Below are 60,948 nucleotides of genomic sequence, written 5' to 3'. Positions count from 1 at the left end.
TGCACCTCAGCCACGCTCAAGGTACTAAACGATATCATAACCGCCATCGATAAAAGACAAGTACTGTGCAGCCGTCTTCATCGACCTGGCCAAGGCTTTCGTCACTGTCAATCACCATATTCTTATCGGCAGACTCAGTAGCCTCGGTTTTTCTAATGACTGCCTTGCCTGGTTCACCAACTACTTTGCAGACAGAGTTCAGTGTGTCAAATCAAAGGGCATGTTGTCCGGTCCTCTGGCAGTCTCTATGGGGGTGCCACAGGGTTCAATTCTCGGGCCGACTCTTTTCTCTGTATATATCAATGATGTTGCTCTTGCTGTGGGCGATTCCCTGATCCACCTCTACGCAGACGACACCATTCTGTATGCTTCTGGCCCTTCCTTGGACACTGTGCTATCTAACCTCCAAACGAGCTTCAATGCCACACAACACTCCTTCCGTGGCCTCCAACTGCTCTTAAACGCTAGTAAAACCAAATGCATGCTTTTCAACCGTTCGCTGCCTGCACCCGCACGCCCGACTAGCATCACCACCCTGGATGGTTCCGACCTAGAATATGTGGACATCTATAAGTACCTAGGTGTCTGGCTAGACTGTAAACTCTCCTTCCAGACTCATATCAAACATCTCCAATCTAAAATCAAATCTAGAGTCGGCTTTCTATTCCCCAACAAAGCCTCCTTCACTCACGCCGCAAACTTTCCCTAGTAAAACTGACTATCCTACCGATCCTCGACTTCGGCGATGTCATCAACAAAATAGCTTCCAATACTCTACTCAGCAAACTGGATGCAGTTTATCACAGTGCCATCCGTTTTGTTACTAAAACACCTTATACCACCCACCACTGCGACCTGTATGCTCTAGTTGGCTGGTCCTCGCTACATATTCGTCGCCAGACCCACTGGCTCCAGGTCATCTACAAGTCCATGCTAGGTAAAGCTCCGCCTTATCTCAGTTCACTGGTCACGATGGCAACACCCACCTGTAGCACGCGCTCCAGCAGGTGTATCTCACTGACCATCCCTAAAGCCAACACCTCATTTGGCCGTATTTCCTTCCAGTTCTCTGCTGCCTGTGACTGGAACAAATTGCAAAAATCGCTGAAGTTGGAGACTTTTATCTCCCTCACCAACTTTAAACATCTGCTATCTGAGCAGCTAACCGATCGCTGCAGCTGTACATAGTCCATCGGTAAATAGCCCACCCAATTGACCTACCTTATCCCCATACTGTTTTTATTGATTTACTTTTCTGCTCTTTTGCACACCAGTATCTCTGCCTGCACATGACCATTTGATCATTTATCACTCCAGTGTTAATCTGCTAAATTGTAATTATTCGCCTACCTCCTCATGCCTTTTGCACACAATGTATATAGACTTGTTTATTGTTTACTCCATGTGTAACTTTGTGTTGTCTGTTCACACTGCTATGCTTTATCTTGGCCAGGTCGCAGTTGTGAATGAGAACTTGTTCTCAACTAGCCTAACTGGTTAAATAAAGGTGAAATATATATATTTTTTTATCCTACAATGTGATTTTCTGGATTTTTTTTCTAATTTTGTCTGTCATAGTTGAAGTGTACCTATGATGAAAATTACAGGCCTCTCTCATCGTTTCAAGTGGGAGAACTTACACAATTGGTGGCTGACAAATTATTTTTTACCCCACTGTACATACCCCACCAGACACCCCACCCCGGGTTTCTTAACCGTACCCAAACCAAAAACAGATTCAATGCGTTTCTCAGTTATGTATAGAGCCATGTCATTGTAGAATGCTTTGCCTCTAAGGGTTCTATTTTCGGCTGGCGTTAAGGCAGCGTCAGTGTCAACCCCACGTTAGTTTGCCATTTCGTCTTGCCAAAACTGGCGCACTAGTATTTCCAGACCTAACACCAGGTTCGGCAATTTACCTGTCTTATATCAGCTTGATTGCGGTCAGAAGGGCGGGTTGGAAATATTGTAGGTGTGCCATTAAAAACATGATCTAAAGTGCTAATTTCAGGCAGCGCTGATAGGGATATTTAAGACCAACTAAAAGCTAGTTTTAGCAGTGTCACAGTTGATTATGGCATGAATTTTGACAGCTGAAACGCAGCCGATCCAGCTGTGACGCAGACCGCCCATATGCGCGTGGAACAAGGGTGGCCTAATGTGCCTATACATTTCGTATTTAGAAACATAAAAAAATGTTTTTCCCCCATTAAATTTTATTCGATTAAAAAACAAGCGTAGCGCCCCCTCCTCTCAAAAAAAATGCAATTGTGAAGTAGTCAATACAGCCGATAAAGGGTTTGGCTCCTGAGACTGCTTGGAAATGAATCTTAATCACTAAAGCTATATTAAAATATTACGTTTGAGAGGAGTAAAACAGTGAGCCGACATTCCCTTTTAATCTTTGCATTGTAGGCAGGCCCACATTATTTTTACCATGCAAATTCCGATTTGGACCTGCGTAAAACCCCCTCCCCCTCCTCAAACCCCCTCCATGATGTTGGCTACGTTGGCGAATACCTGTGAATCTCGTATTTAGAAGTGATCTGTAACCTGTAAAAATGTATTGTTTTCCGTTGAATTGTATTACAACCAAGCGTATTAGAATTATTCCTTCTCATTTTAGGCCTTATCAATAATTAATTGAATCTTGCTTATTGACAATGTTTTGCATGTACATGCTCAGCCATAATGCAATTTACAGTAGGCCTAGCCCCTATATCAGTGTGAATGCTATTGAAGTCATTCAACTATTTAGAACAATGTGGACAGCAAATTGGTTCACGTTAACGTGTTTAGCAAAGATAGGTCTACATTTTGGTATTTCATTTCTGTAAGCCATTTAACAAACTAAAACGGACTAACATTGGCATTGGAATTGATTCCAAGGTAATACATAAAAGACCGTAAATACACAACTTGAAGCAACCACATATTTCACCATGGAGCACGTTCTGATTGGCCAATGTGGGGCCAAGCCTCCACACACCCACAACTTATTAATTCATCAAAACCTAGCCTTTTCGTGCCAACACCAGCAAGTGCGCCAATAATTGTGATAGTGAAAATAGAAAATATATTTCTGACACACTGCTGAACCTATAGCTCTACCGACTGCGCTTAGTTTGCTAAAATAGAGCCCTAGAGGTTTTAAAGAAAGTTAATATTTTAAACACAGATACAAAAATATATTGTATCACAGTGCCTTTCCTTTTTCTAAAGATCTAATTCAACTGTACTGTATATACAAATATGAATGAATGAGCACACAGCCATGCAATCTCCATAGACAAACATTGGGAGTAGAAGGGCCTTGCTGAAGAGCTCAGTGACTTTCAACGTGGCACCGTCATAGGATGCCACCTTTCCAACAAGTCACTTAGTCAGATTTGTGCCCTGCTAGAGCTGCCCCGTCAACTGTAAGTGGTGTTATTGTGAAGAGGAAATGTCTAGGAGCAACAACGGCTCAGCTGCGAAGTGGTAGGCCACACAAGCTCACAGAACGGTACCGCTGAGTGCTGAAGCATGTAAAAATGGTCTGTCCTCTGTTGCAACACTCACTACTGAGTTCTAATGCCTCTGGAAGCAACTTTAGCAGAATAACTGTTCGAAAGGAGCTTCATAAAAAGGGTTTCCATGGCCGAGCAGCTGCACATCAGCCTAAGATCACCATGCACAATGCTAAGCATCGGCTGGAGTGGTGTAAAACTTGCCGCCATTGGACTCTGGAGTAGTGGAAACGAGTCCTCTGGAGTGATGAATCACGCTTCCTGAATCCCGCTTCCTAGGAGGACGCTACCTGCCACGACAGCATAGTGGCAACTGTAATGTTTGGTGGAGGAGAAATAATGGTCTGGAGTTGTTCTTCATGGTTCAGGCTAGGTCCCTTGGTTCCAGTGAAGGGAAATCTTAATGCCACAGCATACAATGACATTCTAGACAATTCTGTGCTTTCAACTTTGTGGCAAAAGTTTGGGGAAGGCCCTTTCCTGTTTCAGCATGACAATGCCACCATTCACAAAGCGAGGTCCATACAGAAATGGTTTGTTGAGATCGGTGTGGAAGAACATGACTGGCCTGCACAGAGCCCTAACCTCAACCCCATCAAACACCTTTTGAATGAGTTGGAAGGCAGACTGCGAGCCAGGCCTAATCGCACAACATCAGTGCTTGACCTCACTAATGCTCTTGTGGCTGAATGAAAGCAAGTCCCCGCAGCAATGTTCCAACATCTAGTGGAAAGCTTTCCCAGAAGAGTATAGGCTGTTATAGCAGTAAAGGGGGGACCAACTCCACATTAATGCCCATTAATTTTGGAATGAGATGTTCGAATGGCTTGATTCCTGGATAAGGACATTGACATTGCTGATTACAATATCTTCAAGTGTGACAGAGTGAAAAAAGGGGGAATGGTGGCTACATACAGTATGCGAAATCAACTCTTGTGGCATCATGTTCTCTAAATATCACTATCACCCCAAAATGTTGCTTTTGGTTATGGATGTGGCCATAAGCCAAAATACTGTACACATTTATCCATTGTAGGGATTTTTTTTGTTTTCTTTGAAAGAAATTGTGGTTTAACTGACCCACTCTCCCAGCCTATAGTTGGCTCAATGGAAGTTCCGTCAACATCAGTGAAACATTTTTTAATTTCAACAACTTTCTTCTTGTCATGTGCTAGATGCCTTGTCCAAGATCCACTTTGACTGATTTGCTTGGTCCTTTCTTGCTGCAGCTTGATCCTCCTCGGATTGCAGAATCTTTAACACAAATGTTTACCTTACAATTATTTCTGGTACCATCCCCAGGGTCTGGAAGGCGGCCAATATACTCCCCCTTTACAAAGGTGGTGACCCTTGTGGCCCAAATAACTATCACCCCATTTCCTAACTCTCTTGCCAACAAAACTCCTAGAATCCTTGGTAAATACTCAACTTAGATCCTTTTAACTACTAAATGTATTCTAAATGTACACCAGTCAGGTTTCAGACCAGGTCATAGTACTATCTCTGCTACTTAAAAAAAAGTTCTTAATTGTTTGGATAAAAATAAACATTGTGCAGACCTATTTACTGACCTGTCTAAAGCCTTCGACACTGTGGATCCCTCATTACTAATTTAGAGGCTTTCATCAATTGGCCTGGACCAGGCTGCATGCAGCTGATTTGAAAATTATTTAAAGGACAGAACACTGTGTGTATTTACTGATGGCGTTAAATCAGGTTTTCTGGACATAACAAAGGGTGTCCCACAGGGATCGATTCTTGGTCCGGTTCTTTTTTACTATTTACATTAACAATATTGGTTTATCTTTAAAAAATAAAAAATATAAATCACCTGTATGCAGATGACACTGTGGTGTGCTATTGCCCCCACAGCTGACCAGGCTCTGTCAGAGCTTCAATCTGCCAAGCATTTGTTGAACTGAAATTGGAACTTAATACAGTTAAAAACAAGTGTATGTTAATTTCCACATCACATATCTAATGATTTATGCATATGCATATGTACTTTGGACGGTGCCCCTATAAATATCATCTGGATTGTTGAAAAGCAATCTTTCAAAAAACCATGTTGATTAATTAGTTAATAAATAAAGAATTAAAATAGGCTTCTTCTATAGAAACTGGTTCTGTCTGTCGTTAAAGAGCAGAAAACGATTAATTCAGTCAACATTCATTCTGCTTATTGAATATGGCGATATCGTCTATATGAATGCAGAAGGGACTGTATTGAAGTCCTTGGGTGCAGTTTATCATAGCGCATTGCACTTTAGTACGTGAGATAGTTTCAGTGCACATCATTGCTTTTTGTATCAAGATGTGGGCTGGCCCTCCTTGAAGTCTTGTAGATCGATGATTTGCACTCGTTTGTCTATAAAACCATCTTGCATAAACTTTCACCATACCTTACCTTATAACCTATTGTAAGGCCTACTGGACCAGGGCTCAGGGATGACTAACTCTGGTGATCCGTTTGATCTCCGATGAGTTGGGTAGATCAGCTTCTTCTTTTTTGCACTTTATGTGTTGAATGATCTACAATGCACTTTAAAAATTGAGGAATTGGTGCCTCTAGGGCATATCAGATGATTGTTAGGGGACCTTTTTACTGAAGAATGTGTCTGTTTTTTACAATTGTGTTTTGCTTTACGTGTATTGTTGTGTATGATAACGTATATTTTAATATATATTCGAATGTGTAGTTTAATGTGCTTATTCTATTTTAATGTGTATTGCGGTGCTACACAGGGCTCATCTGGAAAAGAGAACTTGGTCTAAGCATTGACTGGTCTACATTTAAAAAAAAATATACAAGTAACCATAATCAAGCCCAAAGTTATATGCTCCTACTCAGAGCCATGATCTGAGTGGCATTCCTATGCCATTGCCTTGGGAAGTTGTCCCTTGGGAGCAGCAAGCTAATACTGTATGACCCTATATGAGCTGAGTTTACAAACCGAGATGGCGAAAGGCGAACCCTTAGAATGTATCAGTCAAGATAACTAACATAAATTACATCTAGCAGGATTGTGGAGATGTGCGCAATAAGAACATACGCTTAACATTTGCACCACGCACTACTACAGCGATGCTTTGAAATAAACAACCTGGATTGAGAGGGACGACTACGACGACGAACAACGTATTGTTCTGTTCTACATTTAACACCCCTCCCGAATCCGTGCCACGAGACGAGGCTCATATCACCGTGGCGTTTGAGGCAAATCAAACGCGCGCGCTCTGCCCGCTTGTGATAGTGGCCGCGCATCGAGCCAGCGCGTCAAAGTAACGGACTGGAAAGGTCCACAATCCCTAAATGCGCTCGTGCAGATTCCACTTCCACTCGTATTATTTTCTCCCCATTAAGCATGGTCAGATATTTGGCATGCATTGGTACACAGAGAAAGTAAACAAATTCCAGTTTATGAAGACGCAAATGTAAGCTATGTGTTTTACAATTAATCAGCAGAGTGTTTGTAGCCTAGTTCGGTGTCTTCAGTGGGGTAACCAAGGCTATTGTGGCTGAGAATAGCTGGGTATACCTAAGCCATGACTGTCGATACCTTTTAACAGCTTGGTCAAAGGCGGTGAGAGTAGGCCTTGAGGACAACCGAATTTCCCGGGTCAGAGGGAGCAGCATCCTGGGTCAGATCGAGCCTGCACTGCCCTAATTGGATAGAGCGGGTGTAGCTATAAAAGACAACGCGGTCCCTGGGGCGGTGGAATCTCCTTCCTCTTCTCTCATAATTAGATTTTTGCGCTGTGCTCCTACTGCTCATGCTTTCTCACATCAGCGCCTGTTGTCCTATCTGAAGTTTGGAACACGTGTAAAAGCTTAAAAAATGTGGGCTACGCCTCCGAGAAAATGATGTGCTGCGGAAGGACAATATCACGCTGCTCTGGCTGATGTTCTTTCTTTCTGCGTATACAAATATGAATTCGTTAAAAACTACACAAATTGTTTAATTGTTGCACAATTTGCACTAAATAACTTTGTTTGGTAGCCATGAAACAGTGTTGAAACAAAAGAGGAAAGCTTATTTGTCTGTGTTTCCGTTGGAAAGAAGAAAAGGTTCTACTGCCTCCTTGTGACAAATGCCCAAACAGCATCATACGCTTACAATCGCATATGTCTGGCCAACCTGGTTAAATAAGGTAAAATACAAATATTTAAAATTAATAGGCCATATATTTCATTAGTCTGAAAAAGATATAGCCGGAACCAAAATTAAAATGGCTGAAAAGTGTGACCTGGCATTGTGGATATTCAGAGGTAGGTATATCTGTGGGGCCCAGGCTACACTCTTAGAAAAAGGGTGCTATCTAGAACCTAAAAGTGTTATTCGGCTGTCCCCATAGGAGAACCATTTGAAGAACGATTTTTGGTTCCAGGTAGAACCTATTTGATTACAGGTAGAACTCTTTTGGGTTCCATGTAGAACACTTTTCACAGAGGGTTCTACATGGAACCCAAAGGAGTTCTACCTGGAACCAAAAAGGGTTATACCTGGAACCTATGGGGACAGCTAAAGAACCCTCCTGGAACCCTAGTGTATTATATGGGTTATATGATGAGGGATAGTGCCATGGACCTCATAAGATTGTTTGGGTTAATGGTTTGGATCAAATGTTGGTCTTACGTCCATCTGATGTTTCTGATCCTGAGTGTGCAGTCTTTACAGTACTCCCTCTGTAGAAAGGCTCGGACCTGGGCTGCAAGCTAGGAGGAGAGGAAGAGCAAATAAAGCCTCTCCTTCCTGGTGTCTCAGCAGGTTGATTTAATATAGCCTATTTACGGTTCATGCTGGTTATGTAGGGATTTCTAACGTTTTATTGAATAATGAAGCCTTGTCAGAGTTGATGATTGTAAGCTTCCCTTACATTGTGCAACGCCTCAATGATCTCTTCCTCACTTCTCTCCCCAGCTGAAACAATAGAGACCCTCAAATGGGCGATCAGAGTTTTGGTATCTGTGAGAAAAAAATCACAATTTCATATGATTAAGATGATGATCCTACCCATACTGTAAAGTATGGCCTATACAAAATCAATAATTTCCTTATTGAGCAACTTGGCAGTGGGGACTGTAAGCCTGCCTTTGTAAGAGGTTATGATGTTCTTATGGCCCATCTCAGTTGTGTCCTTGGAGACAATGGTTGTGGTGTGCAAATTGTAGAACAGGGTTATGACTGGTGGTGTTGTGTCAGTTGCGTGATCAAAATGACTTGACTGCTGGACTGGTAATGGTATGTACCGGGTTAGACACAGCAGGGTTCTGAAGTTCTGAAATAATCCATGTATATGATAAACAATTTGTAATTTGCTGCATTCATTCTTGGTCCATACAACTAGGGGATAGGTGTGATTAGAGGTGGGATTGACAGTTCAGATACTCACCCAGAGTAGTGGAGGCTGTGACTTTTGCGACTGTGCTGTCCTCTAGCGGTGAACGTGTATTATTGCTTCCTCCTGTGTTTGACTCTGTTGTCTGTTTTAAAAAGAAAAGTGTAAAGGGATATTAATAAGTGAGCACTATTTACTGATGTGCCATTCTTTGTCGAAACAGGTGCTTATCCTGGATGAAATGGTAAACTACACTGAACAAAAATATAAACGCAACATGAGATACCTTCAAAAAGAAGTTTGGGCGTGGATCAGAAAACCAGTCAGTATGTTGTGTGACCACCGTTTGTCTCATGAGGACAATGAGCAGGCATACAAGCTTCCCTGAGACGGTTTCTGACAGTTGGTGCAGAAATTCTTCGGTTATGCAAACCCAAAGTTTCATCAACTGGTAGCTGGTCTTAGACGATCCCGCAGGTGAAGAAGCCGGATGTGGAGGTCCTGGGCTGGCATGGTTACACATGGTCTGCGGTTGTGAGGCCGGTTGGACGTACTGCCAAGTTCTCTAAAATGACGTTGGAGGTGGCTTATGGTAGAGAAATTAACACTCAGTTCTCCAGCAATAGTTCTGGTGGACATTCCTGCAGTCAGCATGCTAATTGCACGCTGCCTCAAAACTTGAGACATCTGTGGCATGGTGTTGTGTGACAAGACTTCACATTTTAGAGTGGCCTTTTATTGTCCCCAACACAAGGTGCACCTGTGTAATGACTGTGCTGTTTAATCATATGTCAAGTGAATGGATCATTTTGTCCAAGGAGAAATTCTCACTTAAAGGGATGTAAATACATTTGTGCACAACATTTGAGAGAAATAAGCTTTTTGTGCATAAGGACATTTTCTGGGATCTTTTATTTCAGCTCATGAAACATGAGTCCAATGCTTTACATAATGTGCTTATTTTTTTGTTCAGTACACATTGTTTCTTTCTGCAGGATAGAATACCTGGATATCATCATACACTCACCAAGAGCAGTGGACGTTGTGACTGCTGTTATTGTGCTACCTTCTTCTGGTGAAGGTGGAGTATTGCTGTCTACTGTTTTAGATTCTGAAGGTTTAGCAGTCCTGCCTGCTGTGTTAGATGGTGAAGGTGTAGTACTGCTGTCTACTGATGGTGAAGGTGTAGTACTGCTGTCTACTGTATTAGATGGTGAATGTGTAATACTGCTGTCTACTGTATTAGATGGAGAAAATCTAGTACTATTGTCTACTGATGGTGAATGTGTAGTACTGCTGTCTACTGTATTAGATGGTGAATGTGTAATACTGCTGTCTACTGTATTAGATGGAGAAACTCTAGTACTATTGTCTACTGATGGTGAATGTGTAATACCGCTGTCTACTGTATTAGATGGTGAAACTGTAGTACCATTGTCTACTGATGGTGAAGGTGTAGTACTACTGTCTACTGTATTAGATGGTGAATGTGTAGTACTGCTGTCTACTGTGTTACATGGTGAAGGTGTAGTACTACTGTCTACTGTGTTACATGGTGAAGGTGTAGTACTACTGTCTACTGTATTAGATGGTGAAGGTGTAGTACTGCTGTCTACTGTGTTACATGGTGAAGGTGTAGTACTACTGTCTACTGTATTAGATGGTGAACGTGTAGTACTGCTGTCTACTGTGTTACATGGTGAAGGTGTAGTACTACTGTCTACTGCATTAGAGGGTGAATGTGTAGTACTGCTGTCTACTGTGTTACATGGTGAAGGTGTGGTAATGCTTTCTCCCGTGGTTGGCTCTTGTGTGACTGGCTCTGGAGGGGTGAACCCTTTAGAAAACAAGGAATAATGGCAGCAGTTAAAAGTCACGATTCAAACAACAGACTGTTGACAAAACATGTAATATGTTATGAAATAAGAATGACTTCAACGGGTTGCTTTTGTATGTACACTCTCAGAAATAAAGGTTGACATTTTTTTTTAAGAGGAACAACTGCTTGTGATACCTTGTAAGGTCACCCTTTCTTCCTTTAGTTATAGGTACAGTGCATTCGTAAAGTATTCACACCCTTTTACTTTTTTCCACATTTTGTTACGTTACAGCCTTATTCTAAAATGGATTGAATAAATCATTTTCCTCATCAATCTACACACAATACCCCATAATGAAAAAGCAAAAACAGGGTTTTAGAAATGTTTGCAAATATATTAAAAACAAGAAACAGAAATACATTATTTACAAAAGTATTCAGACCCTTTGCAATGAGATGAGAAATTGTGCTCCGGTACTTCCTGTTTCCATTGATCATCCTTGAGATGTTTCTACAACGTGATTGGAGTCCACCTGTGGTAAATTCAATGGATTGGACATGATTTGGAAAGGCCCACATAAGGTCCCACAGTTGACAATGCATATTAGAGCAAAAACCAAGCCATGAGGTCGAATGAATTGTCCGTAGAACTCAGAGACAGGATTGTGTCGAGGCACAGATCTGGGATAGGACATCAAAAAATGTCTGCAGCATTGAAGGTCCACAAGAACACAGTGGCCACCGTCATTCTTAAATGGAAAATTTTTGGAACCATCAAGACTATTCCCTGAGCTGGCCGCCTGGCCGAACGGAGCTATTGGGGGAGAAGGGCCTTGGTCAGGGAAGTGACCAAGAACCCGATGATCACGCTCAAGGAGTTCCAAAGTTCCTCTGAGGAGATAAGATAATCTTCCAGAAGGACAACCATCTCTGCAACACTCAACCAATCAGGCTTTTATGGTAGAGTGGCCAGAAGGAAGCCACTCCTCAGTAAAAGCCACATGACAGCCCTGTTGGAGTTTGCCAAAAGGCACCTAAAGACTCCCAGATCATGAGAAGCAAGATTCTCTGGTCTGATGAAACCAAGATTGAACACGTCACGTCTGGAGGAAACCTGGCAGCATCCCTACATTGAAGCATAGGGGTGGTAGCATCATGATGTGGCAATGTTTCTCAGTGGCAGGGAGTGGGAGACTAGTCAGGATCGAGGAAAAGATGAACGGAGCAAAGTACAGTGAGAACCTCGATGAAAAGCTGCTCCAGAGCGCTCAGGACCTCAGACTGGGGCAAAGTTTCACCTTCCAACAGGACAACGACCCTAAGCACGCAGCCATGACAACCCAGGAGTGACTTTGGGACAAGTCTATGAATGTCCTTGAGTGGCCCAACCAGAGCCTGTACTTGAACCTGATCAAACATCTCTGGAGAGACCTGAAAATAGCTGTGCAGTGACGCTCCCCATTTAATCTGACAGAGCTTGATAGGATCTGCAGAGAAGAATGGGAGAAACTCCCCAAATACAGGTGTGCCAAGCTTGTAGCATCATACCCAAGGCTGTAATCGCTGCCAAAGATGCTTCAACAAAGTACTGAGTAAACGGTCTGAACATTTACACTACCGTTCAATATTTTTTGTCACTTGGAAATGTCCTTGTTCTTGAAAGAAAATAACATTTTATACCCATTAAAATAACATCAAGTTGATCAGACATACAGGGTAGACATTGTTAATGTTGTAAATCACTATTGTAGCTGGAAACGGCAGAGTTTTTATGGAATATCTACATGGGCGTACAAAGGCCCATTATCAACAACAATCCCTCCTGTGTTCCAACGGCACGTTGTGTTAGCTAATCCACGTTTATCATTTTAAAATGGATATAGCGTTGTGGAAATAAACTTCATCAATTGTATGTCAATAACTTTCCTTTCCCTCTTTTCCCTACCTGTTGGCAAGGTGACCCTGTGGATGGCGAAGCAGCAACAGCATCAGAAGCACTATGTGTACTGTAGACCCATCCATCCTGCTGTTTTACAGCCAAATGTGGTAAACATTAATGAAGGTGGGTATGAATAAATACAATATTCATCATATGCACGGTGGCACACATATGCAGACAAACAATACAATTGTGTGCTTGGTGCACAAACACCTATTGTGCTTAGAGAAGTTGGTAATATCCTATTACCTCAGACACCACAGTTGTACCCAGCCATGTATATAAACCCTGGATTGCTGATGCTATGTATTGGCCATTGAGAGGATTTGAAGCCACCGGTCGGCCATATTGGTACTCCCCAGTAGGAGCAGTCCTCCATAGGAATGAATGGAATTCTACAGTATTTCAATTAAATGTTTAAAGGATAAAATGACATATATTTAAGTATTTTGTTATTGTAGTGGAGACAGTAACATTATTACTAAAGAAAATACTTGAAAGAAAATGTTTATATACAGTATATATATATGTGTATATATATATTTTGGTGTCTGTAATATAATAAACATGTCAAAAACGAATGTAGACATAAATAAATGCATTTCTATAGCTTACAAAATCTTTTTTACAATGGCTGAGGAGTACCAAGATGGCATCGCAATGGCTTCAATACAGTGCCCCGTCAGTCATCCAGGCTTTATAGACATCACTGGTTGTACCCGTTTCCCTAAAAGTCAAAGTGGCGTCTAATGATTTACTAACAACAACATTCTCTTCATTATTGGTTCATGTTTGACATGTAAGGAATGGTGTGTATGTCCACTGACTAGACTAGTGGAGACTCCTCAGAGGAGGAAGGGGAGGACCATCCTTCTCAACGAATTTCATAAAAATAACAATAGTAAAACATTAAAAAAGTTATAATTTTTAGATAAAACTACACTAAATATATTCACATGCCACTAAATAATTGATTAAAACACACTGTTTTTCAATTAAGGTCTACAGTAGCCTCAACAGCGCTCTGTAGGGTAGCACAATGGTGTAACCAGAGGACAGTTAGCTTCCGTGCTCCTCTGGGTACATTGACTTCATTTCAAAACCTAAGAGAATCATGGTTCTCACCCCCTTCCATAGACTTACACAGTCATTATGACAACTTCTGGAGAATGTCCTCCAACCTATCAGAGCTCTTGCAGCATGAACTGACATGTTGTCCACCCAATCAAAGGACCAGGGAATGAATCTAGTACTTAAAGCATCAGCTATGGATGCTGCAGTGCATAATTGTGGTGAGTAGTTGATTCAAAGAGAGAGAAAGACATTAGTTGAACAGTTTTATACAAATTAATTTCTTCCAAAATGAAGAAGCAAGTGAGAGAGAAACTTTCAGTTTCATTACTTAGCTAGCAAATGCAGATATCTATCTTAGCCTACTTAAACACCCTGCTTAAACAGAGAGATGCTATGTTAGCTAGCTGGCTATGACTATCCAACACAAAACTGGTATTCTTCCAAGTCTAGGTAAGCTTTTGGTTTTACTAATTTATTGCCACTGGGGCAACGGCTTACTGACTTGTACACTCTAACGTTACTGTAGGATTGTTGGGGGTTTACTAACACATTAGTTAGCTATGTTGACTATGATGTTACTTTAGCTAATATGGTGACAATGATGTAGGCTGTGGTAGCTGAGGTGTTGTGCTTTGAAGTCCACAAGCAAAGGGAAAAAGTGAGAGGAGGAGAGCGCATAAATGCAAGAAGGATTACAGTTATTATTATTTAATCCTGATGGTCATCTATGAATGTTTGAACATCTTGGCCATGTACTGTTATAATCTCCACCCGGCACAGCCAGAAGAGGACTGGCCACCCCTCAGAGCCTGGTTCTTCTCTATGTTTCTTCCTAGGTTCCTGCCTTTCTAGGGAGTTTTTCCTAGCTACTGTGCTTCTACATCTGCATTCTTGCTGTTTGTGGTTTTAGGCTGGGTTTCTGTATAGAACTTTGTGACATCGGCTGATGTAAAAAGGTCTTAAGAAATACATTTGATTGATACAATGTGGCTGCTATGAAAGTGAACTGTGCATGATCAGGGTTGTATTTATTCCGCTGAAGCAAACTGAACAAAACCGGGATAAACATACCTGGATTTGTCCAATAGAAACTCTTGTTTGCAACTGTTGTACTAATGATTACAACCTAGATCAGCTAGATGCAGGCAAGACTGTGCAAGGTGGTACTGAATGTGTCCCTGTCTGTCCACGTGTCACTGTCTGGTATTGGACATCAGTCTAAAGCTAAGGGAATGTGGGCCTTTGAATAAATATTACACGTTAGCAGTAATATACAAGTATAACCCTCATGAAAAAAACTATATATTATACTATGGTATTAATACTATAGTATTCACTGTAGTGTTTTTGCGGACTTTACTGTAGTATTCACTGTAGTGTTTACTGTAATATACTGCAGTATGCACAGTTAACTATAGTACAAATACTGTAGTAAAATAAAACTGTAGTGTATACTATAGCAATTCATGTAGTGTTTTTGCGGATTGTAGTATACAGTATTATTTACTGTAGTGTTTTTGTGGAATGTAGTATTTACTGTAGCGTTTTTGCTGACATTGCTGTACTATTTACTGTTGTGTTTTTGTTTTATTATCTTTGACATAGAAGTGGAGGCTTTCTCCACTTTCTCCACCTATTGTAGAAATACTAAAAGAGCACATTTTCCATAACCAGGTAGGTAGGACTGGGGTCTGAACTGTAGTATTCTATAGTAAACTGTAGTATTTTTTCAAGTGGGAAGTGTCATGTGTGTACATTGATTCTTGCACTAGGTTAACTGTGTAAATAACCTAAGGCACACAGGTGGGTCATAAGCTGCAGAAGCAACAGGATTTAAACCAACAGTCATATGGAAGAAGTAGAATACTTTATTGATCCATAGTCCACAAAACCCCTTTTTTTAACCCAAGTGCTCTTCAAATGCACTGTGTCCATTGTAGGAAGGAATGTGTCTGTCTATGAGAAGAAAAGAAAAAAACAAATTCAATGGTCTTGATGCATTGAGGTCAGGTCGCTGGCCATAAGCAAAGTTACGAAGGGAAGATAATCCTCTGAAAACATAAAAGAAGAATGAGTCAGTTTTGGTGTTGGTGCTCTTTAAAGATATAACATTTCCTTATCATAAAAAATATTCCCCTGTGCGGCAGGTAGCCTAGTGGTTAGAGCGTTGGGCCAGTAACCGAAAGGTTGCTGGATTGAATCCCTGAGCTGACAAGGTAAAAATATGTTGTTCTGCCCCTGAAGAAGGCAGTTAACCCACTGTTCCTAGGCTGTCATTGTAAATAAGAATTTGTTCTTAACTGACTTGCCTAGTTAAATAAAAGTCAAATATACAGTACAGTGGGGAGAACAAGTATTTGTAACACTGCTGATTTTGCAGGTTTTCCTACTTACAAAGCATGTAGAGGTCTGTAATTTTTATCATAGGTACTCTTCAACTGTGAGAGACAGAATCCAGAAAATCACATTGTATGATTTTTAAGTAATTAATTAGCATTTTATTGCATGACATAGGTATTTGATACATCAGAAAAGCAGAACTTAATATTTGGTACAGAAACCTTTGTTTGCAATTACAGAGATCATACGTTTCCTGTAGTTCTTGACCAGGTTTGCACACACTACAGCAGGGATTTTGGCCCACTCCTCCATACAGACCTTCTCCAGATCCTTCAGGTTTCAGGGCTGTCGCTGGGCAATACGGACTTTCAGCTCCCTCCAAAGATTTTCTATTGCGTTCAGGTCTGGAGACTGGCTAGGCCACTCCAGGACCTTGAGATGCTTCTTACGGAGCCACTCCTTAGTTGCCCTGGCTGTGTGTTTCGGGTTGTTGTCATGCTGGAAGACTCAGCCACGACGCATCTTCAATGCTCTTACTGAGGGAAGGAGGTTGTTGGCCAAGATCTCGCGATACAGGGCCCCATCCATCCTCCCCTCAATACGGTGCAGTCGTCCTATCCCCTTTGCAGAAAAGCATCCCCAAAGAATGATGTTTTCACCTCCATGCTTCACGGTTGGGATGGGGTTGTACTCATCCTTCTTCCTCCTCCAAACACGGCGAGTGGAGTTTAGACCAAAACGCTCTATTGTTGTCTCATCAGACCACATGACCTTCCCCCAATCCTCCCCTGGATCATCCAGATGGTCATTGGCAAACTTTAGACGGGTCTGGACATGCGCTGGCTTGAGCAGGGGGACCTTGCGTGCGCTGCAGGATTTTAATCCATGACGACGTAGTGTGTTACTAATGGTTTTCTTTGAGACTGTGGTCCCAGCTCTCTTCAGGTCATTGACCAGGTCCTGCCTTGTAGTTCTGGGCTGATCCCTCACCTTCCTCATGATCATTGATGCCCCACGAGGTGAGATCTTGCATGGAGCCCCAGACCAAGGGTGATTGACCGTCATTTTGAACTTCTTGCATTTTCTAATAATTGCTCCAACAGTTGTTGCCTTCTCACAAAGGTGCTTGCCTATTGTCCTGTAGCCCATCTCAGCCTTGTGCAGGTCTACAATTTTATCTTTGATGTCCTTACACAGCTCTCTGATCTTGGCCATTGTGGAGAGGTTGGGGTCTGTTTGATTGAGTGTGTGGACAGTTGTCTTTTATACAGGTAACGAATTCAAACAGGTGCAGTTAATACAGGTAATGAGTGGAGAACAGGAGGCTTCTTAAAGAAAAACTAACAGGTCTGTGAGAACCGGAATTCTTACTGGTTGGTAGGTGATCAAATACTTATGTCATGCAATAAAATGCAAATTAATTATTTAAAAATCATACAATGTGATTTTCTAGATTTTTGTTTTAGATTCTGTCTCTCACAGTTGAAGTGTACCTATGATAAAAATTACAGACTTTGTAAGTAGGAAAACCTACAAAATCGGCAGTGTATCAAATACTTGTTCTCCCCACTGTAGCTGCTTGGTTAAGAGATGGTTAAAAGTTGAGATTTGACAAAAGTGAGGGAGTTCATAATATGGATGCCATACTGTACACTCTATACACATGATATTGCAGACATTAATGTGGTAGTGGTAGCTAGTACTGTCTCTGTGACTCCGTACCTCCATGTTATGCTCAGTCCGTCCTCCGTCACTCTTCAGCTCTCTCCAATTTATTTGACGATCTTGGCCTGTTTACCGTTCAGCTTCATCATGTAATTCTTCTTCTTGCCGTCAAAGTTGCCACACAGGCCTCCCAATCTCCTCTTGTAGGTGTGGGGCAGGATGATTACTATGCAAAATAAAGACATGGAAGTGAGTTCCTTTTGTCAGTACATCTATGTTCTGTAACAGTTTACTTTATATCATAAAGCAGTTTACTGTATATCACAAAGCATACATCACACATCTGTAGCACATCATACACATATGTGTTTGGATTGATACAGTATGTTGCCTTGTTACCATATTTCTGCAAGATATGACAAAATGTGTAAATGTTAATTATACTATTATGCTAATATTATCTGTCCACAGATAAGAGACATATTGGGCAGTAAACACTCTCTGTACAGCTATCTTACTGTCCTGTTATCAGAGAGACTGGTGAGATACCAATAATTTAAACTTTCCTTTGGCTGTGATGTAACAGTGGTGTTACCTGCTCTGCTGTGTCCATCAAACTCCACGGAGAGGCCAAAGTCTGTCTTCAGGTAGATACGAGAGGAGCTCTCCAGAATCCTCAGACCCCTTGCTGGGGAGACAGGGGCATGCGTGCTCCTACCATCCAGCTATATATATATATATATATATATATATATATATATATATATATATATATAGAGAGAGAGAGAGAGAGAGAGAGAGAGAGAGAGAGAGAGAGAGAGAGAGAGAGAGGAAAGATGGGGCAAGAGATAATATGTTCAATGTAATTTTGCTTATCTATCAACAACAGAGGGCAGCAACCAATGAGGAAACAAATAATTGGGCTCATAGTTAATTATTGTTCTGTTGAAAGACTTGAAAGACTGTTACTGACCCAATGGCAACAAGTCAAAATGTGCTAGCAGTCTACTAAACACACACATATTTCTTGGGAAAACAATTATTTCACTGTAGGAATATTGCTATGATTTCTCAAACAGAAATGGGGTGTGCCTTTAGTGGTTCATTGATATGTCATTCTGTTCATGCAGACTGCGACCGACGTAGCTAGTCTGTTAGCTAAGCTAGCTAATTTAGTTAGCAAGTAACCTAACGTAGCAGATGAAAATAATTGCCTGAAACTAGATCCCCTACATACTGGTCTTGACAAGAAGAAAACAACTGTTGGGGGCAGGTTCTGTTCTACACTGTTTAACCTGGTAAATGTGGAGGAGTGTTGGAGGGTTGCCTTGTTAACGTCCAAAAGAGGAAGTCCCGTCACAGGCTCTCTTTCCATTTCCCCTGCAAACTGGAGCATCCGGTTGTTGGGGACTATGCAGAGGCTAGCTAGCTGGGAACATTCACAGAACATTTTCTAAGATTCTCATTAAGTTATAGTTAGGGTTTTATCTAACATTAGGATGATAAAACCCCCAAAACATTAAGATAATTTTTGGGATAAAATCTATTTATTTATCAAAAGTGTTTTAGATTAAATTTCCTTGGAATGTTCTCCTAACATTCACTAAAATGTTGTACACAACATCTGTAACAACCACCACAAACCATTCCCTGAACATTTACATGTTTGTTTAAAACATTTGGTTGATGTTGCAAAAACGTTCCTATAACACATTAAATCTGTTCTTTAAATGGTGGGAACATTGTGGGGACACCACAAAAGACATGTTCCCAAAACACAAAAACTGTCCGGTTGTGCAGATGATTCTACAATGCTTCTTTTAGAGTGCAAAAAACATTCACCTGATGTTACAAGAACGTTCTCAGAACACATTTCATCTGTTCTTTCAAGGTTTACAGATGTTTCATTAAGTTGTGGTAACATTGTGGATATATGACAAGAGATATGCTCCAAAGTTTTTTTTCTTCCAGATCATGTTGGTATCAGGGTGCACAAAACATTCCTTTGATGTTTCAAGAATGTTGACAATACAGCCTTTGAGTTCTTTATAGGTTCCCAGAACATGTAATTAGGTTGTGGAAACACTGTGGGTACATTACATACATTACACGGGATAGGTTCCCAAAACACAAAATATTCTCAGTTGTGATGACATTCATACAATGTTTAAGTTAGGTTGCACAGGACATTCTGTTAATGTTGTAAGAATAAAATAAGTCAATTTTTATGTTCTAGGAATGTTCTTGCAACATCAGGTGAATGTTTTATACAAACATTGTATAATGATCACTACGATTGGACTGTTTTTGTGTTATGAGAACATTGTCAGCGACCTAGATGAATGTTCTGGGAACCGTTACAGAACCAATGTTGGTTTGCTGGGCAGTAACTCCTCCAGCATGTGTTCATGTAATTCACACAAATTGTTTTTGAATGAAAGCTGTGAATATCGGTAAGAAATGGCACTTCAGAAGCCAAATATCTTATTTTTTATTTTTTTTTAACCATTAAATGACCTAGTATGATGGTGCATTGATCAGCTATTTTTGCATTTTTGCTCAAAGTCGACCTTTAAAGGCAACCAACGTAAGTAAGCCTAGCTAGTGTGTTTTAAGGTCAGGAGAGGAGTAGGGAAGAAGTGAAAAGATAATATATGGCTAGTTCTGCATTCATCTGAAGTTTAGAGTGGACTCCAACCCTGTCATGAACCATTTTTCTTATTGCACCTAGCCAGTGTCTATGAGGGTCAGGGTGAGACACAAAGACACACACAAACACACACACATAAACTGAAAAATACGGGTGCCAAAAAGGAAACTAGGTTCTATCCAATTCCATCCTGTAGATAATGAGATAATTCAGTTCTGCCAGCAAAGTGGCAAACCTTTGGCTACAGGTTACAATAAGACATGGGGTAACAAATCAGAAAGCACATGATAAATAATGCGTAAAGATACAGTTGAAGTCAGAAGTTCACATACACTTAGGTTGGAGTCATTAAAACTTGTTTTTCAACCACTCCACCAATTTCTTGTTAACAAACTATAGTTTTGGCAAGTCAGTCAGGACAACTACTTTGTGCATGACACAAGTAATATTTCCAACAATTGTTTACAGACAGATTATTCCACTCCAGTGGGTCAGAAGTTTACATACACTAAGTTGACTGTGCCTTTAAACAGCTTGGAAAATTCACAAAAACGATGTCATGGCTTTAGAAGCTTCTGATAGACTAATTGACATCATTTGAGTCAATTGGAGGTGTACCTGTGGATGTATTTCAAGGCCTACCTTCAAACTTAGTGCCTCTTTGCTTGACATCATGGGAAAATCAAAATAAATCAGCTAAAATTGCAAACCTCCACAAGTCTGGTTCACCCTTGGGAACCATTTCCAAATGCTTGAATGTACCACGTTCATCTGTACAAACAATAGTACGTAAGTATAAATACCATGGGACCACGCAGCCGTCATACCGCTTAGGAAGGAGACGCGTTCTGTCTCCTAGAGATGAACGTATTTTGGTGCGAAAAGTGCAAATCAATCCCAGAACAACAGTGAAGGACCTTGTGAAGATTCTGGAGAAAACAGGTACAAAAGTATCGAGTCCTATATCGACATCCCCTGAAATGCCGCTCAGCAAGGAAGAAGCCACTGCTCCAAAACCGCCTTAAAAAAGCCAGACTACGGTTTGCAACTGCACATTGGGACAAAGATCGTACTTATTGGAGAAATGTCCTCTGGTCTGATGAAACAAAAATATAAATGTTTGGCCATAATGACCATTGTTATCTTCGGAGGAAAATGGGTGAGGCTTGCCAGCCAAAGAACACCATCCCAACCGTGAAGCATGGGAGTGGCACCATCATGTTGTGGGGGTGCTTTGCTGCAGGAGGGACTGGTGCACGTCACAAAATAAATGGCATCATGAGGAAGAAAAATGATGTGGATATATTGAAGCAACATCTCAAGACATCAGACAGGAAGATAACTTCTTGATGCACCCATCCCGTTAGCGGGATCATTTTCGTCAACATCCCCGGAATTGCAGAGCACCAAATTCAAATTAAATTACTAAAACTATTTCATTTTCATGAAATCACAAGTGCAATATAGCAAAACACAGTTTAGCTTGTTGTTAATCCACTAGCTGTGTCTGATTTAAAAAAATCTCTCTCAGCAGACAAAACATTACAAACAGCTAGCAGCCAAGTTGATTGGTCACGAAAGTCAGAAAAGCAATAAAATGAATCGCTTACCTTTGATGATCTTTGGATGTTTGCACTTACGAGACTCCCAGTTACACAATAAATGTTCCTTTTGTTCCATAAAGATTAGTTTTATATTCCAAATACCTCCATTTGGTTGGAGCGTTATGTTCAGAAATCCACAGGCTCGAGCGGTCACGAACAGGCAGACGAAAATTCCAAATAGTATCCGTAAATTTCGTAGAAACATGTCAAAGTTTTTTGTAATCAATCCTCAGGACTGTACCTTCTTCAATAGGAGAGAGAGAGAAAATGTCTGCTCCAAACTGTTGCGTATGCAAAACACTGCTGGCACCCAGCCATACAATGACGCAATGTGATTTTATTTTTCAACATAAAAGCCTGAAACTATGTCTAAAGACTGTTAACAACATGTGGAAGCCATAGGAAAATGAATCAGGTTGATATCCCTTTAAATGGAGCGAAGGCAGGCAATGGAACAGAGAGCTTTCAGGAAAAACAGCACCTCCGGGTTGGATTTTCCTCAGGTTTTCGCCTGCAATATCAGTTCTGTTATACTCACAGACAATATTTTGACAGTTTTGGAAACGTTAGAGTGTTTTCTATCCTAATCTGACATTGTATGCATATTCTAGATTCTGGGCCTGAGATATAGGCAGTTTCATTTGGGTATGTTTTTCATCCAAACATCAAAATACTGCCCCCTACACTCAAGATTAAAGCTAAGGTGTATGTACACTTCCGACTTCAACTGTAAGTAGAAGTTATGAATAACCTCATAATTGTCATATTAAATCATGTATAAGTCCTAAATACTTACAACAAGTTTCCTGTTCTTCCTGAACTCCACTATGTGGTTGTAGACTCTGATTTTCAGCCCTCTGAGTCGCAGATGGTTGTTGTTCTCACTTTTATCTTCATCACTGTCCTCATCGCTGCGATCATGCTTGTCTTCACTGTTCTCCCTTCTCATGCTGTCTTTATGCTTGTCATCCTCATCACTGCTATCAACATTACTATTGTCTCCTTGGCTACTGTCACCTTGGCTACTGTCACCTTGGCTACTGTCACCATGACTGTCATCACCATCCTGGTTGACGATCTCATTGATGGTCTTGATGTAGATGTCTGGCTGGTTCTTGGACAGGTCTGTGGTCTGGACCAGAACATGAGAGTTTGTGCCCTCAAAGTCATGCGTCTTGTTGTTAAAGGTTCTGTACTCTGAGTCTCCATTGATAGAGCACTCACTGAAGCCTTGAACGCAAAAATAGAAACAAGATTAATACCAAAGAAACAACATGTACATGAGGACATGGTGAGAAAAGACATAGATAGGAATTATGATATAAAACAGTGAAGGTCTTTGAGACTTAACTGTTCTGGATTTGGTATTGAACATTGTTTTAGAAAACAGGAGAACTTTAGGCCTTGACCGAGGTCTGTAAGGGACTGGCATTGAATGCAATTGAATGTCTGTTGAGTGTATGAGAGACAGTTCTTAAGAGAGTGACGTTTCTGAGAAGTGTGGCCTACCTGTTGACTTGCAGAAATACAGTCCGGCTTCATTCTGAAGACAGATGGCATCCCCATCACACTCATATTCATTATTGCAGTCAATCTCCCCCACACCATCATCTTCAACACATTCACACTTCTGATGGCAGTGCTCAGTGTACCAGCTCTCTTTAAACTGAAATGAAAGTCCATCTTTAAAGTCATTACACTGCAGAATTCATACATGTAACCATGGGCACTGGGTCTACACCAAACATACTTCTAAAGCAGTTCTCATTGGGTGCTAGGTTACTTACGTGATGGCTGTTGCCATTGCTGTCCACACAGCCGCACTGCTGGGTGGGCACACACACCCTCTGTCTGAGCACAAAGCCGTCGTCACACACACAGCCCTGTATGCAGTGCTCATCAGAGTGGCAGTCGGGTGGGCCGTGGAGGTGCATACAGGTGGGCTGGCAGTCGGAGATGCAGGGGGTGAAGTGGCTGTTGTTTGGGCACAATGGTGCTAAAGAGAAAAGAGCAATTGAAGAGTTTATTTCCAATAACGCAATATCCACCAATTAGTCACCAGAAAAGATAGCTTATAACGGGTAGATTCATGTTTGTAAAATATTATTGTTCTCAGATGTTTCATTCTTAAGGTTTTTAGATGTGTATGAACATGTACACAAGAAATTGGGGCTATAAGTGCTATATATCCATTTGCTTAGCTGGAATGGAATATTTGTATCCTGTATATTTGACTGACATGTGGCTCTCACCCAGCTATCTTAAGACAAATGTATTTACTGTAATTCACTCTGGGTAAGAGCATCTGCTATATTACTCAAATGTAAATGTTTTACATACAGATCTCATATTACTGTTTTAAATATGTTTTAAAAACATGAAATATCGATGTCACAAATGTATCATTTGTACATTTCATTTAAAAAAATGTAGTAATTTGTTACATTTCACTGTGTAAAACCTAGCAGTGAGTGAGGCGGATATGTATAGCATTTAGCAAAAAAACATGATTATTTGTCTCTGAAATTAAACCAAATTATACATTTGAAACAAATACATGCCATGCCATGATTAGATAGTTAAAAAACACACCAATCTCTTTCATATATATTTTTTTACAATTAAAGCTAATTTACAAATATTTCTGAAAATGGATATATAAGGTTTTGGAATAAAACTCTTCAAATATAAGGTTGAGTGTATAGAATATGTAGCACACTGACTGCAAGAATAAGTACAGATTACATTTTCTTTGTACTTAGTGTCTTTCCATTTGTAAAACACCACTTGTGTTAGGAGAGGCCTGTAATGAATGAAGATTGTAACTTTGTGTTATCAAGGGCACATAAAGACTTACTTGGTCTCGCTGTGGTGGGCGGTTGTGGTCTTGCAGTTGTTGGTCTTGGGGGTTGTGGTCTTTCAGTTGTCGGTCTTGGTGGACTTGGTATTTCAGTTGTGGGTGGTGCTGGTGTTTCTGGTCTCATAGTTGTTGGTGGTTGTGGCCTAGCAGTTGTTGAGGGTTTAGATGGCATGGTTGAGTTGGTTGGAGCTGGTGCAGCAGTTGTTGGTCTTAGTGTTACTGGTCTCATGGTAATTGGACCTGGTGTTGGTGCAATGGTAGACTTGTCTGCTGGCACAGGATTCTCGGTTGGTGTTGTTGGCTTAATCAGATCTAGGAATTAAAAGAAAATCAACGTTATAACAATTACCCCAAATTTGGTTGTGTTGTTCACTGTGGAGGGAGTGACCCTTACCTTCACAGTGTCCACGATGCAGAGAAACATCATCTATAGCCACATCAGATTGATCAGTGGTGCCTCTTCGGCCCTCGAAGATGATCTGAGATCAAAGTAATAGCCAGGGAGAAACATTTATAACAAAGCATATATAGCAAAAAGGTACACTAAGCACATTTTGTCAAAGGGACCTTTCTGGATGAATAATGGTACACATGTCCGAGTCCAAAATCGCCTGACATTTTAAGATTACAACACAGGGTTAATGGTGCAGTGAGGAATATCCACACCTCACATTCCACTCTACCCTATTTACCTTGTTGCTTAAAGGACCAGTGAAGTCAGCATTGTGTCTTGCCTGTATTCTGTATCATATTGCACAACAGATGATGAAATGAACACTGTAAAAGTGTGAAGGAATTTGATCCGTGTTTTTTCCCGATAGTTTCTGGTTGAAAATACAATCTACAGGACCTTCTAATCAGCAGGTTTGCATGGGCAGGAGTTTTCGGCTTTCCACAGTGACATCACCATGCGGTAAATTGGATAATATTATTTGGTTTATTCGGATCCCCATTAGCTTTTGCCGAAGCAGCAGCTATTCTTCCTGGGGTCCACCAAAAAAACACCAAACACGACAAGTAACAAAACACTGTAGACAAGAACAGTCACACTAATATAAAATACAACAATATACAAACAATACTACTAAAGAATAATGTGTGTAACTTGATTGCGTTGATTGTGTTGAGAGTGTGATAGTGTGTCTATGGGTGCGTGTGTTTGTGTGTGTGTCATTTCACAGTCCCCATTGTGCCATGAGATGTTGTTTTATCCATTTCTTGAAGGTAATTTTGCTGTTTGCTTGCGTAATTGGAGATGGAAGGGAGTTCCATGTGATCATGTCTCTGTATAATAAATCAAATCAAAGTTTATTTGTCACATACACATGGTTAGCAGATGTTAATGCGAGTGTAGCGAAATGCTTGTGCTTCTAGTTCCGACAATGCAGCAATAACCAATGAGTAATCTAACCTATTCACAACAACTACCTTATACACACAAGTGTAAAGGAATGAAAGAATATGTACATAAAAATATATGAATGAGTGATGGTACAGAACAGCATAGGCAAGATGCAGTAGATGGTATCGAGTACAGTATATACATATGAGATGAGTAATGTAGGGTATGTAAACATATAAAAGTCGCATTGTTTAAAGTGGCTAGTGATACATGTATTAAATCAAGATGGCTAGTGATACATTTTTTACATCAATTTATTACATTATTAAAGTGGCTGGAGTTGACTCAGTATGTTGGCAGCAGCCACTCAATGTTAGTGGTGGCTGTTTAACAGTCTGATGGCTTTGAGATAGAAGCTGTTTGTCAGTCTCGGATGCTTTGATGCACCTGTACTGACCTCGCCTTCTGGATGATAGCAGGGTGAAGGTCCATCCAGTGACAATTAATACAACTGTTGCTGCCGTTTTCTACAGCCGCTGCCAGTCACAATTATGCCCTTAAATAATATTTCAGAACAGCCAAAAGTACAAATAAATGAACATCAAACGATTCGGAAAAAGCAAAAGGAACTGACATTTTTGTCCTCACTGATTGATAACGAGGGAAGCATATTTTGAAGTAGAAAATTATGAAATTATGTTTGGACTTCATAAAGAAGAGAATCATACAAATCAAATCACCAAATCAAATCACATTTTATTGGTCACATACACATGGTTAGCAGATGTTAATGTGAGTGTAGCGAAATGCTTATGCTTCTATTTCTGACCATGCAGTAAAATCTAACAAGTAATCTAACAATTTCACAACAACAAAGGAATGAATAAGAATATGTACATATAAATATAAGGATGAGCAATGGCTGAACGGCATAGGCAAGATGCAGTAGATGGTACAGAGTACAGTATATACAGTACATATGAGATGAGTAATGCAGGGTGTGTAAACATTATATAAAGTGGCATTGTTTAAAGTGACTTGTGAAACATTTATTACATCCAATTTTTAATTATTAAAGTGGCTAGAGATTTGAGTCAGTATGTTGGCAGCAGCCACTCACTGTTAGTGATGGCTTTTTATTAACAGTCTGATGGCCTTGAGATAGAAGCTGTTTTTCAGTCTCTCGGTCCCAGCTTTGATGCACCTGTACTGACCTCGCCTTCTGGATGACAGCAGGGTGAATAGGCAGCGGTTGATGTCCTTGATCATCTTTTTGGCCATCCTGTAACATCGGGTGGTGTAGGTGTCCTGGAGGGCAGGTAGTTTGCCCCCGGTGATGCGTTGTGCAGACCTCACTACCCTCTGGAGAGCCTTACCGTTGTGGGTGGAGCAGTTGCCGTACCAGGCGGTGATACAGCCCGACAGGATGCTCTCGATTGTGCATCTGTAAAAGTTTGTGAGTGGTTTTGGTGACAAGTCGAATTTCTTCAGCCTCCTGAGGTTGAAGAGGCACTGCTGCGCCTTCTTCACCATGCTCTCTGTGTGGGTGGATCAATTCAGTTTGTCCAGTGATGTGTACGCCGAGGAACTTAAAACTTACTACCCTCTCCACTACTGTCCCGTCGATGTGGATAGGGGGGCGCTCCCTCTGCTATTTCCTGAAGTCCACAATCATCTCCTTTGTTTTGTTGACGTTGAGTGTGGGGTTATTTTCCTGACACCACACTCCGAGGGCCCTCACCTCCTCCCTGTAGGCCGTCTCGTCGTTGTTGGTAATCAAGCCTACCACTGCATTGTCGTCTGCAAACTTGATGATTGAGTTGGAGGCGTGCATGGCCACGCAGTCGTGTGTGAACAGGGAGTACAGGAGAGGGCTCAGAACGCACCCTTGTGGTGCCCCAGTGTTGAGGATAAGCGGGGTGGAGATGTTGTTTCCTACCCTCATCAACTGGGGGCTGCCCGTCAGGAAGTCCAGTACCCAGTTCCCAGTTGCACAGGGCAGTGAGACCCAGGGTCTTGACCTTAGTGACGAGTTCAGAGGTTACTATGGTGTTAAATGCTGAGCTGTAGTCGATGAATAGCATTCTCACATAGGTATTCCTCTTTGTCCAGATGGGTTAGGGCAGTGTGCAGTGTGGTTGCGATTGCGTCGTCTGTGGACCTATTGGGGGGCGGTAAGCAAATTGGAGTGGGACAAGGGTGTCAGGTAGGGTGGAAGTGATATGGTCCTTGACTAGTCTCTCAAAGCCCTTCATGATGACGGAAGTGAGCGCTACGGGGCGATAGTCGTTTAGCTCAGTTACCTTAGCTTTCTTGGGAACATGAACAATGGTGGCCCTCTTGAAGCATGTGGGAACAGCAGACTGGGATAATGATTGATTGAATATGTCCGTAAACACAACAGCCAGCTTGTCTGCGCATGCTCTGAGGACGTGGCTGGGGATGCCGTCGGGGCCTTCAGCCCTGCGAGGGTTAACACGTTTAAATGTTTTACTCACGCCGGCTGCAGTGAAGGAGAGTCCACAGGTTTTGGTAGCGGGCTGTGCCAGTGGCACTGTATTGTCCTCAAAGCGAGCAAAGAAGTTGTTTAGTCTGTCTGGGAGCAAGACATCCTGGTCAGGGATGGGGCTGGTTTTCTTTTTGTAATCCGTGATTGACTGTAGACCCTGCCACATACCTCTCGTGTCTGAGCCTTTGAAATGAGACCCTACTTTGTCTCTATACTTAGCTTGTTTGATTGCCTTGCGGAGGGAACAGCTACACTGTTTGTATTTGGTCATGTTTCCTGTCACCTTGCCCTGATTTAAAGCAGTTGTTTGCGCTTTCAGTTTCGCGCGAATGCTACCAATCAATCCACGGTTTCTAGCTTGGGAATGTTTTAATAGTTGCAGTGGGTACGACATCGCCGATGCACTTGCTAAGAAACTCACTCACAGAATCAGCGTATTCGTCAATGTTGTTCTTTGACGCAATGCACAACATATTCCAGTCCACGTGATCGAAGAAATCTTGAAGCGTGGAATCAGATTGTTCGGACCAGCGTTGAACAGACCTGAGCGCGCACGGGAGCTTCCTGTTTTAGTTTCTGCCTATAGGCTGGAAGCAACAAAATGGAGTCGTGGTCAGCTTTTCCGAAAGGAGGATGGGGGAGGGCCTTATATGCCTTGAGGAAGTTAGAATAACAATGATCCAGGGTTTTACCAGCCCTGGTTGCACAATCAATATGCTGATATAATTTAGGGAAACTTGTTTTCAGATTAGCCTTGTTAAAATCCCCAGCTACAATAAAAGTAGCCTCGGGATATGTGGTTTCCATTTTATATAGAGTCAAATGAAGCTCGTTCAGGGCCATCGATGTGTCTGCTTGGGGGTGAATATATGTGGCGATTATAATCGAAGAGAATTCTCTTGGTAGATAATGCGGTCGACATTTGATTGTGAGGAATTCTAAGTCAGGTGAACAGAAGGACTTGAGTTCCTGTATGTTGTTATCATCATACCACGTCTCGTTAATCATAAGGCATACCCCGCCGCTCTTCTTCTTACCAGAAACATGCTTGTTTCTCTCGGCGCAATGCGTGACGATACCAGCTGGCTGTACCTACTCCGATAGCGTGTCTCGAGTGAGCCATGTTTCCGTGAAGCAAAGAACGTTACAGTCTCTTATGTCCCTCTGGAATGCTACCTTTGCTCGGATTTCATCTACCTTGTTGTCAAGAGACTGGACATGAGTAGTTTTGCTCGGGAGCGATGCGCGATGTGCCCGTCTCCGGAGTCTGACCAGAAGACCGCTTCGTCTGCCCCTTTTACGGCGTCGTTGTTTTGGTTCGCCGGCTGGGATCCAATCCATTGTCCTGGGTGGTGGGCAAAACAGAAGATCCGCTTCGGGAAAGTCACATTCCTGGTCGTAATGTTGGTGAGTTGACGTTGCTCTTATATCCAATAGTTCCTCCCGACTGTATGTAATAAAACCTAAGATTACCTGTGGTACCAATGTAAGAAATAACACGTAAAAAAATAAAATACTGCATAGTTTCCTAAGAACGCAAAGCGAGGCGGCCATCTCTGTCGGCGCCGGAAGTCTCTGTGCGTTGCTGTGAATTTGTTTTGGACTTGGGGGCTGTGAAGAGACCCCCTGTCTTGTGGGGTATGTATGGGTGTCTGAGCTGAGTTATTTGATTGTGCAGACAATCTTGAATTTTCATCACAATACTATTTCTCATAAAAACTGGAAGAGAAGCAGTTAATATCTCATCAACACAACCAGGATAGACTGGCATGCATGCTCATGATGTTTTTTAACAGATATCTCCCCAACAACTTTTTCAATATGACTTGAACATGATAATTGACCATCCAATGTTATACCTAAGAGTTTATCTTCCTCAACTTGCTCAATGGTCACACCATTTATGCACAACTCCAGTTGAGGTTTAGGTAATAAAGAATGCTTTGGACCAAATACAATGCCTTTAGTTTAAGACCAGTTTTTAATTAATCACCCATTATGATACTGACTGTAACTCTATTTAGAATTTCAGTGAACTCACTGGCTTTGGGTGCTGACATATAGAGTGTGGAATCATCCACATACATAGTCATTTTAGCATTATGTAAGACCAGTGGCAAATCATTCGTAAAAATAGAGAAGATTAACGGCCCAAGGCAACTGCCATGAGGGACACCACACTGTACATATCTAATGTTAGAGAAGATTTCATTGAAGAACACTCTTTGGTTTCTATTGGATAAATAACTCTCCAACCACGTGATGGCACGTGATGTAAAACCATTGCAAGTTCGTTTTTTCAATAAGAATTTATGATCAATAAGATTAAAGGGTGCACTCAAATCTGACAATACAGTTCCAACTATTATCTTATCATCCATTTCTATCACCAATGTATTTGGTCAAACACAATTCTTTCCATCAGTTAACTAGAATAGGCAGCAAACTGGTTGGGCGGCTGTTAAAGCAAGTCATGGGTGCTTTACCATTTTTAGGTAGAGGAATTACTTTAGCTTCCTTCTACACCTGTGCACACATACACTCCTTAAGGCTTAGGTTAAAGATAGAGCAAATAGGTGTGGCAATACAGTCTGCTACCATTCTCAATAGTTTCCTATCAAAGTTGTCTATTCCTGGTGGCTTATCATTATTGATGGATAATAATAGTTTTTCCACCTCTCCCACACTAAGTTGACCAAATTGACCACCTCTTTTGGATAATTTCTTTGTAGCATACCCTTTTTCAATTCATCGTCAATCCAGGGTGCTCTTAATTAACAGTTTTCACAGTACATTTCTTAACAGGTGCATGCTTGTCAACAATTGTCATTCATTGTTTTACAAATACTTCCAGTGCTGCATCTGCATTCACTTCCTCACACACATCAGACGAACATACATTCTGTACATCTTCAACAAAAGAGTCCTGAGAAAACATTTTGTGTGATCTCTTATGAATTACTTCAGGACCAACCTTTGGCACTTAGGCTATTCTTGTTATTGCCACAATGTTATGTTCACTACAGCCAATGGGAACTGATATTTATTTAGAGCAAAGCTCTGCAGTATTTGTGAAGATATGATCAATACCAGTGGATGTCACAGATCCAAGACTACAGGTATGCCCTCTAATTGGTTGAGTGATAACCTGGGTGAAATTACAGACATTAATCACAATTAAAAGCTTACTCTTGAGAGGACAGCTAGTTGCTAACCAGTCAATGTTCAGGTTACCCAGAAAACAGATCTCTCTATTAACATCACACACACACTATCAAGTATTGCACTCAAATTCTGACTGTTGTCACTTGGTGGCCTTTAACAGCATCCCGAAGGAAGAGGCTTTAGATGAGGCAGGTGAACCTGCAACAACGACACTTCAACAACATTTGCCATGAGATCCTCATAAGCTTTACAGGAATATGGCTCTGAACATACACAGCAACATCTATGCTAGCTGCTTCACCAACCATCAGCTCTTCAGAATTTAGGGTTTGGTAGTATCCTGGGACAGATAGCACCGGTCCCGGCAAGTGATCCAAATTAAACAGGAAGGCTTTTATTTTTTAAGGAAACACTTTTTCTGAAACTTTCAAAACAACAAACCCGAGCTCTCTCTCGTTCCGTGTTCAGCATGCGTCATGCTCTGATGACGTGTGACCAATAACAAAGAGAGTTCCAAACCTCTCTGCCAATAACAGCGAGTTTTCAGTTTTCCCCTCTCCACTCAGACCACTCCCAGTCAGTCCTAGCAAAATTCTAGCTTGAGGCATATTTTTTTCCTAAAAAGCTATTTTGCCAATATTAATGGAAATCTGTCACAGCAAGGTACTTCGTTGTTACCCAGAAATGATTTAATATTGATATAAAAATGGCTGCATTGGACCTTTAATTTTTCCAACTTCCAGAGGGAAGGCCAGAGGCTAAACCAAAACCAGTGTCACATAACTCACTCACCTGGAAAGGTCCAGTGGTCCTGAGATCCACCTGGGCTAGTTGCCAGCTGTCTCCCTGGTTGTTCCTCTTCCACCATACCCTGTCGGCGCTGCGGTCCTGGAGTATGTAGACGTGCAGGCCCATAGTTTCCGCTGAACCGGACATGTGGTACCAGAACTGCAGACACTGAAGACCGGGGTCAGAACACTCAGAGCTGAGGAGGCGAGCCGTGTCTCCGTTAGACACATTGCTGGCTTCGATGTACAAGTAGTGACCGACATCTTATAGGCAAGAGTAGATTAGATAAGATTAGACATAGGGTCACAGACGAAATTCCTTTAGAGAGCAGTAGGTTTTATTAGGGGTTCTATCTGGAGTTCATACAGCAATGGGACAGATTGTTTATGTAAGGATGTAGGTCTTGCAATACAGCCATTGAAGTTAATGGAGCAGAAAGAATAGTACAGGGTAAGTCCTTCAATGCAATTCTGACTTTCAGGTTTGCTGTTTGAGCATTAGAGTTTTTGCAACCATTCAGACAAGGCATTACGATGTCCATCATCGACACCAATGATCATATTGTGTTGTTCAGTTTGGGGTAAAAGTCCTAAGAACACCTACCTCCTTTAGTGTGGTCAGCTGATGGCCCAGTCATCGCAGTGGGGGTGGAGCCACTGTGCCTTGTCCAATCAAAAGAATCCGTCATCAGCTGGGTAAAACTGCAGAGGTCCTCCTCGAAAGTGCAATCGAAGTTGCAGACTGAGCAGGGAACATGGGAAACATTTGTAAAAGTCAACATGAGTCCAACATTTTAGCCCATTATTCTGAAGTACCTTAGATTTTGTATTTCCATAAGAAAAGTAGTCTATAGATGTAATATACCTGGGTGTGGGACAAATGATCCTTCTTCAACTGGGGGAGGAACTGAAGGTCCACCAACAACACCTGTTGAGGAACCTGCCAGAGGAAGCAGAGGAATGGCATTGGTCATAAAGGGTAAATGTTTCCTCATCTGACATCCAGTGTTTAGATGTACCGGTAGCATGCGTCCCTGTGATAGTTACAACGTTCACCTGAACATGATCCATAATGGATGGAGATGTCGTCAAATGCCACGTCAGACTGAGGGTCAGAGCCTCGGATTCCCTCCATGATGATCTGAAACAGAGCCATTTTGTGTTGGGTGAAAATGTGCAATATCACAATAATTTCACACTATTTAACCCTCTCAAAAACCTCTGATATCTTCTCCTACCTGGAATGACCCATCGACATTGATATCCACTTTGGCAAGATACCATGTGGAGCCCTGGTTATTGGCTTTGGACCACAGTTTCCTGTGTTTGTTGTGCTCGTCAAGCTGGTAGACATTGAGAATCATGGCCTTGGCCTGTCCGTACATGTGGTACCAGAAGCGCAGGCAGTATTTTGTCGCCCCTTTTTGGCACTTAGGGCTTATCATACGGGCAGAGTCTCCGTAGTACACACCATTGCCCTCAATGTACATGTAGGAGCCACCTGATCAACAAACATACACATACACTCTTTAACGTCACGACTCCCAGCACATTAGCTCTGAAATGGCTAGCCTCTATGATGTCTATGGTGTCCACTATGTAGATAGGTAATTTATATATCACTGTCTGTACAAGACAATGGGCTACAACCATGTATTGTCTCGTTCATTGAAATCTCAGAAACAGTGGATGACACGCATTTGGTAATTTCAGATTTTTTTTTTTGGGGGGGGGGGGGGCACAACCATGTGACCTCGTAACCTCTCACCTCCTGTGGTATGGTCCTGGGTTGGCCCTGTGAGGTCAGACGGGGTTGGGCCTCTCTGTCTTCTCCAATCAAAACTGTCCTGAACAATTTGCTCCCACCCACACTCGCTGTTGTCAAAGTTGCAGTCTAGAGGACAAACTGTAGGATGCCATAGAAAACTCAGTCACCAAATGAACCAGCTGGTATCAAAGAAATGGAAATGCTGCCATTGGAAAAGCATGTGGTCAACGTTCTTACATGTTTTGTCAGGTGTAGTAACTGGTGGTTTTGTGGGAGGGCCAGGTAGGCTATCTGCAATTATAAGACAGACAGCAGGGTTTTTCACAGGAACACATTAGACAAGCCTCAGGTGGATGGTAGGAAGGGGAAAGTAAGAGAAGGAGGGAGGAGGGGAGGAAAAAGAGGGCAGGAATAAGGGATGCAAGAGTGGAAGGAAAAGAAGAATGGAGGAAGGAATGAAGGATCCAAGTTGAAGACTACAGAAACAACCAAAGTGTTTGATGATGGATGGGGTGAGCCAACCACCCTACAATCATAGTACTGTGTTCAGCAGCAGCATCATCATCATTACGAGAACAACCATACCATATCACACTCACCACAGGCGGTGTCATTAAACCAGGGGGGCAAGGTAACACTGGCCACCTGACAGGCGGTCACGTAGGACTTCAGGGAGTAGCATGTCACATGCATGTCCCCGCCGGAGGCACAGTGGTCAGACATACAGCTATCTATGTAGGATGTGGGATGGACAAATGGGTGGCAGGGCTTGAAAGTGTCACGCAGCAGCTTGGAACACTCCTGGTAGCCCTGGTTGTCCAAATGGGAGTCACATGGTTGGGGGGCAGGTGGGGAAGCAACACAGCTAGAGAAGAGGGGAACGGAGAGGAGATCAATGGTGTTATGTATTGGATTTATTGATATATTCTAAGATTAGGGTTGAGGATACAATGACAGTTCTGCATTTTTCAGTCAATGGCTGGATACACTCATCCACTACAAACATAACGGTAACATAATGTACCGTACAGTATGTTACCGTTATGGTTCAAAACATCCAACCCACTCACCGATCGTCCTCCGGACTCTTCACTCTCCAGCTGTTGGCGAACGTGACCTCATTGGTCTCGGGTTTGGTGCCGTTTGGGGTCAGGAAGTCATCCCCCTGGTCGTTGGAGTAGGTACCACAGAGGCCGCACATCTCACCCTTGTAGCGCTCGTCCAGCTGCAGGAAGAGCCTGTGATGATCGTCCAGCAGCATCTGTAGGCCAAAGGTCGTCTCCATGACAGTGTACTGCTTCTTCTTGTACAGCTTCACCTCGCCGTATGAGCCGTTTACTGCAATAGGAAGACTCTGCCAAACATGGTTCACCTGCAGTGGAGAGTAGGGAAGGGTAGGGCAGAGTAAGGTAGAGTGGAGCCAAGTAAAATAGATGAAAGTAGAACTGAACTAAATTAAATATAATTTTTGTGTGGAATAGAGTATGTCTCCACTGTCTCATTGGACAAATTGTAGAAACTAAAGTACACTGAACAGTTGCAAATACAAATCGAAACATATAAGGGATAGACATAGTTAGATTCTCTAATTCTCTACAGAGTTCCTTTGAACTGTTGTACCAAAGCAATACAGGGAAGTGGGGAGAGGGTTTATAGGAGGGCAAGGTCAAGTGGGTCAGCAATGCATGTTAATGTCACAAGTAAATAATAGGTAGGATCTACCGCACACCCAGAGCTGATTATTGAAGGTTCTGAAGGCAAAAGGCAAAACTGGCAAAATAGGAAAAAGTATCTGCACAAGTAAAGAAAGATTATTTCAAAATGTTGTAGTTTTCATTCTTACAGTAACGCTGTAGTTATCTATCTTCAAATGCAGACTCTTGGTCTCCAGAACCACTGCGGCCAGCTTAGCACTGCTCTCGCTCCCCGGGTTCCAGTTCTGGCCCGTCACTGAGAACTGGATGGGTGTGTGTCCGCCGCACGTCTTGGCCAGGGTGTAGCTGCAGCCCCCCTGGAAGGTGTATGCCTTGCCATCAAAGGTGATGTAGTGGGGGTCTCCGTAGATGCGGCAGATGGCTGGGCTGGAGGGGAAGCAACCCTTGACCCCCTCTTTGACCTTGCACACCTCGTCGTCCGCGCAGGAGGAAGCAGAACACTGGAGTCCGCCCCCGCCCATACACTGGCACACGCGATCACATTCACCGTCCATGAACGTCGCTCCTTTCTGGAAAAGGGTGAAGAAAAGAGATGTGTATGTGTTTTTCTTAATGTCTGTCTGTGTTGATATTTTGCTATCAACCTAAATCTATTCCTTACCTCATAGTGCACTCCATTCATCCAGCAGCCACAGTCCTCTGCAGAGACACACCTCCCCCCACTGAGCTTGAAGCCGGGGTTGCACTCACACCTTTCCTCACAGCTTCCACACGCCCCTTGGGCGTCCATGACGAAGCAGGCCTCAGGGCAGCCCTCGGCACAGGCGTTGTAATGGCTGTTCGCTCCACACTCCAGGGCTTGGGAGGGAAAGAAAGGGCAGAGAATTTAGTCAAATGTCTGGAAGGCTATCACCATCATCAAGTTGTTTCCAACTTCAATAGTTAATTACAGCAGGAAGGTTAGTAATCAAAATAGGAAACCATAAAACAACTTACGACACATAGTCGAGTTCCTCCAGACAGGTACAGGCCCCCCGGCCTTGAGGCACATATCAGCATAGGACTGCAGGGCCTCACACAGCACCTCGAGGCCACCACCTGCTCCACACATCCCCGCCACACAGCTCCGGAAGTAGCTCTCGGCTCCCAGGACAGACTGGCATTCTGCGAAGGGCCCGTGCCTGGAGACCAGGGACCCACAGTAGGGCTCGCTAGCGTACTCTGCCTCCTCCATAGGGGGACACTCATTGGGGACAACGGTTGACTGACAGGCCTTCTGGCTCTGCCAGCTCTGGCCGAACGTGGCAGCGGTTGAAGCCTCAGAACCGTCAGCCGGGTGGTAATCATCGTCTCTCAGGTGGTTGAAGTTCCCGCACATGCCGCAGACTTTACCGGAATACGAGGCGGGGATGGTGATATGGACGGCACAGGAGTCATCATAGGATACAAAAAGGTTGAAGTTAGTCTCCAGAACGACGGAAGCCGCATTGCCTTGGATGTTGATGGTGCCACCGTTGAGGCTCAGGGGGAGTTTCTTCCAAATGCCGTTGACCTGAAAACAGGATAAAGATTGATTTAATTGAAAGACTGGTCTTTCTTTGCCGTTCTTACCGTAGCATGTAGTAAACATTTGCTGGATCAATGTGTTCGATACTTTGGAATAGGGGACAAAATACTAACCCTCTTATGTCCCATATAACTTTCAAAAATCTGTTAAGGTTTCATATTCTTGTACATCATTGTATAACCAACTCTGAACTTTGTTGTACTGTAGTAAATACTTTTTCAGTTTATCAGTTCATGGCAGATACAGTATATGAACTTTTAGACCCAGTGAGTAACTAAGTTCAGCACTATTATGCAGTGAATTTACAATGACTCAATTACAAATAGCACATTTTCCTGGGTCTAGATACATTACCTAACATCAATGTGGTCAGTTGGAATGTGAAAGGCCTAAATCATATGTGAAAGTGAGTAGAACCAATAAACCATTATAACCCAGGAGCACAGTCAGTGTAGTCAGCTCAGCTATCCCCATTGAGATCGTGTCTGTGCCTCGACCTAGGTTGGGCAAAACTAAACATGGCAGTGTTCGCCTTAGCAATCTCACTAGGATAAAGACCTCCTCCATTCCTGTCATTATTGAAAGAGATCATGATACCTCACATCTCAAAATAGGGCTACTTAATGTTAGATCCCTTACTTCAAAGGCAATTATAGTCAATGAACTGATCATAATCTTGATGTGATTGGCCTGACTGAAACATGGCTTAAGCCTGATGAATTTACTGTGTTAATGGAGGCCTCACCTCCTGGCTACACTAGTGACCATATCCCCCGTGCATCCCGCAAAGGCGGAGGTGTTGCTAACATATACGATAGCAAATTTCAATTTACAAAAAAAAATGACGTTTCGTCTTTTGTGCTTCTAGTCATGAAATCTATGCAGCCTACTCAATCACTTTTTATAGCTACTGTATGCATGCCTCCTGGACCATATACAGCGTTCCTCATTGAGTTCCCTGAATTCCTATCGGACCTTGTAGTCATAGCAGATAATATTCTAATCTTTGGTGACTTTAATATTCACATGGAAAAGTCCACAGACCCACTCCAAAGGCTTTCGGAGCCATCATCGACTCAGTGGGTTTTGTCCAACATGTCTCTGGACCTAATCACTGTCACAGTCATACTCTGGACCTAGTTTTGTCCCATGGTATAAATGTTGTGGATCTTAATGTTTTTCCTCATAATCCTGGACTATCGGACCACCATTTTATTACGTTTGCAATTGCAACAAATAATCTGCTCAGACCTCAACCAAGGAACATCAAAAGTCGTACTATAAATTCACAGACAACACAAAGATTCCTTGATGTCCAGGATTCCCTCTGTCTACCCAAGGACGCCAGAGGACAAAAATCAGTTAACCACCTAACTGAACTCAATTTAACCTTGCGCAATACCCTAGATGCAGTTGCATCCCTAAAAACTAAAAACATTTATCATAAGAAACTAGCTCCCTGGTATACAGAAAATACCCGAGCTCTGAAGCAAGCTTCCAGAAAATTGGAACGGAAATGGCGCCACACCAAACTGGAAGGCTTCCGACTAGCTTGGAAAGACAGTACCATGCAGTACCGAAGAGCCCTTACTGCTGCTCGATCATCCCATTTTCCCATCTTAATTGAGGAAAATAAGAACAATCCGAAATTCCTTTTTGATACTGTCGCAAAGCTAACTAAAAAGCAGCATTCCCCAAGAGAGGATGGCTTTCACTTCAGCAGTAATAAATTCATGAACTTCTTTGAGGAAAAGATCATGATTATTAGAAAGCAAATTACGGACTCCTCTTTAAATCTGCTTATTCCTTCAAAGCTCAGTTGTCCTGAGTCTGCATAACTCTACCAGGACCTAGGATCAAGAGAGACACTCATGTGTTTTTGTACTATATCTCTTGACACAATGCTGAAAATAATCATGGCCTCTAAACCTTCAAGCTGCACACTGGACCCTATTCCAACTAAACTACTGAAAGAGCTGCTTCCTGTGCTTGGCCCTCCTATATTGAACATAATAAACGGCTCTCTATCCACCGGATGTGTACCAAACTCACTAAAAGTGGCAGTAATAAAGCCTCTCTTGAAAAAGCCAACCCTTGACCCAGAAAATATAAAAAACTATCGGCCTATATCGAATCTTCCATTCCTCTCAAACATTTTAGAAAATGCTGTTGCGCAGCAACTCACTGCCTTCCGTATACAATCAATGTATACGAAATGCTTCAGTCTGGTTTTAGACCCCATCATAGCACTAAGACTGCACTTGTGAAGGTGGTAAAGGACCTTTTAATGGCATCCGACCGAGGCTCTGCATCTGTCTTCGTGCTCCTAGACCTTAGTGCTGCTTTTAATACCATCGATCACCACATTCTTTTGGAGAGATTGGAAACCCAAATTGGTCTACACGGACAACTTCTGGCCTGGTTTTGATCTTATCTGTCGGAAAGATATCAGTTTGTCTCTGTGAATGGTTTGTCCTCTGACAAATCAACTGTAAATTTCGGTGTTTCTCAAGGTTCCGTTTTAGGACCACTATTGTTTTCACTATATATTTTACCTCTTGGGGATGTCATTCGAAAACATAATGTTAACTTTCACTGCTATGCGGATGACACACAGCTGTACATTTCAATGAAACATGGTGAAGCCCCAAAATTGCCCTCGCTAGAAGCATGTGTTTCAGACATAAGGAAGTGGATGGCTGCAAACTTTCTACTTTTAAACTCGGACAAAACAGAGATGCTTGTTCTTGGTCCCAAGAAACAAAGAGATCTTCTGTTGAAGCTGACAGTTAATCTTAATGGTTGTACAGTCGTCTCAAATAAAACTGTGAAGGACCTCGGCGTTACTCTGGACCCTGATCTCTCTTTTGAAGAACATATCAAGACTGTCTCAAGGACAGCTTTTTTCCATCTCCGTAACATTGCAAAAATCTGAAACTTTCTGTCCAAAAATGATGCAAAAAAAATGTATCCATGCTTTTGTCACTTCTAGGTTAGACTACTGCAATGCTCTACCTTCCCGGCTACCCGGATAATTAAGCACTAAATAAACTTCAGTTAGTGCTAAATACGGCTGCTAGAATCCTGACTCAAACCAAAAAATGTGATCATATTTTCCAGTGCTAGCCTCCCTATATTGGCTTCATGTCAAGGCAAGGGCTGATTTTAAGGTTTTACTGCTAACCTACAAAGCATTACATGGGCTTGGTCCTACCTATCTCTCTGATTTGGTCCTGCCGTACATACCTACACGTACGCTACGGTCACAAGACGCAGGCCTCCTAATTGTCCCTAGAATTTCTAAGCAAACAGCTAGAGGCAGGGCTTTCTCCTACAGAGCTCCATTTTTATGGAATGGTCTGCCTACCCATGTGAGAGACACAAACTCGGTCTCAACCTTTAAGTCTTTACTGAAGACTCATCTCTTCAGTGGGTCATATGATTGAGTGTAGTCTGGCCCAAGAGTGTGAAGGTGAACGGAAAGGCTCTGGAGCAACGAACCGCCCTTGCTGTCTCTGCCTGGCCGGTTCCCCTCTTTCCACCGGGATTCTCTGCCTCTAACCCTATTACAGGGGCTGAGTCACTGGCTTACTAGGGCTCTTTCATACCGTCCCTAGGAGGGGTGCGTCACTTAAGTGGGTTGAGTCACTGATGTGATCTTCCTGTCTGGGTTGGCGCCCCCCCCTTGGGTTGTGCCGTGGCGGAGATCTTTGTGGGCTATACTCGGCCTTGTCTCAGGATGTTAAGTCGGTGGTTGAAGATATCCCTCTAGTGGTGTGGGGGCTGTGCTTTGGCAAAGTGGATGGGGTTATATCTTTCCTGTTTGGCCCTGTCTCAGCCTCCAGGATTTATGCTGCAGTAGTTTATGTGTCGGGGGGCTAGGGTCAGTTTGTTATATCTGGAGTACTTCTCCTGTCCTATCCGGTGTCCTGTGTGAATTTAAGTATGCTCTCTCTAATTCTCTTTCTCTTTCTTTCTCTCTCTCGGAGGACCTGAGCCCTAGGACCATGCCTCAGGACTACCTGACATGATGACTCCTTGCTGTCCCCAGTCCACCTGGCTGTGCTGCTGCTCCAGTTTCAACTGTTCTGCCTGTGATTATTATTATTTGACCATGCTGGTCATTTATGAACATTTGAACATCTTGGCCATGTTCTGTTATAATCTCCACCCGGCACAGCCAGAAGAGGACTGGCCACCCCACATAACCTGGTTCCTCTCTAGGTTTCTTCCTAGGTTTTGGCCTTTCTAGGGAGTTTTTCGTAGCCACCGTGCTTCTACACCTGCATTGCTTGCTGTTTGGGGTTTTAGGCTTGGTTTCTGTACAGCACTTTGAGATATCAGCTGATGTACGAAAGGCTATATAAATAAATTTGATTTGATTTGATTTGCTATAGTGAATAAACTTTATAATAATAACCTGTTGTACTCACCATGACCCGGTGGTTCTGTCTCTTGTGCAGGGAGACCCTGAGGTTCTCCACCTCCACATTGACCTGCAGAACAGGAGATACAGAGGAGTTCCCTCCCTGCTCGTTCTTCACCTCCACACTGAAGTGGGACAGGGGGGTCTCAGAGGACGAGCACAGCCGGGCCATGACGTAGGTACAGGGGACAACGAAGCGGAAGTTGGCCCAGTCAAAGATGCTGTAGTGGAAGTTGCTGTGGACAGTGCAGGTCCCTGCGAGAGAGCGAGAGTGAGAACAAGAGAGAGAATAGTCAATTAAAGTAGTCGTTTAAAAAAAAAACCTATTCTGTGTTTAGGTCTTTAATAAAGGTGAGTTTTTGTTCAAAGTTAATGTAGCAATTGGGGGTGTGATGACACTGCACTTAATAAAAACCAGACAAAGGTGTAGCCTATAAGTCAGACTGATGAATAGGTTGCTAGTTCTACTGACAAATCCCACTTCTCCTTCAGCAATCATTGTGTTGTTTGAGAATTTAAAAAAGCCATAACAATGCTTAGCATTATTTGTATTTGATACTGTTTCATACCTGCATCTCTCATTGTAACTGATGATCTGTCACCCTCAACACTGAAAGAAGACATTCGGATCAAATCAAAACAGTGGGAGAGAAATTGATATCAAAGTAAAACACTTTATTGTTAGGCTACACATCGACATATCGACATTGTAATCTCTATGTCATGGTGCATCCGACAACAAGTTGCAAACTAAAGTTCAGCATTTTTAGTATTTATACTAATGTTGACATGATAATAATTAAGACAGTAAATCATCTAATTGAAAGAGTAAGACACAGCCATAGAGAGAGAGAGTAACTAAGAGTACGTTAGATGCTAATCAATAGACCAACAGTATGACAGTGAGACTCACCTTCCGTAAGTCCCGTCCTGTAGCAGAGAGAGGAGGGCTGCTGTAGCCAGCAACCCAATGTAGGTGCCTCCTAGCATGGGTGTTCTTCTAGTTGTGTTCCCTTATGGAGGCTAAGATAAAATACTCTTTACACTCACTATATAGAGAGAGTGGGGAGTACTGGAGTCTCACTCTGATTCTGACTAGGGAGGGGAAAGAGTGCAGACTTTTATAAGGGTCCTGGTGGCCCAGAGCAGTGGGCAGGGAAAGGGGGAGGGGCAAACAGGAAAGGGAGGGGTCAAGTGTATGGCGTCAAAAAGACATTGAGTTGACAACATTGATTAAGACATAGTTACTGTAAAGGGTGTCAGCACCCAGTAACAAGATTAGTGTTTTAACTAAAGATAGCTGATAATCAAACAAAGCAGTTTTATTATGAGGAAACCAGACTGTTTTTCACTTCTTAGGAGCTAGCTAGACCCATCTAAGAATGATAAGGCAAAGGAACAGACAATGCATGTACTCTATTGAACTTGGTATCACTGCATAACACTTCCTCCTTCTGTTATTCAGTAACAACACAGGGTAGAAATCGGGGGAATCCAGGATCTGGGAGTGAATTTCCGGCAGTAAAATTGAGCTTTACTTTTTAGTCATTTAGCAGACGCTCTCATCCAGAGTGATAAACAGGAGAAATTAGGATTAAGAGCCTTGCTCAAGGCGACAGACTTTCACCTAGTAGACTTGGGATTCAAACAAACAACTTTTCGGTTACTGGCCCAATGCTCTTAAACGCTAAGCTACCTGCCGCCTGGGTTTAGATACATTACCTAACATCAATGTGATCAGTTGGAATGTAAAAGGCCTAAATCATATGTGAAGGTGATTATTATAAACTATTATAACCCATTGTATGGTGAATAAACTTTATAATAAATAACAAGCTATATTGTACTCACTATGACCCGGTGGTTCTCACTATTACCTGGTGGTTCTGTCGCTTGTGTAGGGAGACCCTGATGTTCTCCACCTCCACGTTGGCCTGCAGAACAGCAGACACGGAGGAGTTCCCTCGCAGCTTGTTCTTCACATCCACACTGAAGTAGGACAGGGGGTCTCAGAGGGCGAGCACATCCGGGCCAGGATGTAGGTACAGGGAAAGTTGGCCCAGACAAAGGTGATGTTGTGGTAGTCGCTGTGGACAGTGCAGGTCCCTGAGAGATAGGGAGAGAGAAAGAGAGAGAGAGAGAGAGAGAGTAAAATAGTCAGATAAATTTTTGAGAAACCTATTCTGTGTTTTGACTTTCAATGACAAGCAAGTTTGGTAGTTCTGTTTGAAATGAGAACTTTCCCTTTTCCTCTACAATCAATATTAATCTGGTTTCTGGGTAATTTAAATCAATAATTGCAAAAGAATATCATGCAGAACATAGAACCACCTTTCGTGGCACATCGGTCATAGAAATGAATAGTTATTTACTCAATGGTTACTACCACCAGCATCATGGAGTTAATGTATTGAAAATGAAGGTACATACCTACATTCATTAGGCCCTAATCTATTTCACTGGTCACAGACACCTTAAAAAAGTTAGGGGACTGGATCAGAAAACCAGTCAGTACCTGGTGTGACCACCATTTGCCTCATGCAGTGCAACACATCTCCTTCGCATAGAGTTGATACGGCTGTTGATGACATGTCTGGTGAGTATGTAGGCCATGGAAGAACATGGATATTTTCAGCTTCCAGGAATTGTGTACAGATCTTTGCGACATGGGGCCATGCATTATCATGCTGAAACATGAGGTGATGGCTCCGGATGAATGGCACAACAATGGGCCTCAGGATCTCTTCGCAGTATCTCCTGGCATTCAAATTGCCATCGATTAATAGGCAATTGTGTTCGTTGTCCGTAGCTTATACCTGCCCATGCCATAACCTCACCGCCACCATGGGGCACTTTGTTCACGACGTTGACATCAGCAGACCACTCACACACACACAACTCCATACACGCCATCTGCCATCTGCCCGGTACAGTTGAAACCGGGATTCACCCGTGTAGAGCACACTTCTATAGCGTGCCAGTGGCCATCGAATGTGAGCATTTGCTCACAGAAGTTGGTTACGATGGCGAAGTGCAGTCAAGTCAAGATCCTGGGTAGGACAACAAGAACGGAGATGGGCTTCCCTGAGACAGTTTCTGGCAGAAGAAATTCTTTGGTTGTGCAAACACACCGTTTCATCAGCTGTCCGGTGGATGGTCTCAGACAATCCCGCAGGTGAAGAAGCCCGATGTGGAGGTCCTGGCCTGTCGTGGTTACACGTGGTTTGCAGTTTTGTGGCCGTTTGGACGAACTGCCAAATGATTGTCCCCAGCACAAGGTGCACCTGTGTAATGATCATGCTGTTTAATCATCTTTTTGATATGCCACACCTGTCAGGTGGATGGATTATCTTGGCAAAGGACAAATGCTTACTAACAGAGATGTAAACCAATTTGTGCACAAAAGTTGAGAGAAATAACAATTTTGTGTATATGGAAAAGTCACTATTATGACTGATGGCGTTAAATTGGATAATCTGTAATCCAGGGGTTACTGCTATTTTAATGACTTTAAATCATTTAGACCATTATGATAGCATTGTACCACCAGTAGCAGTAGTAACACCAATGACACGTTTCAGGTCAATTAAGATTTTATGAAATGGAGGCCCCAAATGCTCAAATATAAGGTCAATCCTTTAAAAATGTTTTACTAAAGTGATTTGATGAATCATTTTGCCCACACTGCCATTTCCCTTTATTTAAACTGACTAACACCAAGTGACACTGTGGATTTAGACACACCAATGAAATCCTCAAATTTATGACATACTAGCTAATAATCTTCTTTAATGTAGAACCCTTCCCAGATAACAGTTTGCCACGGACAGAATGCTCAAGGTCGTTGTATATCTTTGTAATCATTAATTTTCTAGGTGGTAACACCAATCACATAATACTGAGGTACACACATTATATTAGTAAATCTTTAATATTGGACCATACAATATATGAAATACTTTTGCTCACTGTCAAGCTTAAAACAAGTATCAAAATAATTGATAGATATCTCTGAATCCCCAAAACATGTCACTACATACACCTCTAAACACTACAGTGGGACAAGCCAATTTGCTCGCCCCAAGTAGCTTCTACAATGTATACGACTAGATGTGTTGCTGTGTAAGACTTCTGCATGTTTTCTGATTAAATTACACTGCATTTCAAGAATGGCCCTTGTGCATTCACCAAAGTAAAGTCAAGTAAGAGTAAGTAAAGTAACCTCAAGGAGGGATAATATTATGTGAGAGCGTTCATGGCATGCACTAAAATGCTCCTCATCATATTCTTTCGCACACACTGAATGGTGTGTGAGCAATGATGCCACACTAATCTATTGATTTATGTATTCTTATCTATTTAAAGAGGGTGGCACTGCCCTTTAAAATCATGCCGACCTGCTATTAGACAGATTACAATGTACCTGTTACAAACGTAAGGGAAGCAGAATAACCTTACAACGACCCAACAGTTATAAACAATTATAGAAATTGTAATTATAGAAATATGTCATATGAAATCCATAACGGCACTAGTATCTGATTGATAATACGTTCCCATATACATTTAATAATGGATTATCAATAAAACCCTGTTGACGATATGCCCGCAGCAGAAACAGGTCAGGTTTTTTTTTATTTTTTTTATTTTTTATTTTACCTTTATTTAACCAGGCAAGTCAGTTAAGAACAAATTCTTATTTTCAATGACGGCCTGGGAACAGTGGGTTAACTGCCTGTTCAGGGGCAGAACGACAGATTTGTACCTTGTCAGCTCAGGGGTTTGAACTCGCAACCTTCCGGTTACTAGTCCAACGCTCTAACCACTAGGCTACCCTGCCGCCCCCCTGCCGCTACCCTGCCGCCCCTGCCGGTTGAAAAGTTGAAAGCAATAAAAGCAGGTTACTGTTGGAAATCATGAATTTTATGTGGACAAAATGACAGTAAACAATGTAACATTATGGTCACATTATGTCTCATTACATTTCTAGATATATTTATATATTTTGCTCACATGTAGGTCCATATGAATATTCAATGCACAATGAACAGTCTTACCAAGTGTTTGCACCTGTCATACTACAAAAGCCTACTTAGTGTAATTTTTAATCATTTTTTTAATTCTCCCTTTGAAAATAACCTGTACAAACACTCCATCATGCTGAACCATAACGTCTTTAAGTCTACTCCATGTGTCAACAATGACAGCCTCTTCAGATGGCTCATTCCAATGGAACACTGCTGGCACCCAAAACCTTACGGCAGAAGGCAAGTGCAATCTATAATGTCCTCTTGAGACGTTTACAAGCAGGATTGTGTAAATTCTGGCCTGATACTTTCTAGCTTCAACCAGGCTCCGATGCCGTGTCTGCTAAAGCATACCGCTGAGTATACAAAACATTTCAATGACATAGACTGACCAGGGGAATCCAGGGGAAAGCTATGATCCCTTATTGATGTCCCCTTAAATACACTTCAATCAGTGTAGATAAAAGGGGAGTAGACTGGTTAAAGAGGTACTTTTAAGCCTTGAAACAATTGAGACATGGATTGTGTATGTGTGCCATTCAGAGGGTGAATGGGCAAGACAACACATTTAAGTGCTTTTGAACAAGGTATGGTAGTAGCTGCCAGGAGCTCTGGTTTGTGTCAAGAACTGCAATGCTGCTGGGTATTCACACTCAAAGGTTTCCCCGTGTGTATTAATAATGGTCCACCACCCAAAAGACTTCCAGTCAACTTGACACAACTGTGGGAAGCATCGGAGTCAACATGGGCCAGCATCCCTGTGGAACCCTTTTGACACCTTGTAGAATCCATGCCCCAATTAATTGAGGCTGTTCTGAGGGCAAAGTGGGGGTGCAACTCAATATTAGGAAGATATTCTTAAATATTTGGTATACTCAGTGTATTTACAGTGTGTCAAACAGATAGCACCACACCATAAGTATAAGCAGAGGAGAGATAAGATAGACAGATGAGGTTGGTTGATTGTCTCATCTAGTCACTATGATACATTCTCAGATCCCTGTCCTGTATGTCAATACACAGAGACGTTCCTAAACAAATATTGACAGGATTCTTAAAATTGCCCCATTGATAGCATGTCTTTGTTGGTGTCTCAGAAGTGACAAGAGACTAGCTCGACTGTACAGTATAAGAATTAGTCAAGCTCCTCCATAGATTTGATTATCTAAAATCCAACCATGTCGAAAGGACGATTCTTTCTCTCAGACTTCTCCCTATAAATAAAATGAATATCGGGTACAGCAACTGTCTTGTTGAAGTGACCAACACGATTTCTAAACAGATTGATCAGCTATTATTTACATATCATAGGAGTGTCCTCCCTGGGAAAATATCAGAAGACTTTCCTGCATCTTTGTGAGGCTTGGCAATAGTTTGTACCCTACTGGTTGCTATTGCATGCCAAAACATTGTTGGTTGTAAAGTACAGTACCATGTTAAAATAGTTAAGCAAGAGAACATGATACTTTAAATCTAGAACATTCTCTTTTAACTGGGTTCAACTTGCATGAGAACTATTGGTCATTGGTGTTAATTACCAAACCACAATTTAGGCCTGGATTCAATCAGATCAAGAGTTAACCCGCATTGGCTGACATCCGCATAGCGGATTGGAGGTATTCAAGGTGTAACTGCATCAAAACATCCAAGGGGCTCCATTAGTGGTTCCCCCTAAAACACTTTAGGGCGTAAGGAAGGTGACAAGATGGTTCGGAGGGAGTACATCCCTAGCGTGGGTATGAACTGACTAATAGGTGAGTTGATGAGCGGATGAAAAACTGAAAGCGCAAACCACTACATTTAACCACGAAAAGATGACTGGGAAGATGGTTGAATACAAACGGTGCAGTTATGCACTCCGTAAGGTAATCAAATAGGCAAAAGTATAGAATAACTATCTTCAATGTAATGACTCGGGATGTCGGTTGTAGGATGAAAGCTTCTTTTTAGTAATGATATTTGTTCACATTACATTTGACCACATTAGATTCTATTAAACAATAAAAGAAAGTTGCTAGCGAAAGCCAGGATAATCACTTGTCCCTTGTACATAACTGGCGCGTTCTCGTTTTGCTTACTTCCTGTCGCAAGGCATTCGTGTTCTTGCAGTCAATAGCATAATCCAATACTAACCATTACAATAGAAATATGCTTGTAGTTCTCTCAATCTCCCTCGCATGAATTATAATACAATTACTCTTACATATGTAAATAACTGTAAAATTAAATATCTTTAGATACAGCTCAATGAATGAACTGTAAACATTAACTCTGTAACCCATTAAAGTTACAACATCCTCCAACCATGTTCATCTAAATCTCCAAACAGTAAATCAGCAGAATAGGTCTTCTCAACAAAGTCCTTGAGGTAGTACAAACTGAACATGACCTAACTAGGCCATCTCGGCCTGGAAACAGTTCCTCAATCTTCCCTAGTTTCCAGGCTGGTCTGGGTGTGCTATCTTCTCCAATGAGTGCAACATCACCCACATTCAGTGGGGTGGGCTGTGTTGTGTCACAGCGGTGTGCTGACAATAGATCCAGAAAGTAGTCTCTTTGCAAGCTGTTCCAGAAGCTGGTCACAAGTCTCTGCCTGTATTTCCATCTTCGTGTCATTTCCTCCTTGTTGAGCATTGGGTGCTGAGTGAGCTTAGTCTTTTACCCACCAGGAAGTGTGCTGGTGTCAGGGGTTGTGGTTCATCCACTTCATTGCGCAAGAAGGTCAGAAGCCTAGAATTTAGGATAGCTTCAACTTCTGTCAGGACTGTGCACATCTCTTCAAAGTTGAGCAAATCTTTCCCAATAACCTTTCTCAGGCATGTTTTAACTGACCTGATGAGTCTTTACCAGAATCCACCCCACCAGGCTGCTCGCTCAGCGATGAACCTCCAGGTTGGGGCTGTTTGATTGCCTTCCACAGCTCTTCAAAGTCCTGATCAGCTCTATTTGAACGTTTTTACATTGTCCAAATAGATTACCATGCATAATCCTCTCCTTGAGGTTAATATTTTCAGAGCTAACAGGAATGCCTCGGTTGATTGTTCTGAGACCAGTTCCAAATGCACTGCTCTGGTTACAGCACAAGTGAATTGCGCAGCGTATGACTCCTTCCCAGAACTATTTTCTTTCACGTAGAGCAGTCCTGCAAAATCCCCGCCTTTGACTTCGAACGGTGGGGATTCAGTTATTCTGTCTTTTAGTAAAGGTGCAGTGATCTGCTTTCTGGCCCTTGCCTTGAATCTCTTGCAGACTGTAGATATTGCCGCTGTGCTCTTGGCAAGCTGCCTAGCATGCAAGATCCAGTATCCAGTGTCTCTTACTCCAGAATACATCATCTTCTCATGATGATACTGTATCAGCATTTCTGAGTATCTGTGCTTGCTGAGCAGAACCCATGGGTGCTGCTCTCTGAATGTGAAGTTGGACTGTTGCAGTCTTCCTTCCACACTGAGTAGTTCTTGGATTCTGTATTCACCTCTTCTGGAACCTTGTTGTCATCAGTCTCCTCCGACTGATTGGGTGATGTCAGAATGCTGGGTCCGTTCCACCGTAGATGGCTCTGTGTCAAGTTTTGAACAGTTTGTACTCTTGTAGGGCGGTTGGCTAGATTTGTTTTCCCTTTATTATGTGACCATGACTCTGGATTGGTCAGGGATTGAATCTCTGTCAATCTGTTTGCGACAAACTGTTTCAATTTCTGAGCTGAGCTGCATACTTCTGTTCACATTTTGATCTGTTTTTGTTCCATTTTCAGTGTGGTCAGTTGGCTGTTTGCTAGTGTAGTTCCAATCATAGCTCCCATGAGCTCCAGGTGTGGCAGCGTCATTTTCTTGAGTGGGGCTGCCCCGGACTTGGATGCGACTAGACTTGTTGTTGTTTACCCACCTTGTGATTCACCTTGCAGGTAAGCTACTGCACCATAAACCCTTTCACTTGCGTCACAGAACATGTGTAGTTTCAGTTTGTGGCTGTTCTGTGGCTGCATGTCTGTTCTGTACCACCTTGGTATGGCGAGCTGGTGTAACTGGGTTACCACTGTTGCCATTCTCGAGTCAGATCAGGTGGCAACTCTTCGTCCCAGCTGAGTCCCCTCTCCCACATGTCCTGGAACATGCACATGATCCTGATGGTGAAGGAGTCAGGAAGCCAAGAGGGTCGAAGATGCGTGCAGATAACTGCAGAACACTTCTCTTTGTGTTTTCCTTTTGCCTTAGAATGCTCAGTAGCGGCCTGAGGTCAAACACAAAGTCATCTGTTCCCGGTCTCCACACTAAACTTAAAACTTTCCGCACGACACCTTGTGTTTCTAACGCCAATGGGTGGTCAGTTGTCGTACTCTCCTCCCATTTTGTTTTCAGTTCAGGAGAGTTGGTCATCCACTTGCAGAGGTCCATGGCTGCAGTAGACACCATTCACTTTGCAGTTGTTTGTCACAGGGTAAGCTTCTTCAACATTGCGTGAACTTGCAATGAAGTTATCTACATAGAGTGACTCTCTCACTGTCTCTACAACTTCTGGTTGTTCCCTTTCATATTGTTTCAGGTGCTTCCTGATTGTAGCTGCGATGCAAGACTGGACTTGGGGAAGCTCCAAATAACACTCTGTTCATCCTCAGCACGAGCAGCTCCTCTTCATTTTCTCCCCTTCGAGGGCCTGTGAGCCACAAGAATCTCATAGTGTCATGTCTCTGTCTCTCTGCTAGGGATAACTGCAGGAAAACCTTCTTGATGTCTACCATGAATGTGATCTCATGTAGTCTGAACTTTATCAGAACGCTGACAAGATGCCGATTCAGGTTGGGTCCTGTGAGTAGACAGTCATTGAGCGTTGAACAGTCATCTTCATCATACACCACTTCAGTTTTGTCGTCACCTTGACCTCTCAGAGTACTGCATAGTTAGGTAAGTAGTATTTCACGTCGTCTGTGCATGATGCTTTGTCCTTGGACACATCCTCTGCCATATCCTGTTGTAATTAGTCCTCTATTACTTCATTGTATCTGCTGTACAATGTCACATCCTTCTTCAGTCTGTTCTTCAGACCTTCAAACCGTTTCTTGGCGATTCTATAGTTGTCTCAGAGTTCTGACATTTCTCATTTCCATGGCAACTCCACATGGTATCGTCCACCTTTGAAGGTTGTTGTTCTCTCTAACCTCTGTAGAGCCTCGTCTTCCTCTGGGTTCAGTGTTTTCTCGCTTATGATACCCAGAGACTCCCAGAATGCATGCAGTTGTTTGGAGACTAGTGTGTCTTCATCAAGTGGGAAGAACATGCATATTGACTCGGCGACACTTGACATGTACACTGATTCCTGCACCGACCATCCAAAGGGTGCTCTCTAAAGCAACCGCCGTCTCTGTCATAGCTGTGCACCATTGTGGTGTTTCAATTGCCTCTAATTAAATTCTCTGCTGTTTGTCCCAGACATTCTCCAAGATTACTTTCACTGTGTTGTGATGTTACTGGAGAAAAGGAACCAAATGTGTGAAGAGTGAGTCCCTCTTGTCTGATTACTGGTAGTTTCAGGCCCTTCATAAGGTTTTCATGTATGAAGCTTCTCTGACTGCCTCTATCTAGTACTGTTCTCTGACTTCCTCTATCTACAAACTTTACAGATTTTTGCTATGTGTTTCTGTCCTAAACATACAAAGCATCTTCCCATTTTCATTAGTTTCTCTTTGTGTGTAGCAATATTTTGGTCAGGGCAGCTTTCTGATTTGTGGTCTGCACTATCACAGAATAGACCGTTTTGTTCCTTCTGGCTGGCTGTGTGCAGTGCCGCAGCAGATGGCATGTTGGGTCTATTTGTTTTCATTTCATTGGAGGAGTATGATCTGTTACATGGTTTGCTCTTTTTCTGTTGGTTGCATGATCTTGTCATTTGTAGTGCTCTCTCCCTGCTCTGAACTTCCTTCTGTTGGAAACTGACTACCTCAGACACTTTCCATTCATCATTTACTCCCCTCTGATGACTATAGTCAAGAGCTACAGTACCAGTCAAAAGTTTGGTCACATTCATCAAAACACACATGGACTCATGTACTAACCAAAAAAGTGTTAAACAAATGAAAATGTATTTGTTTAAACACTAACTCTATAAGTATTTGCCTTGATGACAGCTTTGCACACTCTTGGCATTTTCTCAACCAGCTTCATGGGGTAGTCCCTTTCAATTAACAGGTGTGGCTTGTTGAACATGTATAAGGACTCTCACATCACTGTAGTCGGCTAAGACTTCAGCCCTCGGCTTCGGAGACGCACTTAACTCTCTTTCTGATATCCTGCACAAGCTAAATGACCCCGAATTCATTATTTTAGGAGATTTGAACTGGGACATGCTTACATCTGAATCGGACTCTTTTAAAGAACTGTGTGACTCTCTGAATCTCGCTCAATTAATTAATGCGCCTACAAGACCAAATCCCACAGCGCCTAACAAATCAACGCTACTGGACATTATTCTAACGAATACCCCTCACAAACACACATCGACCTAAGTATTCTGTAATGATGTCAGTGATCACTGTGCAATTGCTTGTGTTAGAAATACAAAAGTGACCAAAGCCAAACCCCGTTATATTTTTAAAAGAGATTTTAGACAGTTTGATGCGCAAGTTTTTTTACATGATCTGTACCATAATATTGACAGAGTAAGTCTTATTCCCGATGTTGACACTGCCTGGGACTATTTTCATATGGAATTTGTGTTGATTTGGGATATGAATGCCCCTATGAAGAAATTTTGAATCAGTGGAAGGGGCAATCCCTGGTGTTCAGATAACTTGGCAGAATTAATTAGAAAGAGAAATATCTCTTGGGCTCAAGCGAGACATACAAATGCTCCTTTCGACTGGGCCTCCTTCAGAGGACTAAGAAACAAATGCACAGGATTGATCAGAAAGTCCAAATCAGATTACTGTTTAAATGCAGTCACAGAGAACCTAAACAACCCAACCAAGTTCTGGAAGCCAATCAAATCAGTGTCAGGTTCTAATGTATCCTCTGGCCTTCCTGACCATGTAATTGATTCTAATGAAGTGAAGGATAAAGCCCATATTGTAGGGTTTTTTAACAAGCACTTCATATCTGCTGGTTCAGTCTTTGATAATGGTGGGGCCCAGGCCTCAAATGTAAGCTCTGTTACAGTCAACTATGATATAGGCCTCATGTGAACCATTTTAACCTTGAGCCTGTTTCTTATACTGAGGTCTATAAAGCACTAAAGGCAATAGACACCAAAAAGTCTACAGGTCCAGACAACCTGGATCCCTACCTCTTAAAGAAAGCAGCTGGTATTATTACTGAACCTGTAGCTCACATTTTCAACATGAATCTCTTGACCAATTCCGTACCCAGCATTTGGAAATCAGCTTATGTCCTTCCACTGCTAAAGGGTGGAGATCCCTCAGATGCTAATAACTATTGTCCTATCTTTAAACTCCCTATCCTGGCGAAAGTCTATGAATCCCTAGTGAACTCGCAGTTAAACAACTTCTTAATCGAAAATAACATATTGAGCGGGGTTCAGTCTGGCTTTAGATCAGGGCACAGCACCACAACTGCAGCTATGGCAGTGGCAAACTACATCATTAATGGACTTGATAAAAAGCAACATTGTCAGAGACTCCAGTCACCCAAGTTATAGACTGTTTTCTCTGCTACCACACGGCAAGCGGTACCGGAGCGCCAAGTCTAGGACCAAAAGGCTCATCAACAGCTTCTACCCCCAAGCCATTAGACTGCTGAACAATTCATAAAGAAATTGCCACCGGACAATTTACATTCATAAAGGCCTCCCTTTATGGTCTCAAACTAGTCTTTAATATACACATTTTTTTTATTCATGATCTTTACCAGAGCTAGAACTCTGCCAGAGAACATTAGCATTGTCACATCTGGTGGCTTATCCATTGAAAAAGTGTAATCCTACAAATACCTAGGTATTTGGTTGGATGACCAGTTGTCCTTTAAAGTTCATGTGGATTATCTTGTGACAAAGCTTAAATTGAAATTTGGTTTTTATTTTTGTAATAAGGCTTTCTTCCCGCTTATGGCTAAAAATAAGCTTGTTCAGGCCACTTTTCTCTCTGTAATTGATTATGGTGACTTGGTGTATATGCATGCAACCTCCTTTGTCTTACAGAGACTGGACTTTGTTTATTATGCATCCTTGCGCTTTATTACAAATGACAAGTCACTCACTCACCATTGCACATTGTACTAAATGGTAGGTTGGACCTCACTTTATATGTGCAGAAAGATACATTTTTATGTGTTCATATACAAAGCCTTTTTGGGTAAACTCCCTCTTTATCTCTGTAGTCTGGTCTCCTACACCACCAGCAGTTATCATACCCGGTCTGCTAGGTGGTTGACAACTTTCTCACGGTTTCTGGAAGGAAACGCTGTAGGAACGCTCAACCGGTGTCGCTCATTCAGCCGACAGAAACTTTCAACCGGTTTTCCCCATTAAGCAGCGGGTCGGAGTCAGAGGCCGAGTCTTCTCTGGTCTCTACTCCTCCCGTTACGGGGTCTGAGACGCCAAAGCTTCCCACCATTTAGCTCTGACAAATTGAAAACTCTAGTCATTGGCGACTCCATTACCCGCAGTATTAGACTTAAAACGAATCATCCAGCGATCATACACTGTTTACCGGGGGGCAGGGCTACAGACGTTAAGGCTAATCTGAAGATGGTGCTGGCTAAAGCTAAAACTGGCGAGTGTAGAGAGTATAGAGATATTGTTATCCACGTCGGCACCAACGATGTTAGGATGAAACAGTCAGAGATCACGAAGCGCAACATAGCTTCTGCGTGTAAATCAGCTAGAAAGATGTGTCGGCATCGAGTAATTGTCTCTGGCCCCCTCCCAGTTAGGGGGAGTGATGAGCTCTACAGCAGAGTCTCACAACTCACAACTCTGTTAGCCAGCCTGCCAGCATAGTGGAGTCTGCCACTAGCACAGTCAGTGTAGTCAGCTCAGCTATCACCATTGAGACCGTGTCTGTGCCTCGACCTAGGTTGGGCAAAACTTAACATGGCGGTGTTCGCCTTAGCAATCTCACTAGGATAAAGACCACCTCCATTCCTGTCATTATTGAAAGAGATCATGATACCTCACATCTCAAAATAGGGCTACTTAATGTTAGATCCCTTACTTCAAAGGCAATTATAGTCAATGAACTAATCACTGATCATAATCTTGATGTGATTGGCCTGACTGAAACATGGCTTAAGCCTGATGAATTTACTGTGTTAAATGAGGCCTCACCTTCTGGCTACACTAGTGACCATATCCCCCGTGCATCCCGCAAAGGCGGAGGTGTTGCTAACATTTACGATAGCAAATTTAAATTTACACAAAAAAAAAATGACGTTTTCGTCTTTTGAGCTTCTAGTCATGAAATCTATGCAGCCTACTCAATCACTTTTTATAGCTACTGTTTACAGGCCTCCAGGGCCATATACAGCGTTCCTCACTGAGTTCCCTGAATTCCTATCGGACCTTGTAGTCATAGCAGATAATATTCTAATCTTTGGTGACTTTAATATTCACATGGAAAAGTCCACAGACCCACTCCAAAAGGCTTTCGGAGCCATCATCGACTCAGTGGGTTTTGTCCATGTCTCTGGACCCACTCACTGTCACAGTCATACGCTAGACCTAGTTTTGTCCCATGGAATAAATGTTGTGGATCTTAATGTTTTTCCTCATAATCCTGGACTATCGGACCACCATTTTATTACATTTGCAATTGCAACAAATAATCTGCTCAGACCCCAACCAAGGATCATCAAAAGTCGTGCTATAAATTCACAGACAACACAAAGATTCCTTGATGTCCTTCCAGATTCCCTCTGTCTACCCAAGGACGCCAGAGGACAAAAATCAGTTAACCACCTAACTGAGGAACTCAATTTAACCTTGCGCAATACCCTAGATGCAGTTGCACCCCTAAAAACTAAAAACATTTCTCATAAGAAACTAGCTCCCTGGTATACAGAAAATACCCGAGCTCTGAAGCAAGCTTCCAGAAAATTGGAACGGAAATGGCGCCACACCAAACTGGAAGTCTTCCGACTAGCTTGGAAAGACAGTACTGTGCAGTACCGAAGAGCCCTTACTGCTGCTCGATCATCCTATTTTTCTAACTTAATTTAGGAAAATAAGAACAATCCGAAATTCCTTTTTGATACTGTCGCAAAGCTAACTAAAAAGCAGCATTCCCCAAGAGAGGATGACTTTCACTTTAGCAGTGATAAATTCATGAACTTCTTTGAGGAAAAGATTATGATTATTAGAAAGCAAATTACGGACTCCTCCTTAAATCTGCGTGTTCCTTCAAAGCTCAGTTGTCCTGAGTCTGCACAACTCTGCCAGGACCTAGGATCAAGAGAGACGCTCAAGTGTTTTAGTACTATATCTCTTGACACAATGATGAAAATAATCATGGCCTCTAAACCTTCAAGCTGCACACTGGACCCTATTCCAACTAAACTACTGAAAGAGCTGCTTCCTGTGCTTGGCCCTCCTATGTTGAACATAATAAACGGCTCTCTATCCACCGGATGTGTACCAAACTCACTAAAAGTGGCAGTAATAAAGCCTCTCTTGAAAAAGCCAAACCTTGACCCAGAAAATATAAAAAACTATTGGCCTATATCGAATCTTCCATTCCTCTCAAAAATTTTAGAAAATGCTGTTGCGCAACAACTCACTAACTTCCTGAAGACAAACAATGTATACAAAATGCTTCAGTCTGGTTTTAGACCCCATCATAGCACTGAGACGGCACTTGTGAAGGTGGTAAATGACATTTTAATGGCATCGGACTGAGGCTCTGCATCTGTCCTCGTGCTCCTAGACCTTAGTGCTGCTTTTAATACCATCGATCACCACATTATTTTGGAGAGATTGGAAACCCAAATTGGTCTACACGGACACGTTCTGGCCTGGTTTAGATCTTATTTGTCGGAAAGATATCAGTTTGTCTCTGTGAATGTTTTGTCCTCTGACAAATCAACTGTAAATTTCGGTGTTCCTCAAGGTTCCGTTTTAGGACCACTATTGTTTTCACTATATATTTTACCTCTTGGGGATGTTATTCGAAAACATAATGTTAACTTTCACTGCTATGTGGATGACACACAGCTGTACATTTCAATGAAACATGGTGAAGCCCCAAAATTGCCCTTACTAGAAGCATGTGTTTCAGACATAAGGAAGTGGATGGCTGCAAACTTTCTACTTTTAAACTCGGACAAAACAGAGATGCTTGTTCTAGGTCCCAAGAAACAAAGAGATCTTCTGTTGAATCTGACAATTAATCTTAATGGTTGTACAGTCGTCTCAAATAAAACTGTGAAGGACCTCGGCGTTACTCTGGACCCTAATCTCTCTTTTGAAGAACATATCAAGACCATTTCAAGGACAGCTTTTTTCCATCTACGTAACATTGCAAAAATCAGAAACTTTCTGTCCAAAACTGATGCAGAAAAATTAATCCATGCTTTTGTCACTTCTAGGTTAGACTACTGCAATGCTCTACTTTCCGGCTACCCGGATAAAGCACTAAATAAACTTCAGTTAGTGCTAAATACGGCTGCTAGAATCCTGACTAGAACCAAAAAAATTGATCATATTACTCCAGTGCTAGCCTCTCTACACTGGCTTCCTGTCAAAGCAAGGGCTGATTTCAAGGTTTTACTGCTAACCTACAAAGCATTACATGGGCTTGCTCCTACCTATCTCTCTGATTTGGTCCTGCCGTACATACCTACACGTACGCTACGGTCACAAGACGCAGGCCTCCTAATTGTCCCTAGAATTTCTAAGCAAACAGCTGGAGGCAGGGCTTTCTCCTATAGAGCTCAATTTTTATGGAACGGTCTGCCTACCCATGTCAGAGACGCAAACTCGGTCTCAACCTTTAAGTCTCTACTGAAGACTCATCTCTTCAGTGGGTCATATGATTGAGTGTAGTCTGGCCCAGGAGTGGGAAGGTGAACGGAATTGCTCTGGAGCAACGAACCGCCCTTGCTGTCTCTGCCTGGCCGGTTCCCCTCTTTCCACCGGGATTCTCTGCCTCTAACCCTATTACAGGGGCTGAGTCACTGGCTTACTGGGGCTCTCTCATGCCGTCCCTGGAGGGGGTGCATCACCTGAGTGGGTTGATTCACTGATGTGGTCATCCTGTCTGGGTTGGCGCCCCCCCCTCCCCCTCCCCTTGGGTTGTGCCGTGGCGGAGGTCTTTGTGGGCTATACTCAGCCTTGTCCCAGGATGGTAAGTTGGTGGTTGAAGATATCCCTCTAGTGGTGTGGGGGCTGTGCTTTGGAAAAGTGGGTGGGGTTATATCCTTCCTGTTTGGCCCTGTCCGGGGGTGTCCTCAGATGGGGCCACAGTGTCTCCTGACCCCTCCTGTCTCAGCCTCCAGTATTTATGCTGCAGTAGTTTATGTGTCGGGGGGCTAGGGTCAGTTTGTTATATCTGGAGTACTTCTCCTGTCCTATTCGGTGTCCTGTGTGAATCTAAGTGTGCGTTCTCTAATTCTCTCCTTCTCTCTTTCTTTCTCTCTCTCTGAGGACCTGAGCCCTAGGACCATGCCCCAGGACTACCTGACATGATGACTCCTTGCTGTCCCCAGTCCACCTGGCCGTGCTGCTGCTCCAGTTTCAACTGTTCTGCCTTATTATTATTCGACCATGCTGGTCATTTATGAACATTTGAACATCTTGGCCATGTTCTGTTATAATCTCCACCCGGCACAGCCAGAAGAGGACTGGCCATCCCACATATGCTCTCTCTAATTCTCTCTTTCTTTCTCTCTCTCGGAGGACCTGAGCCCTAGGACCATGCCCCAGGAATACCTGACATGATGACTCCTTGCTGTCCCCAGTCCACCTGGCCGTGCTGCTGCTCCAGTTTCAACTGTTCTGCCTTATTATTATTCGACCATGCTGGTCATTTATGAACATTTGAACATCTTGGCAATGTTCTGTTATAATCTCCACCCGGCACAGCCAGAAGAGGACTGGCCACCCCACATAGCCTGGTTCCTCTCTAGGTTTCTTCCTAGGTTTTGGCCTTTCTAGGGAGTTTTTCCAAGCCACCGTGCTTCTACACCTGCATTGCTTGCAGTTTGGGGTTTTAGGCTTGGTTTCTGTGCAGCACTTTGAGATATCAGCTGATGTACGAAGGGCTATATAAATAAATTTGATTTGATTTGATTTGAAGTATATCTACCCATGTAACCTCAAGACCATCCATTTTCAGATTTGAACTAGGGTTAAAATGCACATCATTCCTAGTAAAAACCCACATGCCACCACGGTTTCGGTTAATTCTATGAATGCTATAACCCGGTAGCTCAACCTCATCATTCTCAATTGACCCATCGAGTCATGTCTCAGTCACAGTAACTACTGCAGCCCATGTGTTAGAAGCAAGTAGTTCCTCTAATTTCGGCAGCAGGCTCCGTGCGTTCACATGAATAAAATGAAGTCCTCTCCGATTGAAACAGTCAAACGCCATTTTCTGTGCCCACTGCTGATACATCGACTATCTCATCTAGATTGCACTCATCATCCCTGCATGTGTCCAGCATCCCAATGTTTGGCACCACATTTAAGCAGCAAACATTGCAAACTAGCGAAATGTTACTTTGAGACTTTACAGCTTCATCATATGACAAGGGGTTGATAGCTCCACACTTTATGTGAACAAACCAATCACAAATGTCACAAGCCACCGCTTTTGAATTCTTCCTTATGGTCTTACCACAGTTTGGGCATAGTTGTTTAGCTTGCTTTGTGGTGTTTGGACCAGGACAGGGGTGTACATCGCCACAGAGTAGCAAGCTGAAGGTAACAAGCAACTTGTTGGAGTCAACACCGGTGTC

At 42.5% G+C, this 60,948-nt stretch overlaps 1 protein-coding gene and 1 pseudogene across 3 annotated transcripts; both read right to left on the bottom strand.

The window, feature by feature from the left end:
- Positions 1 to 15,531: 15,531 nt before the first annotated feature.
- Positions 15,532 to 43,185, bottom strand: LOC110530235 (zonadhesin). 2 transcript variants are annotated; one of them, XM_036985805.2, is made up of 23 exons: positions 42,934 to 43,185; positions 42,590 to 42,630; positions 42,028 to 42,275; positions 37,024 to 37,579; positions 36,689 to 36,885; positions 36,216 to 36,596; positions 35,443 to 35,744; positions 34,972 to 35,237; positions 34,610 to 34,663; positions 34,373 to 34,510; positions 33,843 to 34,105; positions 33,661 to 33,745; positions 33,470 to 33,544; positions 33,209 to 33,346; positions 32,609 to 32,868; positions 25,195 to 25,279; positions 24,798 to 25,112; positions 23,728 to 23,936; positions 23,450 to 23,606; positions 22,737 to 23,170; positions 18,282 to 18,411; positions 17,744 to 17,912; positions 15,532 to 15,732 (listed from the first exon to the last, which is right to left on the bottom strand). In XM_036985805.2, the coding sequence occupies exons 1-22, from the start codon at positions 43,008 to 43,010 to the stop codon at positions 17,794 to 17,796; spliced, it is 4,530 nt and encodes a 1,509-aa protein (XP_036841700.2). In that variant the 5' UTR covers positions 43,011 to 43,185; the 3' UTR covers positions 15,532 to 15,732; positions 17,744 to 17,793. The 2 variants fall into 2 exon arrangements, with proteins under 2 accessions (XP_036841700.2, XP_036841702.2); XM_036985807.2 differs by having other exon boundaries at positions 15,532 to 15,637.
- On the bottom strand, positions 26,879 to 30,294 carry LOC149982049 (uncharacterized; annotated as a pseudogene). The gene has a single exon (XR_016482500.1). The product of XR_016482500.1 is annotated as an uncharacterized LOC149982049 (transcript).
- Positions 43,186 to 60,948: the final 17,763 nt, after the last annotated feature.

The sequence above is a fragment of the Oncorhynchus mykiss genome, chromosome 8, assembly GCF_057628025.1.
Source record: "Oncorhynchus mykiss isolate SJ-2025 chromosome 8, ASM5762802v1, whole genome shotgun sequence".
NCBI classification, from domain to species: domain Eukaryota; kingdom Metazoa; phylum Chordata; class Actinopteri; order Salmoniformes; family Salmonidae; genus Oncorhynchus; species Oncorhynchus mykiss.
Note: the sequence above shows the minus strand (reverse complement) of the source record. Positions and strands in the feature narration are given on the sequence as shown.

Bases quoted from the DNA above. Each gene is read 5' to 3' on its own strand.
- LOC110530235 (XM_036985805.2), bottom strand. From the start codon at position 43,010: ATGCTAGGAGGCACCTACATTGGGTTGCTGGCTACAGCAGCCCTCCTC. The intron at 25,113-25,194 runs GTAAGGGTCACT...TTTAATTCCTAG, and splicing joins GCATCGTGGACACTGTGAAG to ATCTGATTAAGCCAACAACA. The intron at 23,171-23,449 runs GTAGGCCACACT...TTTGCGTTCAAG, and splicing joins GTATTTCTGCAAGTCAACAG to GCTTCAGTGAGTGCTCTATC.